This window comes from Aegilops tauschii, chromosome 5, assembly GCF_002575655.3.
Source record: "Aegilops tauschii subsp. strangulata cultivar AL8/78 chromosome 5, Aet v6.0, whole genome shotgun sequence".
Lineage (NCBI taxonomy): Eukaryota > Viridiplantae > Streptophyta > Magnoliopsida > Poales > Poaceae > Aegilops > Aegilops tauschii.
The window spans coordinates 27900228-27972316 of record NC_053039.3 but is presented as its reverse complement, the minus strand read 5'-3'; the positions used below and the strand labels follow the sequence as shown (position 1 = coordinate 27972316).

General features: G+C 46.2%; 3 protein-coding genes across 3 annotated transcripts; 2 read left to right on the top strand and 1 right to left on the bottom strand.

The window, feature by feature from the left end:
* Nucleotides 1–25968: 25968 nt before the first annotated feature.
* On the top strand, nucleotides 25969–34405 carry LOC109775840 (uncharacterized). The gene is made up of 3 exons (XM_020334539.4): nucleotides 25969–26426; nucleotides 26524–27642; nucleotides 31777–34405. Exons 1-3 carry the CDS (start codon nucleotides 26148–26150, stop codon nucleotides 34288–34290), a joined length of 3912 nt encoding a protein of 1303 aa, XP_020190128.3. The 5' UTR covers nucleotides 25969–26147; the 3' UTR covers nucleotides 34291–34405.
* A 6028-nt stretch (nucleotides 34406–40433) lies between these two features.
* On the top strand, nucleotides 40434–41956 carry LOC109775838 (uncharacterized). Its single transcript, XM_020334534.3, has 2 exons — nucleotides 40434–40798; nucleotides 41569–41956. Exons 1-2 carry the CDS (start codon nucleotides 40434–40436, stop codon nucleotides 41954–41956), a joined length of 753 nt encoding a protein of 250 aa, XP_020190123.3.
* Nucleotides 41957–45603: 3647 nt separating this feature from the next.
* On the bottom strand, nucleotides 45604–46904 carry LOC123493935 (uncharacterized). The gene is made up of 2 exons (XM_045228281.2): nucleotides 46336–46904; nucleotides 45604–45990 (listed from the first exon to the last, which is right to left on the bottom strand). The coding sequence occupies exons 1-2, from the start codon at nucleotides 46714–46716 to the stop codon at nucleotides 45727–45729; spliced, it is 645 nt and encodes a 214-aa protein (XP_045084216.1). The 5' UTR covers nucleotides 46717–46904; the 3' UTR covers nucleotides 45604–45726.
* Nucleotides 46905–72089: the final 25185 nt, after the last annotated feature.

The following is a 72089-nucleotide window of genomic DNA, read 5'->3' as shown; positions in this document are numbered from 1 at the left end:
AAGTTCTTTATCACAAGCGACAATATAAAGTGACGTTCTTTTGCATTAAGATTTTGTGCATCCAACCATAAAAGCGCATGACAACCTCTGCTTCCCTCTGCGAAGGGCCTATCTTTTACTTTTATCTTCTACCCTTATACAAGACTACAAGCACTATGTCTTGGAGAAAGATCCAGATATATATATATCCACTCGGATGTAGGTTATCATAAAGTATTATTGTTGACATTACCCTTGAGGTAAGAGGTAAGGAGGCGAAACTATAAGCCCCTATCTTGCTTTGTGTCCGACTAGGGCTTTGAACCCATAAGTATTGCGTGAGTGTTAGCAATTGTGAAAGACTAAATGATGGTTGAGTATGTGGACTTGCTGAAAATATCTTGAATTGACTCTTTCCTATGTTATGATAAATTGCAATTGCTTCAATGACTGAGATTATAGTTTGTTAGTTTTCAATGAAGTTTTTGATTCATACTTTACCTTGTGAACAAATTGTTACTTTGGCATAAGAAATTATATGACAATATATGTTTTTGTTCTAAAGATGATCATGATGTCCTCATGTCCGTATTTTATTTTAGGGTTTTTTACATCTGTGCCCCTGGTTCCTTAGCTCTACTCATCCATCCCCGTGCTCTTAACTTTTGCTCAATTTTCCCCACTCCCTTGCCAGAAACCCTCATAACTGGGCACAACGGACGTTACCGTCGGGTCAAAGGCTTGACCGTTAACTCTGACTAGTGGGGCCACGCTAGACTGTGTCGGCCGTTCGACCTGACAAGTGGGGCCGCGTTGGGTGGTGTCGCTGTTCGACCGTTGGGCCGTGGTTTCGTTGGGCCTTCCCTTGCATTAACCGTCTGCGCGCGCCGCCAGGGCAGAAGCCTGCTATGCATGCACCCAGCAAAGTCTGCCTGCATGCGTCGATCAAGCCTGCATGCGCCGATGCCACGATCCCACGATGTGCTGACCGAGCAGCTTTCTTGCACGCTAGCCGCCACAGATGCAGCGACGGTCACTACCGCTGGTTCCTCTCTTCTAGCTAGGTGGCTACGTATTTGTGGCTTGTGTAAAAAAAAGAACCACTCCGTTGCTTAGCTCAACTCAATCATCCCTACTAGCAAAGCTTTGCTTGAATGTACTAGGTGGTTACTAACAAGGGAACCCTACTAACAAGCCGAGCTCTCTAAGAAAACAATCAACAAATATGTAGTCCCAATATGTAGATAGGGCCAACAAGCCCATAGCACGATCACATAGTTCAAACTAGGAAGAACTTAATAATAGAATAGATAGAAAACTTAATAATAGAACTTAAGAAAAGGGCCAACAAGCCCATAGCAACTCCAACATAGTTTAGTTACAACTTAACATAACATAGACTAAAAAAAGATAGAGGGTTTAGAACCCTAGCCGCCGCCTTCTCCACCTCGCTCCTCCTCCGGGCGCCCTTTTCGCTACTCCTCCGGGGCGTTGTTGATGGGGTACGGAAGAGTGTGCATTCGCTTCACGGTGCAGAAGATGTCGGTGTACTCCGTGAACCTTTTGTGGGTGGTGAAAGCGATAAACTCGGAGCCACACCAAAACACCCGGTCGAGGAGGTAGAAGGCGTCGAATGTGTTGGTGAAGTGGGCAAGGAGAGCAACCACCACCCGGTTTTGGATGACCTCCTCGACGTGGAACATCATTGGAGATCCCCTCGGGAGGTGGTGGTAGCCGGACGCGAGGAAGAACTCGGTGAAGTTGCTTGCGTTCCTCAACCTTGATATCGCTCACACACGTAGTGTGCGATCAACGTACACGCCGGTAAGGTAGAGCCTCTCCGGCACGGTGGGTGGGAAGCGGTAGGTTGGTCCGACGTACTGCAGGGCTGAGGGATGTGCAGAAGAAGGAGAAGGGGTCGAAGAGCAAGAAGGGCAGATGGATGAGGGATGGCAGAGGCAGAGGGTGGGAGATGGCAAAGGAAGAGGATGGCTTAAATAGCCGTAGTGCTATGTGTTATTTGGCTATGGCAATAACAGGGTCAAATGTGAAGTTAGTAGCCCGTTTTCAAAACCACTGCAGCATCAGGAGTGTACACGCGTGGGAAACGGTGGTTTGAAAAGAAGAAGAAAAAGAAGCTAATTGCACGCGTGGGAATCCATGGTCATATATATATATGAACAAAACGAGACAATTTTTGAAGGGCTTGTGGCCATTTTGCATGATGAAAATAAATTTGACCCTTATAAATTTGGTCATTTTGCATGATAAAAAAGATAGAGGGCTTGTGGCCATTATACAAATGCAAAATGACCCTTTTTAATAGTTTGTGGCCATTTTGCATGATAAAAATAAATTTAGCCCTTATAAATTTGGCCATTTTGCATTTGTATAGAACAAAAAGAATTAAATTTTCTACGCAATGTCAATTGTTGTGTAATTTCAAACGATGCAAAAAAAACAGAGCCAACACGTTCACAAAAAAACGACGCAATTCGACGGCCCAACCAGAGCTGGGTTTCCTTTTGGGCCTAATAACAACGTTTTTTTTTCGCGGAGTCAGTGGTGGGTGAGCAGCCGAGCACAACCAACAGGATCGCCTCTCGCGGATCGGCCCACGATCCAGCGATGTGGAGCCGTCCTTGTGATCCAACGGCCGGGAGCCTGCACGCAGCCTGCCCACCGAATTCCGTCTAGAAGACCACATCTGAGGGTTGTCGCTTGGAGCCAGGGTATGATCGGACGGCTGACGTTTGGAGCTAGGGTTAGGCGAAACCGCGTGGGGTTTAGAGGGGTTTTGAGCTGGTCAACGGGGTTACGAAAGCTTTGACTGAGCATAACTAATTTTGAAAAATCGAAAAATATGAAACCTTCGCCGTTCGTCATTTTATAAGACACACTAACGAGGAAAAATACTAAACTTGGTCTATGGTCATTTTCATAAAAAAACCTAGCTGGCACGATCAAGGTCAAATGAGCACCATTAATTTAAAAAAATCAAAAAAATATGAAACATGCGCACAATGTTGTCTTATGTGACATGTTACCAACCAAAAATCATAAACTTGGTCTATGGTCATTTTCATGAGAAAACCTTCACACATATGAGCTATCACCTACAAGATTTCATAGAGTTCAAGGAGATGAGGTAGGGCTACCTTCTGTTTTTGAATTTTTTTTAAAAATCAAAAAAATCACCAAAGCTTTATTCCAGAGTGAATAAGAAGGATCTGAACTTACTTTTCCATTTTCATATTTGAAACGTGTTTTTTTAATAGTTTTATATTAAAGCATATTTTTTAAAAAGAAAATGTAAAAATATGAAGATTAATTCAAAAATAGTGAGACTTCGAATCTACACTATATAGATTGAATAGGCGTTAATAAAAAACATTTGGCTCATTTAGAGTAGGTCCGAAAAAACTTGATTACAAATGGGCTGTTTACCCTAGCCTGGGAGCTCATTTGGAGCACATTTCTCAAATTAAAATTTATTTGACCTCCTCTAAATCACCTCAAATTTTGCACACATGATCTCCTACACAAACATAGATAGTTTGCCAAGGTTTTTTTTTTGCATTTTCTTAAATTTATACTCTCCTGTCGAATGTCAGTTCAAAACATCGGATAATGAAATATGATGGTGGGAAAAAGCATGCATTTGATTTGATTGATAAACATGAGACCAATAACATGTGCGATCAGTGAAGCAACACTAAAACAACATGTGTGATTAGTGAAGCAACACTGAAGTGATCAGTGAAGCAACACTGAAACAACATGTCTGATCAGTGAAGCAACACTGAAACAACATGTGTGATCATTGCAGCACCTAAACTCATAGTTCACAACATCTAAACAGAACTGACAATACACCACAGGCAAATATAAGGACATACAAATATAGATAGAATAATACATTACTAGCATCACTATAGATTCAGTTCACACCATAAACAGCCACATTCAGTTTACCAAAGGTAACCAGACCCAAAGTAATCCAAAAGATTAAGATTCAGTTCACAGCATCACATCATCACATCACTTCACGCCGGAGTCAGGGCCTTCGCGAGCGCAGCATGCTGCCCCCTGATCATGTAGTCGTCCCCGCGGATCACTACATCCTCTGCATGAGACAGAAGGTGATCGAAGCGGCCATCCTTTGGCTTTGGCTTGGTGGTGCAGTAGGGGTAGTGCCACTTCTTGATCTTGCGGTTGTATTAGGAAGCAACTCCCTTGGCCTTGATCTTCTCCACCTCCTTGGCTGTGAAGGACGCGATGTTGCCCTTGTACACATCATCTCCCGAATCATACTACACACATGAATGAATTGCGTTAATACATTATAGATTCATCTACACCGTGTCAAAGGAACTAAATGAACAAGGGATAAGCTTACCTCATATTCTTCGTCGTCACTAAACTCTGGATCGTACGGGTCGTAGTCGGCCAACTTCCTCTTCCCGCCCCCAACCATCATCCTCCTGAATATACAATTACATCTATCACTAGTAGCCAATTGAAAAGTTAGATATGCACACATGACGCATTGATCATAGGGCTAATATACTCCCAATATGACATTCAAAACCCCAACCCGAGTAGCATATAAATCTAATATAACTACATATGACATCCAAAACCCCAATATGACATTTAAATAACACATTGATCAACGGTCATGCACACAAATTGAACAATAGAGCTAATATAACTACATATTGTGGCCAAATTTATATACTAATGAATCAAATAACTTCTTAATCAATGGATTCCATTTGGGCATATGACATTCAAAACCCCAATCCGAGTAGCATTCAAAAAAATCTAATAGGGACCCAATCTAATAAGCATACATGTCTGTAGCATTAAAAACCCCAATCTGTGAGCATTGAAAACAAATCTAATAAGCATACATCTGTGTAGCATTGAAGCACATCTAATAAACAGATCTATCTAGCATTTTTGCAATAAATTTATCCAACAAACCCTAGTACAAAACCCCCATCCCCTCAATACAGAAAACCCCGGCCCAACCGTCAAACCAACTACTCTAACCATCTGAACTACATTATGAATCCACAATCTGATATCCTAAAGCAAAGCAAGTGCAAATACCTCCTCCTCCTTGCCAGGCTGCGCACCGAGGGTATCGGGATTGACTGTGCCGCTCGACGCCGTCACCTTCTGCAGCGCTGAGGCGGAGCCCGCCACCTCCTTTTCCACATCCGCAGCGATTGCGAGTTTCCCCGCACCGCCGTGGACGCCGCCGACATCCGCGGTCACCGCGCCCTACAGCTCGACCACACCTCCGGCCGCTGCGCCGGCGTCGCCACGGGCTTCGGCCATCTCCGAGCATATGGAGGCGATGAAGGTGAGCAAGAGGATGCGGTGGGGGCGAGCGAGACAGTGCGGTCGAGGCAGTGGAGGAGAGCGAGACAACGCCGGTGTGGGAGAGGAAGACGATGCGGCAGGGAGGGGATTTGGGGGAAAATGGTAGGGGGGCAATGGAGGTGGTTGCCCCTCTTTATTGGATGGGACATTTCGGGCATGTCCCATGGACATGTGCTTCCCCACGACCGCGGTCAGTTGCATGCGCCCACGTATACGAATACCTGTACGGTCAGCATACGAAACAACTATACGGGTAACGGTCAAAGGTGTACTCGGCCCTACGCGGCCCCACTCGTCAGAGTTAACAGTCAAAGGCATTGACCCAACGGCAACGTCCGTTGTAACCTATTCTGAGGGTTTCGGGCAAGGGAGTGGGGAAAAGTGAGCAAAAGTTAACAGAGTGGGGATGAATGAGTAGAGCTAAGGAACCAGTGGCACAGAAATAAAAAAACCCTTTATTTTATCAACACCTCTATCTCTAAACATGTGGACGTATTTTTCAATTTTGGCTTTCGCTTGACGACAGGCGAGGTCTAAGCTTGGGGAGTTGATACGTCCATTTTGCATCATACTTTTATATTGATATTTATTGCATCATGGGGTGTTGTTACACATTATGGCACAATACTTATGCCTTTTCTCTCTTATTTACAGGATTTACATGAAGAGGGAGAATGCCGAGCAGCTGGAATTCTGGACTGGAAAAGGAGCAAATCTGAGAGACCTATTCTGCACAACTCCAAAAGTCCTGAAACTTCACGAAGAATTTTTTTGGAATATATAAAAAATATTGGGCGAAAAAGTACTAGAGGGGACCCACCAGGCATCCACAAGGGTGGAGGGCGCGCCCCCCTACCTTGTGGGCCACCTGGCAGAACACCGGTGCCCATCTTCTGCTATATGGTCTGTTTTGACCTGGAAAAAAAATCGGGAGGAAGCTTTCGGGACGAAGTGCCACCGTCTCAAGGCGGAACTTGGGCAGAACCAATCTAGGGCTCCGGCAGAGCTGTTCTGACGGGGAAACTTCCCTCCGGGAGGGGAAAATCGAAGCCATCGTCATCACCAACGATCCTCTCATTGAGAGGGGGTCAATCTCCATCAACATCTTCACCAGCACCATCTCCTCTCAAACCCTAGTTCATCTCTTGTATCCGATCTTTGTCTCAAAACCTCATATTGGTACCTGTGGGTTGCTAGTAGTGTTGATTACTCCTTGTAGTTGATGCTAGTTGGTTTATTCGATGGAAGATCATATGTTCAGATCCTTAATGCTATTCAATACTCCTTTGATTATGAACATGAATATGCTTTGTGAGTAGTTACGTTTGTTCCTGAGGACATGGGAGAAGTCTTGTGTAAGTAATCATGTGAATTTGGTATTCGTTCGATAGTTTGATGAGATGTATGTTGTCTCTCCTCTAGTGGTGTTATGTGAACGTCGACTACATATGTGTAACACCCCCAGTGTCATGCTACAGTAATCCCCTGTTAATGGTGCCATGTCATCTTGTTACTGTGGCTAATCTTCACTTGATCCAAATCACAATTCAAATTCAAATCCAATCTAAAGTCAAAAATTCTTATTTGCCAAACCTGAAAACTAAAATGTTCAAAGTGTGGCAAATAATCCCCTAGGTATTTGTCATGTTGGAACCAACCTCTTTTGGTTTCCGAAAGTGCTCCTGGAAATTATTTAGTGGTCCAGCAGCTTCTAGAATTGGCATTTTGAATTACAAAAAAAATGATTAGACAACTCCTTTTGGCCTCAAACTTTTTGTGACTTCTAAAAATAATGTGCTTCATTTATGTGGCAAGTCTCATATCTATCAAAACTCCTGTAGTTTTATAATTTAAATAAAGCAGTACCTAAAATTGAAAACAACATATAAAAATGTAAAAAAAAGGAAATGAACCCCCCCGGGCCAACCGGCCCAGTTAGCCAACTGGCCGGCCCAGTCGGCCAGCCCATCCCGGCCGGCCCACCTCTCCCCTCTTAAGCCCCCATGCCTCCTCGAACCCTAGCCCGATCCACCACCGTGCCCCACTTCCACCACACGCTCCCCCCCACTCCCCTCGATCTCACCCACCTCTCTCTCCCTCCCCTTGCGCGGATCCCGTCAGTGGCAATCGCCGCCCCCGATGCCTTGCACCCGCACCGCCGCCGGTCCTCACCGGACGTCATTGCCCCTCTCCTTCGCCCCCTCATTCTAGATCGGGACCCCGCCTCCCCGACGGCGTGACGTCGCCGGATCACCGAGGCCACCTCGCGCCGATGTTGTCCCGCCGCCTCGTCCTCATCACCTGCGCCGTCCTCGACCTCCTCCTCAACCGCGGCTCCACCGAGCCTCGCCGGTGTTCCCCTGCAACGGGGGTGAGCCGCCGTCCGTCCTCCTCTTCCCTCTCCTCGATTCACCGGCTTAGGCTGTCGTCCGTGCCGCCCATTCTTCTCACCAACGCCGCAGTCGTCGTGCGCCCTCGTCGCGGTCATCGCGACCATTGAGGCGCCCCCACGTGCCCATGGCCCCGCTTGTTCATGCACCGGCTATGCCTGGCCTGCGCCCCGTGCGTGCGCCCGCCCCTGCCGGCGATGCCGGCCGCGCCTGCAGCCTTGCCCTGCTGCTCCTCGCCACCTACTGCCGCCCGCGGCCCTCCTCCACGCCGTGCCTCCCGCGCTTGCCCTGGCCGGCGCCTCGCCGCGCCTCGGCGGCCTTCGCCCGCGTGCCTGGGTTCATCCCTTCAGGCGCCCGCACCCAGCGCCCGCCCCGCTAAGGCCTCTGTGCCACTGTCGAACGGGCCCCACGCCTAAAAAAAGAGAATAGAAAAATGTATAAACAATAATTACTTACTTAATTAACTTAATTTAATTTAGGCTTAACTAGGAAACTAACCTAATGTGTCTATTACATACGGGCCCTGCTGCTAACTAAAAGATGTTAAAACTGAAATAACACATGTGACACTAACATGCGGGACCCACATGCACTATTCACTCTGTTGACCAGTCTTTGTTGACTGGGTTAACTGGGCCACCTTACCCACCTGTCAGTCCCTGGTGCACTGCTGGGTGCACTGCACTGGGTGCACCCAGCTCTTTTCTGTTTATTTTTCGAATTAGTTATTTAATAATTTCAGAATATGGCTAAATCATTGGAAATTAATATAAAATAAACTGTAGGTGAGATGAAAATACTTTGTACATGAAAGTTGCTCCGAACGACGAGACGAATCTGAATACGCGGTCCGTTCGTCCACCACACGTACCTAGCATGGCGAACCTGCAACCGTCCCCCTACGGTTCGTTTGTGTGAAAATGCCAAACTTTTGGAAAGCATTCCCGGATGTTATCCCCCTTCGTCGGTATCGTGTAGCACCGCGTTAGAACACGTCTAGCTCTGCCTGTTGTCCTGTTATGCTCTTGCTTGCTATGTATTTACTGTTTCTTCCCCCTCTTCTCTCCGATAGACCCCGAGACCGCTGCTGATGTCCCTGTGATCGACTACGTCACCGACGACCCTTCTTCCCTTTCAGCGGAGCTTCCAGGCAAGCCCCCCCTTTGATCATCCCAATATCACCCATTCCATTCCCTCAGGCTTGCATTAGATTTGGCTACTGTTATTGTTTGCTCCTATTCTGATGCATAGCCTGCTTTTGTAAGCTGCTCACTGTTACCTACCTGCTTATCCTAAACTGCTTAGTATAGGTTGGTTAGTGATCCATCAGTGACCCCCACCTTGTCCTTGTTGCCCATGCTTCATCATCGAAGACCCGATCAACGGGATCGAAGACCAGGCCCCGACACCGCACATCACTTTCCCCTTAGTTGCTCGACACTACTGGGTTACTATCGAGTGCCGGGGGTGAGACCTCATCAGCACTTCTGATGTTACCCTGTAGTGTAGCTATTCGGTCATGGTCATCGAGGGTGATTCCGCCTTAACCACTTCCGATACGTCTCTGTCGTGCAACCCCTCAAGTGTGAACCTCGGGGGTGGTTCCTCTTACGTTCACCTTGATGATTACATCGAGTGGAATCCACCGGGGGTGATTCCTCTGGTTTTCCCCTTGACGTTTGGACACACAGTTACTATGGTTACTATGACTTTACACTGAACCATGTTACTAAAGATGGGTCGGCCCTGAGGGGTACCCGCGCGAGCTTAATTGCGAGTGATGTGGAGACGGGTTGACCTGGAGGGTGCCCGCGAGATAATTACGAGGCGTGGCCGGGCATTCCTAGCCCTTGCCGCAAGTCCTCGAGACGGGGCAACGGGGTCACATCTTTCGTGAGTCTCTGCTTGTTACCGCGCGTTCCTAATCCACTACGATTTGGAGATTTGATCCGAGGGGCCTCTGGCCTAATAGCACTAACCATCACGTGGGCATATTATGGGCGTTCTGCGTCGTATGCATCAGCCGAAGCTTAATATACGTCAGCGACTGAGCGGCGCGCACCGGGTTGGACTGGTAAGCTCCTGCCTTTTTAGGGAGGTAGCTAGGTCTGCTCACCGGCCGCGTACGCAACGTGCAGGAATTCCCGGGGCGATGGCCCATGACCCCTGGGGCATAGGTTTAGTCCAGTGTGCTGACCTCTTTATTAAGCCTAGGTCAGGTTGCGGCATTGTTTGACCGAGGCCGGGCATGACCCAGGAAAGTGTGTCCGGCCGGAGTTAATCGAGCGTGGTGGGTAAGTTGGTGCACCCCTGCAGGGAAGAAAACATCTATCGATAGCCTGTCCTACGGTAATGGACACTTGGAGTTGTATCCTGATCGATACAACTAGAACTGGATACTTGTGATGAGAAATGGATTGTGATGATAACTGGATAGTATGGCTCTGGGATTGCTTTCTCGCAGGGAGTCGAGAAAGGATCTCTGGCCGAGGTTGATAACACTACTACTACTTTACTTTATGCTACTCTACTCCCTCCTGGTACTGCAAGATGGTGATTTCCAGAAGATGCTAGTCTTCGATAGGACTAGGCCTTCTCTCTATTCTGGCATTTCTGTAGCCTAGTCCACATATACAACCTTCCTTTGATAATGTTGCATATGTAGTGTAGATCCTTGCTTGCGAGTACTTTGGATGAGTACTCACGGTTGCTTTGCTACCCCTTTTCCCCCCTTTCTTCTTCTTTCCGGTTGCTGCAACCAGATGTCAGAGCCCAGGAGCCAGATGCCACCGTTGATGCCTACTACTACGTGGAGGCCGCCGATGACCAGGAGTAGTTAGGAGGCTCCCACGCAGGAGGCCTTGCCTTTTCGATCGTAGATGTTTTGTGCTAGCCTTCTTAAGGCAAACTTGTCTAACTTATGTCTGTACTCTGATATTGTTGCTTCCGCTGACTCGTGTGTATTCGAGCTTATGTATTCGAGGCCCCTGGCTTGTAACATAAAGCTTGTATTATTTTATTTGTGTCTAGAGTTGTGTTGTGATATCTTCCCGTGAGTCCTTGATCTTGATCGTACACATTTGCGTGTGTGATTAGTGTACGATGTAATCGAGGGCGTCACAAGTTGGTATCAGAGCCGACTGCCTGTAGGTAGCCCCCTTTCCAACTCCTTGGCCGAAGTTGAGTCTAGTCATTGAAAAACTTTTACTAACATTGGTTGTGTGTCTTATGGGCTCACTTCGCCATTGGGTGGTATTAGGATCTTTTACTCCTCGTCTATACTCTGGGACTCTGATCTCTCTTCCATTCGGGTTAAACGAATTTACTAACTCTAACTCTAGGATCTCGTAACCACTTCCTACCGGAGAGCCCCTTCATTCCAGATGATCGCCTGCTTCACCAGAAGACTTCGAGTTACTCTTTGATGTTTTCCCAAGACCCTTGTGCCCACCGCCTTTGCAATTCCCTGCCACCGATATATCCTTATGGATAAGTACATACAGTTCCCGTTCATACCTTTGTCCCTAGTTGCTCTTGTTTCTAAAAGATGCCCCGAAATACTCTCTGTTGTCCCGAGAACCCCTTCTGCAATTGCCTTGAAGTTCTTTGCCACATGAATACCCCTACGAATAATTCCTCTCAATTACCGAAGATTCTTCATCCCAGTTGTTTGAGTGTTTCACAAAAATCTTCGAAATCCTATTCGATCTTCCGAAAATCCTTAGCAACTTATTGCTCTTGAAATTCTTGCTTACTTGCATTATGGTTAAATCCCATAATTATAGTAATCTTATTGGCATCGTTTGTCATTATCATTTGAGTCTGTTGATTCAATATGTTGCGGATGCTCGCAATCCTCTGTCGGATCATAGAATTCATCCTTCCGGCTTGGACGTCATTTGACCAAGAGTTGTTTCTCGACCAATCAAATTGCTGTCAATTGTATCCCTAGGGCTATTCAACTTACTTATCTTTTGATCAGAGCGTCTGCTTCTGATCTTCTATTTTTGAAATCATGATTTCTTTGCATTTAAGCATCGAATTATTCAGATGTTTCTATAATCCGAAGCCTTTGCATTCTTTCTTCTTCTGGTTGAGTACCGATACTCACATCAGATCCTATGTGGACCGCCAGATCCTTTGTTGGATTTTATCTAACAACGTCCTTCATATTCAATAACCTCTTGGAGCCTTTCCTCAGATACATAAAGCCTTTGGTAAATTGTATCCTCTGCCTTCTCAACCATGCTCTGCCTTCGAGCTTGTGTTATTTTACTCGTGGAGTTTGTGGTATATGTTCCGAAGATGCCCCTATGGGTTGAACCTATGCCTTCTTAATCCATGTGCCCGAGAGTTTTCATGAGTCATACTCTTCTGGTGTTTTGCCAGATAACATTTCAACACTACAACTTCATTGAACGCGAGAAGTAAATGAAAGGTTATGCATTGGAGAAGCGGGAGTCGACCTTGAACTTTGTGTTCATGCCCATGGACCTAATGTGGATCTTATCATGGAAGCTTCTTGTGATATAATAATCCCCTTATTATAAGTTCATATGCTATCTATGTTTGGTCCTTTGCAACTGTGGTTCTCACCATGATTGTTCCCCTTTAATTCCATTTCTCGGAAAAGTTAAAGCACTTGTCTTCTACAAATCAATGCATCTTCGCAACCTCTATTTTGATCTTCCTTCGAGTATTACCCTCCGGTACCTCGAGAATATCAAAGAACTGTGTTGCTTCCTATGAGTCTTCATCTAGTATTGCTTCTCACCGATTTCAGATTTTTTTCCCCGTGTTCTGAGTTATTGGTCACTCGAGAACACCTATAAGAGAATCGATTCCGCACTCTGATTCAATAACTCTAAGTAATTTTCATTGCTTACGAGTTTAATAGTCCTCCAAGTCATTCCTAACCTAATCGACTATATCATTGTCGTGCTAATTTTAACTGTGCTACCTGGACCTTATTCCCGGAGCACAACCTTTCGACGATGAGCGAAGCTTACGTCGATCTTCCTCATCTTATCATTCCACCTTGAACAACAAGCTTGAATCCGAGCTTATGTCGTATCCGTGGTTCCAATAGCCTTCGCTTCATCATTCCTTTTGCTAGATGTCGTTGCTGCTCGATGGCATCTTAATAGAGCCTCTCGACAAAATTTGTCGTGATCACCATCAATATACTGCCTTGTTCTAAGATATCAATCGAATTCTTGAGGAGAAATACCATCCTTGCTCGTCGATGATTCGTGTTGTCATCGACACCATCCTTGACTTCCTGCCAATATAGACTTGGTCATGTTTTGGTTATATCTTACATTCCTTGACATTCTTAGAATTGTTCCTTTGTACTTCTTGTGACCTTCAGATTCAATCTTGCTTGAAACACCATGTTAATGTTACCTTGAAGCATGACTGTGGTACGCCGAACAACAACAAGAACATTGAAAGTGCATCGCCAAATGTTTCTTGCTCTATTATCCAAACACCGTTGTAGGGATACATCATAAATTTTCTTGCCCCTTTATCCAAATGGTGATGTACTTGTTGTTCTGACATGTATATCATGCTCTACTGTTCCTTGGGAAAAGTTACACTCCTAAATCTTGTGTTTAAACACATTTTCCTTTTCGTTGTTTTTGTTAACCTTTCTTGTGATCCATACAATCTAAGCAATAATAGTTCCCTGCTTATGTAAACACCTCGGTGTACAATTTGTCAGTAAGACCTTGTTATTATTGTTGTTGACATTCCGGTAACCACAGATGGACGAGAACTTTGCCTATTGGTCCGCCTCGTTCAACGAGCAGGAAAATAGTTCTCTTCGTCCCTCGCCCTTGGTACCAATGATTGTTGCCAACATAACTGATAGGCTATCCTCTGACTTGCCTTGCTATCATGACCGTGCACGAGGTCAGCGCCCTTTCTACTTTTAACCCACATAGTGGGCCCATAACCCACAGTTCCACAGGATCGAAACCTGACTCTCCTGTACATCCCTGTCTTCCAAAATTGTTCCTCACGCTTGGCTTCGTATGTAATTCACGAGCCACCTTCTTGTGATCGGTTCTGGTATCAGATGCAATACTTATTCCTGTCGCTCTGAAACCCTTTCACACTCTGTTTCAGGTAACGAAAGATTGCCTACCCGATTGAAGCTTCTTATTGCACCTTCTTACCTTGCTCTCGATGACTTTCTTGAATTTCAACTCGAGAGATGCCTCTTTGCCACGTTCACTGAGATAGTCCCCAGGTAATTATCTTGTGTTGAGCTCCGTCCTTCCCAAGTCTTTTCCCCTTACTCCACCCCTTAAATCTCGGGACGAGATTTCTTGTAGTGGAGAAGATTTGTAACACCCCCGTGTCATGCTACAGTAATCCCCTGTTAATGGTGCCATGTCATCTTGTTACTGTTGCTAATCTTCACTTGATCCAAATCACAATTCAAATTCAAATCCAATCTAAAGTAAAAAATTCTTATTTGCCAAACCTGAAAACTAAAAATGTTCAAAGTGTGGCAAATAATCCCCTAGGTATTTGTCATGTTGGAACAAACCTCTTTTTGTTTCCTAAAGTGCTCCTGGAAATTATTTAGTGGTCCAGCAACTTTTAAAATTGGCCTTTTGAATTAAAAAAAATGATTAGACAACTCCTTTTGGCCTCAAACTTTTTGTGACTTCTAGAAATAATGTGCTTCATTTATGTGACAAGTCTCATATCTATCAAAACTCCTTTAGTTTTATAATTTAAATAAAGCAGTACCTAAAATTGAAAACAGAATATAAAAATGTAAAAAAAAGGAACGAACCCCCCCGGGCCAACCGGCCCAGTCGGCCAGCCCATCCCGCCCGGCCCACCTCTCCCCGCTTAACCACCCACGCCTCCTCGAACCCTAGCCCGATCCACCACCACACCCCCACTTCCACCACTCGCTCCCCCCACTCCCCTCGATCTCACCCACCTCACTCTCCCTCCCCCGCGCGGATCCCGTCGGTGGCATCTGCCGCCCCCGACGCCTTGCACCCGCGCCGCCGCCGGTCATCACCGGACGTCATCGCCCCTCTCCTTCACCCCCTCGTTCTAGATTGGGACCCCGCCTCCCCGACGGCGTGACGTCGCCGGATCACCGACGCCACCTCGCCCCGATGTTGTCCCGCCGCCTCGTCCTCATCACCCGCGCCGTCCTCGACCTCCTCCTCAACCGCGGCTCCACTGAGCCTTGCCGGTGTTCCCCTGCAATGGGGTGAGCCGCCGTCTGTCCTCCTCTTCCCTCTCCTCCATTCACCGGCTTAGGCAGTTGTCCGCGCCACCCGTTCTTCTGACCGACGCCGCAGTCGTCGTGCGCCCTCGTCGCGGTCGTCGCAACCGGTTACTCGCCCCCACGCGCCCGTGGCCCCGCTTGTCCGTGCACCGGCTACGCCTGGGCTGCGCCCCGTGCGTACGCCCGCCCCTGCCGGCGATGCTGCCCGCTGCCGGCCGCGCCTGCGGCCTTGCCCTGCTGCTCCTCGCCACCTACTGCCGCCCGCGGCCCTCCTCCACGCCGCGCCTCCCGCGCTTGCCCTGGCCGGCGCCTCGCCGCGCCTCGGCAGCCTTCGCCCGCGCGCCTGGGTTCGTGCCTTCGGGCGCCCGCACCCAGCGCCCGCCCCGCTAAGGCCTCTGTGCCACTGTCGAATGGGCCCCACGCCTAAAAAAAGAGAACAGAAAAATGTATAAATAATAATTACTTACTTAATTAATTTAATTTAATTTAGGCTTAACTAGGTAACTAACCTAATGTGTCTATTACATACGGGCCCTGCTGCTAACTAAAAGATGTTAAAACTGAAATAACACATGTGACACTAACATGCGGGACCCGCATGCACTATTCACTCTGTTGACCAGTCTTTGTTAACTGGGTCAACTGGGCCACCTGACCCACCTGTCAGCCCCTGGTGCACTGCTGGGTACACTGCACCGGGTGCACCCAGCTCTTTTCTGTTTATTTTCGAATTAGTTATTTAATAATTTCAGAATATGGCTAAATCTTTAGAAATCAATATAAAATAAACCGTAGGTCAGATGAAAATACTTTGTACATGAAAGTTGCTCAGAACGACGAGAAGAATCTGAATATGCGGTCCGTTCATCCACCACACGTCCCTAGCATGGCGAACCTACAACCCCCCCCTCCGGTTCGTCTGTCCGAAAAGGCCAAACTTTCGGAAAGCATACCCGGATGTTATCCCCCTTCGTCGGTATCGTGTAGCACCGTGTTAGAACACGTCTAGCTCTGCCTGTTGTCCTGTTAGGCTCTTGCTTGCTATATATTTACTGTTTCTTCCCCCTCTTCTCTCCGGTAGACCCCGAGACCGCTGTTGATGTCCCCGTGATCGACTACGTCACCGACGACCCTTCTTCCCTTTCAGCGGAGCTTCCAGGCAAGCCCCCCCTTTGATCATCCCGATATCTCCCATTCCATTCTCTCATGCTTGCATTAGATTTTCCTACTGTTATTGTTTGCTCCTATTCTGATGCATAGCCTGCTTTTGTAAGCTGCTCATTGTTACCTACCTGCTTATCCTAAACCGCTTAGTATAGGTTGGTTAGTGATCCATCAGTGACCCCCACCTTGTCCTTGCTGCCCCTGCTTCATCATCGAAGACCCGATCAACTGGATCGAAGACCGGGCCCCGACACCGCACATCACTTTCCCCTTAGTTGCTCGACACTACTGGGTTACTATCGAGTGCCGGGGGTGAGACCTCATCAGCACTTCTGATGTTACCCTGTAGTGTAGCTATTCGGTCGTGGTCATCGAGGGTGATTCCGCCTTAACCACTTCCGATACGACTCTGTCGTGCAACCCCTCAAGTGTGAACCTCAGGGGCGGTTCCTCTTACGTTCACCTTGATGATTACATCGAGTGGAATCCACCGGGGGTTATTCCTCGGGTTTTCCCCTTGATGTTTGGACACACAGTTACTATGGTTACTATGACTTTACACTGAACCATGTTACTAAAGACGGGTCGGCCCTGAGGGGTACCCGCGCGAGCTTAATTGCGAGTGATGTGGAGACGGGTTGACCTGGAGGGTGCCCGCGAGATAATTACGAGGCGTGGCCGGGCATTCCTAGCCCTTGCCGCAAGTCCTCGAGACGGGGCAACGGGGTCACATCTTTCGTGAGTCTCTGCTTGTTACCGCGTGTTCCTAATCCACTATGATTTGGATATTTGATCCGAGGGGCCTCTGGCCTGATAGCACTAACCATCACGTGGGCATAGTATGGGCGTTCTGCGTCGTATGCATCAGCCGAAGCTTAATAGACGTCAGCGACTGAGCGGCGCGCGCCGGGTTGGACTAGTAAGCTCCTGCCTTTTTAGGGAGGTAGCTAGGTCTGCTCACCGGCCGCGTACGCAACATGCAGGAGTTCCCGGGGCGATGGCCCATGACCCCTGGGGGCATAGGTTTAGTCCGGCGTGCTGACCTGTCTATTAAGCCTAGGTCGGGTTGCGGCGTATTGTTTGACCAAGGCCGGGCATGACCCAGGAAAGTGTGTCCGGCCGGAGTTAATCGAGCGTGGTGGGTAAGTTGTTGCACCCCTGCAGGGAAGAAAACATCTATCGATAGCCTGTCCTATGGTAACGGACACTTGGAGTTGTATCCCGATCGATACAACTAGAACTGGATGCTTGTGATGAGAAATGGATTGTGACGATAACTGGATAGTATGGCTCTGGGATTGCTTTCTCGCAGGGAGCCGAAAAAGGATTTCTGGCCGAGGTTGATAACACTACTACTACTTTACTTTATGCTACTCTACTCCCTCCTGTTGCTGTAAGATGGTGATTTCCAGAAGATGCTAGTCTTCGATAGGACTAGGCCTTCTCTCTATTCTGGCATTTCTGCAGCCCACTCCACATATACAACCTTCCTTTGATAATGTTGCATATGTAGTGTAGATCCTTGCTTGCGAGTACTTTGGATGAGTACTCACAGTTGCTTTGCTACCCATTTTCCCCCCTTTCTTCTTCTTTCCGGTTGCTGCAACCAGATGTCGGAGCCCAGGAGCCAGATGGCACCGTTGATGCCTACTACTACGTGGAGGCCGCCGACGACCAGGAGTAGTTAGGAGGCTCCCACGCAGGAGGCCTTGCATTTTCGATCGTAGATGTTTTGTGCTAGCCTTCTTAAGGCAAACTGGTCTAACTTATGTCTGTACTCAGATATTGTTGCTTCCGCTGACTCGTGTGTATTCGAGCTTATGTATTCGATCCCTCGAGGCCCTTGGCTTGTAATATAAAGCTTGTATTATTTTATTTGTGTCTAGAGTTGTGTTGTGATATCTTCCCGTGAGTCCTTGATCTTGATCGTACACATTTGCGTGTATGATTGAATCGAGGGCGTCACAATATTACACTTCACCATGATTTGGGTCTAGAGGAAGGCATTGTGAAGTAATAAGTAGATGATGGGTTGCTAGAGTGACAGAAGCTTAAACCCTACTTTATGCGTTGCTTCGTAAGAGGCTGATTTGGATCCATATGTTTCATGCTATGATTAGATTTATCTTAATTCTTCTTTCGTAGTTGCGGATGCTTGCGAGAGGGGTTAATCATAAGTGGGAGGCTTGTCCATATAAGGGCAGCACCCAAGCACCGGTCCACCCACATATCAGATTATCAAAGTAACTAATGCAAATCATATGAGCATGATGAAAACTAGCTTGACAGTAATTCCCATGTGTCCTCGGGAGCGCTTTGCTTTATATAAGGGTTCGTACAGGCTTGTCCTTTGCTACAAAAAGGATTGGGCTACCTTGCTTCACCTTAGTTACTTTTGTTACTTGTTACTCGTTATGAATTATCTTATCACACAACTATCTGTTACCGATAATTTCAGTGCTTGTAAAGAATACCTTGCTGAAAACCGCTTGTCATTTCCTTCTGCTCCTCGTTGGGTTCGACACTCTTACTTATCGAAAGGACTACGATAGCTCCCCTATACTTGTGGGTCATCACATGTCGAAAAAAATTCCGCGCTGCTCGTCATTGGGCGAGACAAGTTCTGGCACAACGTCACAAAAATATTACTGCCCCACTCTCACAAGCCAGGCCGATCTTATCCATGGGCCACTTAGCCTTGACCTGATGGTCGATGTGACGTGCAAGAGTGGGTTAGGGGCCCACTGAGGCCACGTCCACTAGGAGGGTTGTGCGCCTCGATCATCGAATGAGGGTTAAGAGCAACCCTCGATCCCCGCATGTCATTAATGCCTTAATGTGGGAATGCAAAGAGATTTGCTGCGACACGGCGACAGTAAGATGTTGTCGTTCCATTTTCCCCACTCCCTATATAAGGGAGGGATGATATGAGGGAAATTTTTACAATTTCTACTCCCCGCCCTCATCTTCTTCCTTGCACACAAGCCTTGAGTGCTTAGACGCTACATCCCTCTCCGCCACTACGCTACTCCCAAAGCTTCGGCATCCCCACCTCGATGCCATGTACGGATCTCGCTGCCTGAGGAAGGATGTCCACCTCGTCAACATGGGAAAGGGCCCTACCCTGGTGCCCAAGGTGGCGTCCGCCACCAAGGGCATCTAGAAGCTGTTGATGGTGGTGCGCGGCCACCTGGACCGCCTCTCCTTCGCCGGTTACCTATTGGTGCCAAAGACTGCCTTCACGCGCCGCAGGCTCACCACCGTCAACAATATCGTCGTGGCAGAGAACCTTCCTCACTCTGCTGACGGCGAGCGGGTATGTCTTGTACCATTTCTCATCTATGGGCTAGGATTTCCAACATGAGACAACTATAGTTGCTCGTGCTATAGTTACCAATTGCTCGTGCTATTGTTACCAATATTATACAACTATACTTACCCGTTGCCCGTGCTATAGTTACCAACATGAGACAACTAGTCCATGCTACAACTACCAACATATCGATTACCAACTTGCGACAACTATAGACACCAAATTTTTCTTGCACATTAGAGACAACAATAGTTACCAGCAGCCCGCACTATAGTTACGAACATGTCAACACTATGTAGTCACAGTTGACCGACCTATGGTTACCAACATGGGACAATAATAGTTACTAGTTGTCCGTACTATTGTTATCAACATGAGACAACAATATTTTACCAGCGCCACACTTCCCAACATGTCAACCATGTAGTTATCTAGTTATTTGTGCGATAGTTACCAACATGTCAACTACATAGTTATCAGTCCTCAGTGCTAAAGTTGCCAACATGAGACAATTATAGTAACTCGTTTCTCATGCTATAGTTTCCAACATGAGACAATTATAATTACCTGCCAAAAAACATGAGACAACTATAATTACCAGTTGCCCATCGACAATTATCAACATGTCAACTATGCGGTTCCCCGTACGATAGTTCCTGCGTGAGAGCACTATAGTTACCAACTTCCCATGTTGCAATTATCGAGTGTGTTAGGTTACAGCCAGCACCCTAGTAGTGATGTAGTAACATTGTTGGTTGCCGCCCAAATCTAATTTTGGAATCGATAACTATCTACGACCAGTCCGGCAACCCACATAATATTTTGTCAGTAACAACATATGCACAATAACAACATAATAGTTTCAAGCCAGGTAATTTCTGTATGAACAGGTTTGTAACTTACATAATGCGGCTTGGTAACTTTTGACCGAAGAAAGTAATCATTAAACCATATCAACATGGGATTTTATTTTGAAGATCTCATCACGACGGTTTTAATGGTGAAAGTGAATTTTGAATTGGACCAAAGATTTGAACTACAAAATATTTTGATTTTAAAAATAGAGAAGAATCTAGAATGACATCAAAAAATTATTCTGTAGTGTATGCATGCATGTCCATGTGAGGAAGATATGAAAGAACACTTGTATTTATCCAAAAAAAACTGCCAGTCGCCATATAGCAAAGTCTATTTGATGTTGACCATGTGTATTTCTAAATAGGTAAGATACCTATTTATTTCTAAATAGGTATCTGTTGATAACGAGGCGTCTGTGGTGACTTTGTCAATCTTCAGACATGTGGGCTCAGTCTCTCGGAGGTGCTTATAGGGGTAGGATGTCCGGATGCATTCATATGGTTGAGTGTATGTGCATTTGTGAGCTTCTGACCTGTACCATGCTTCGCTAAAAAGAATATGCATTATATATTTTTAATACTCGGAAGATATACACTTTAAAAAGATAAGTAAAACATTAAATAGGGCATATTTTGTATTTCTTTATTTACTTTGAAGATCTAGGATAATATAATATCTTTTTTAGTTACCCACTTATCTTTCCCTACTTTGTAGACGTAGAAAATCCATAATATCCCTACACAATGACTAGCATTATCTTACCTTGTTGGAGGTCATGGTAATATTAGCCATTGGATCATAAGGAATTGATGGCTCGTATCGATAGAGACCATCTTAAAAGAGCTTGATATCTAAAGAATAAGTCATGAACGTAAAGTTAGCCTTCTTGTCTTGGAGTCCATAACAGTTTTCCCAAACCTCTACACTATATATTGTGATGCACATAACCATATTTATTAATTATTAACCATGGCTAAAGTGTTACAAGATATGAAAGAACACCTAAGACTAAGTTGACTTCTTCCATCCTCACGTCATCGTCGCCACATCTGGCCGAAGAGGGTCTTGACAAGGATTTTCGTTCTGATTGCTGACCGGCCAATGAAGACCAACACCACAATAAGGGCATCCCCAACGCCAACCCCCAAATTGGGCACCCCATTTGTCCGTGTACAAGGATGCGAGAGGGGGCCATCCAAAGCTGTCTACATATGTCCGGTTTCATTTTGAAAGAATTTTAACGGAATGAACAAATTTGATGCATACTTGAACGCACCAGACAATATTCATTCATACTTGGATGATTTTTATGTAAAATTGGAGGCTTTTCATCTAACCGAAGCAAATTCCTTACATTTAGCATATTTCAACTAGAACAGACTCTAAACCTAGACTAAAATGACCGCCGCCGCCCGTTCCCCATCTCCGGCCGGCCATGAGCCCTGGAAAATGAAGCCCCGTCTCCTCTACAGCCATTAGCCCCGGGAACTGTTGCTATCTGCCTCCACATTGCCAGCAAGCAGCTAATCGGCCAATGATGTTGAGCCCACCAAGATTGGCTTCAACGGGAGGGGAAGAGCGGTGGCCTTCATGGGATACAAGCGCCGGCAATCTCTCATGCACTACTCTTCCTTGGTGCGTGCGGCGCTCGCAGACGTGTCGGCCTCGTGGTCGTGGGGGTGGGGCGCGACCGCGGCGTAGCTGGCAATGTCCACCTCCTCATCGCTCTTGCTGAACACCTCATCCGCCGCCTCGTTCATCTTCCTGTAGGCGGCCTATAAATTCGCCTGATACTGGATGTACCACCAGAGGTCGTCGCGGATTTCATGGGCGTTGCGGTAGGAGTCGACCAATGCCTCCTGCTCGGCCACGTCCACGTCCGACACTATGGTCCTACCGTTGTTGAGTTGCTCCTTCGCACGTAGGTGCTCGTCGAGGAGGCCGAGGTTGTAGGCCTAGTCGGCCTACACCTGACGGAACGCGGCCTGCCGCTCCGCCCACACCATGTCGGTGTAGTGAGGACAAGCCTCGCCCGTGGTGATGTCGTCATGAACCGGCAAGGAGGGAGGTGCCGGCTCGTGCTCACACGCGTCCTCCATTTTGACACCCGCAGCGCCGCCCTCCGCCTGCTAGCTAGCTGCAATGGCAGCGATCTCCTTTTTCTACTTGGATGAGAGGCTGTCCTAGACGGCTTTGGAGCTCGATGATGCCATGGCGGGCGTGGTGTAGAGAAGAGGATAATCTATGTGAAGGATGATGGATGTGGCTATGGCGGGGCCTGCAGTTTATATAGCAGGGGAGGGTGGCACGGCAACCAGCGACGTGATTGATGATGAGCAGCAGACAGACGAACGGGTGGCGACGGTTCGCCGTTCCTCGGCAACCGCATGCACCATATTCTCGGTCAGCTTGCTGTTTCAATGTCGGAGGGCAGTAAGAGACCGTGTTGCTCTGAGCTGGTATGAACGCGGCACTGGTGCTCTGGAGTGGTGCTGGCCGCTTGGGGCGGGAAGGGGCGCGGGCGCGATGAAGGGGTTTTTGGTGGCCAAGTTAGTCAGACGCGCATTGCCGCGGTCCGTGCACCCGCAAAGCCCCTCCCCCACTTTGTCTCAGGTTTGCGGGAAAAAGAGCGTCCGAACCGCTGAACGAGCCGATGCAGAACTGCATTGGATGGCAACACACTTCCAGATTGCACGGTTCGGACGGTTGCTGGCGCTTATTGTCGTTGGAGATGTCCTAAGTAGACAAAACCTTCAACAAAATAATAAATGACACAAGATCATCGTCGTCAAATCCGACCAATAAAGAACGGGACAAGAGTTTTCACCCCGGATGAACTGGTGTTTCAGTCGGCATCTTGATCATTGATTGATAATCACATCTGCCAGTACAGAAGTGTCTCCAAGCCAGCTCATAGTTGACTTTGAGAATTTTGATCCCATCGTGGCGTATTGGGTGGTTGCGCTGTTATCTATGATTCTCACATGGTGCTCCGTTATTTTTCCCTCCAAGCGACCAGATGCCCGGATACACGGTACTCCAGTTGGCGGCAGCCAATAATACATTGGCACATGTGCTGCTTGCTCCGCTTATGAACATATATTACGTTACAGTAAGATGCTTGTATCTTCGTCCAGTTGCCTGTCGACTACGCGGCTGGCCGGTTGCCCCTGAGAGACACGAAGCGCCGTGGTTATGGCATCTTCAACGCTAACCTTTAAATCAGACAAAGTACTCATCTGTGGACTGGTGGGGATTAGTTTGCAAACACTGATGTAGAAGTCGGCCATCCAAAAAAGTTGTCCCCTAAATGCCAGTTCATGTCCGGTTAATTGAAAATTCAAATACGCCGATCACATAGCATGCGCCCGATCACATAGCGCTTGATCACAACCAAAAAGAGATAGGCATGCAAAGTTTTTACATACCCGATCACAAAAAAATATCAGTTCGGCGGTCTATGCAGCAAAAATGGATTTTCTGCCCTACCGAACCGGCAATCCAAGCCTCAATGCTCACTCAGCTGCCGCCACCTTCTCGGACACCTCCTTCTCCGCCCTCTCTAGCTGATCCTTCGTGCGCTTCAACGTCTTAAGACGGACGGCTTGCACGATCATCCTTGCATCATCATTCAAATCCTCCATCTTCAAAGTCAACATGTTCGCCTCCTCTAAAGCGGCTGCGATCTCAACCTTCTTCTCTTCAGGCATGGCCTTCTTCTCTTCAAGCTTGAGTTTCTTCTCGATCACCGCCATCAACATGTTGAACCTCTCGGCCTTTCATGCCTCCTTGATGTCGGAGCACTTGACACATGCCTCCTCCTTCTTCGCCAAGAAGTCATTGAACCTATCCGCAATCTGGGCTGCCGCCCCTTCTCGCTTCGCCTTCTCCTTCTCACATTTCTTTCCTCGGAACCCTCTTCTAACCTTTTTGGGTGACTCTTTTGTTGGGTCAGTTGATGACCCGTTTCTTCCTCGGTGCCCATGCCGGCGATCTTGGCAGAGTTGGCAATGAATACATTCCACTTGAGTTGCACATTCAACTTCAACCAACAATGCATGACAAGAACAAATTGCACGCACGAGAAGACTACAATGTAAAATATTGCCAATAAGTTGCATATCTGATCCGTCCAAATGACGAACACATAGTGCATATTCGGCCAACAAATTGCATATCCGGCCAAATGATCAGCACATATAACAACTTACTTGCTTGAATATTTGTGCACCACTTGGCCATCGTCCGATGAGTTGCTTCAAGTGGCCGCAATACTTGGACATGGTCTCTTGAATGATGTACCATTGATGGTTGAGATACTTCACCCCACGGTTGTGGATGAGTTCGTCGGCGAAGGGCTTGAAATGCTTGTGCTCATGGAACCAAGTGTGAATGTTGGCCCAAAATGTTGAGCCCTTTTGCTCCGTGCCATGGATCAGATAGATGCTAGTGGCCAACCACGCATCGCACAACAACTCGTCCTCCCTCATGTCGAAGCTTTCTCATCTACTCTTCTTCTTTGGATCGACATCAAATTCATTCGGATCTAGGTCGTCGTCCTCCTCCTACTGCTCCTACTAGCCGGTGGCCGAATCGAGCTGTGTGTACGACGGCCATGACTTCAGCATGGTGTGGACGATGGTCGAGACGACGCCGGAGCGGAGAGGATCGAAGAGGGTGGGAGCAAAGTAGAGTAGTGGTGCTGTTCAGTCTGGACGGCGACGGGGCCCTACTTAAATAGGCGCGGTCAGGCAAGCCAAAGGAATGTGAAGCCATGAAAAGCCGACTTCAATGCGGCATAGTGGCCGGAGTAGGCTTCTCGGTTGTCACATCGGTATTGAAGTGGCGCCGCCAGCTCGTCCAGTCACGTTGCTATGACCGACATCAATACCATGGAGCCACGTCCGCTCTAGAGCGACACTGACCGCGACAACCGCTTCGCACGAGAGGGTTTTTAGGACTGAGAGGGTTTTGGGTGGGACCGGAGTGGTGGACACGTACGTGGCAACGGTCTGAATGCCCGCAAGGCCCCTAGTTTGTGTCTGGTTTGTAGGAAAACAACGGACATGTGAACCGATTCACAGACCGATGGGGTATCATTTTGATGACAAATTGCGTCCGGACCGCTCGGTCCAAACGGCGTGGTTTGGTTGTAAGGGTGGGCAGGGATGGGTTGGGATCGTTCAAAAAATAGACATGTTTAGTTATAAAGCACTTGAATGGTTCCACTCAAAAAAAGAGAATATGCTCCGAAGATGCCGAACCATTCCACCCGAGTCGAATCGCCACCCATTGCATGCATCATCATGTGAGCATGACTGGTGGCCCCTTCTTAAATAATTAGCTCATCTCTTATATATAGCCAAACACATGAATTGAATGGTTCCATCCCAAAAAAACTGGACGGTCCAAACCCATTCATTTGATACGTTCAACCAAACACATTAAGGGTCCGCGCTCGAGATGCCCTTGTTTGACTTTGAGAATTTCTATCCCATCTGGCCAGTTGCCGGTTAACAAACCATACCGGCTGCTCGCCTGACGGTTGCCCGTTAGAGACACGAAGCGCGTGGTAAAGGCCAAATAATTAATTAAGAAAAGGTTTCTTTTGTCGGTGCCCAATAGTAGAGCTCCAGTTAGTAACTGGTTACCTACAGCCATCGTGCTGTTCCAGCAAATCACTAATGATATGTACTAGTTGCATACTTGTATGCGCTAACTCCGTCCAGTACTCATCTGTGTATCAATAACCATATTCCATCTTTGACCACAAAGAAGCTTTGCCATGGCAGCTATCCTGCAAAACACATGCAGGAAGCTCAGGTCCGTGATCGGAAATGAGGCCATGATGCTTCTGAACTTCACCGGCGATCTGCAGGAAATTCTGAAGCAGCTGGTGGCCATAGATGCAGTGATCCCGAGCACCGACTCCGATGAGGATTGGTTAACGGATGCTTACGGTCCTCAGGATAGTTGGCGGATCAGGGTCAATGCGGTCGCATATGTGGTCTGCGATATGGTGGACGAGTTGCAAGAGATGACAGTACCGGCTGCACGAAATAAGGTACATCTCTACAAGCTGCTGCATCATTACTTGCGCCAGTCGTATTCATTCACAGATTTTAATTTTCTTGCGTGGCTGAAAAATTGATTGCCGCCAGATGGGAAAGATGCTCACCCCGCCTGAGAATGTCGCCGTTGAACCCAAGAGCAAGGAGATCATGTTGGGAAAGATGAAGGAGATTAAAGAAGCGCTCAAGGAGTTGCAAGATAAGTCGCGTAACTTTGATCGTGTAGCGGATACAACAACAATTCTAGGAAGGGAGAAAGATGTAGAAAATATACTTGCACGGCTATCTGTGTGCTGCTCATCCCGGCAAGGCCCCACCATTCTTCTCATCTGTGGGAAGCCCGGTGTTGGGAAGGCAACCGTGGCAGCAATGGTTTTTGACAACAACCGATTCATGGGCTATTCTCGGGTGTGGATCAATTTCCCACCAGGAGATATTCCTGACTTGTATGAAATTGCCAAGTGCATACTTTCTCATTTAGTACCAACTGGGGGAGAAGAGATCATCGGCCATGGTTCAAATGAAGACATGGACCATATAACAAACCGCCTTCATGAGCTTCTCAATGGCAAGAAGGTACTCATTGTGTTACGTAATAATAGCGGATGGGATATGGCCAGTGAGTTGAAGGAATTGAAGGATGTGTTGGGCAGTAATCAGGTGATCGTCATAGCGACATCAGAGAGATATCCCAAAGATGATGATGCCATGGAAATCTTTGGTGTTGAACCATACAGTCTACCTCCTTTGGATGAGGACATGTGCTGCAAGATTATCAAGCAAACCATCGTTCGTTCTCAATATAGATCAGCAGACAAAGAAGATTTGAAGCGGATAGCACCACAAGTTGCAAAGCTCTGTGGGGGTATACCAATGGCTGCACAGTTATATAGCAACTTGCTGCAGAACAAGCATGTTGTTAGAGAATTTCAAGAACTACAGGATTCCGAAGACCCTTCAGAGAGACCCCTTGAAGAATCCATAGAGTCAAGCTACAAAAGTATGCCACCGAATTTGAGGTTATGCATTGCTTATTGCGCCTTCGTATTGATGAAAAGAGGCGAAATAGTCAAAGAGGATCTGATTCACCAATTAATTGCTCTCGATCTTATTGAGCCATCCGAGGCGTTCTCTGCTCCACAGCTTGCTGAACAATATCTCAGGAGGCTCCTGGACATGTCACTCCTTCAAACTGCAAAGACATCTCCGGTAAGTTACTACGCACATAATGTGCCTCTTCAAAATGTATATCACTCTGAACTCTGAAGTGTGTGCAGTCAACTGTTTGAAACTTTGATCAGTACTATATGAAAAAACATACACTGGCCGACTATGAAAATAATGTTGGTTATATTTGTATTGCAAATACGTTCACACTATGCACCCTCTATTATTGTTTGTAACAAATTATGCTAAAAAGGTTGGTAGTTGAAGTCTACTACAGATGGTGCTATCACTCAGTATCATATATGTAACGGTTTCACACCCGTCTAGAGACTTCCATTATTGATGACCTCTGGGTCATCTTGCACGCACTAGCATCTTTGGGGTGTACTAGTGTACTAGATTACAAAAACACACACATCTAGAACACATGAAACACTATCAAAAGAATCAAGACAAATATAATACACATCCGACATGCCATAAAAATTCAATTTCAAATCTGAAATCTGATCTATAGCGCGATAAACACAAACCACAAATCAAATTGTGAACAATACCGTATCTAAATATTCAGTAAATAGTATCCTGGTGCACTATTCATTGCTGGATTTGCCCCTTTTATTTTTAGAGTTGTACATCGAATTTTGATCAAAAAGTTGCACTTTAAAGGAGGCCTTCCATTTTTTAATGCAAATAATAGATGCATTCAATGGGCGAAAGAGCGGTGAGACCACCTGAATCCCCCCCGAGCTCCCCTTCCGCCTAGGGTTTCCGCGCCGCCGCTGGTGGTTCCGTCACGCGGAGCCGCCGCGGCGACCGGAGCCCGCCATCGCCGCTCGTCTCTCCCGCTCCCCCGCCCTCCCTCCACCTCCTCCCTTCCCCGTACCCCCCCCCCCCCCCCCCCCGCTTCGCCTCCCCGGGCGAGGCGACCGGGAGGCCCGACTCCGCTCCCCTCCAGGCTCCCTCCTCGCTGCTCCTTCCTCCCGCTGCTGCCAGCGAGCGCCGAAGGGCCTCGGCCGCGTGATGCTGGCGGCGGTGGGTCTGCCCTTCCCCGCGCGCGGCCCCTCATGCTCGGATGGTGGTGGTTGGCGGCGGTGCTCCTCGACCGGCGTCGGTGTGGCTGGTCGGCGGTGCTGCCGCGTGCCACGGTGGTTCTTGACGCGGCGGTGCGGCCGTTGGCCATGGGGCGGCGCGGTGGCGCTGGTGGCTGCCGGCGCCGCCCAGCCCAGATCTGGGCCCATTTGGGCCCCATCTGGGTTGGGGCGGGCCGGTGGCTCGGTGTTTGGCAGTGTCGTTCCCTGTTGATGGCATGGTAGCGGCGGTCTCGGGCGGTGAGGACTTCATCGGTCGGCGAGTTCAGCGTGGCGACAGGATTGCACGGGTCCAAGTGGACCCGGCCGGGCCATTGAGGCCTGGCAAGTCCTCGTCGCCTCGTCCGGTCGGCTCCGCTGCGGCGGTGGAGGTTGTCCCCTCCCCCCGGTCGAGTTGTGGTCGCTCCCGTGGCCGGGGTCTCCTTGCCCGATCTAGGCCTCGTGTTGGCAGCTCCAGTGAGGCGGCGGGGTTGTCCGGTAACCGTGGTGGCACAGGCTGGTGGGCGGCTGTCGGGGTGGTGCATCTCGAAGTGCCTGGGGTGATGCTGGTGGTTGTGGATCGGGAGAAATCCTTGTCGGCTTGTCTGGCACCGACGCAGTGACATTTGTGGGCGTCATCGGACCTTCCTGAGGGGCGTCGGATATATCTCTTCCCCATCATCACTCGCGTATCGGGGGAAACCCTAGAACTTGTTCGGGTAACAGCGGCGGTGGCGGCGCATTCCTTCTTGAAGGTGCTGCTTGGTGCGAGGCGCTTCGAGATGCTGGGAGCGCGGTGGTACTTCATCGGAGGGTGCAGCGGTTGCCGGTCTTCCTTTCTTCGTTGATTTGCCGGTGTCGGCATTTATTTCTCTTTCATTTTCTTTTGTTTTCTTTTGGGCTTATCTGTGTTGCAGCCCCAGCGAGCTGGATGTATCGGATGTTTGCTTTATAATATAAAGCAGGGGGAACCGTTTTTCTTAAAGAGCGGTGTGACATTATGAGTGTTGACCAAAAATTCGGAATTAGGAACTTAGTGGTACACATAAATCTGCTACATCATGCCATATGCCCCGGCTCATCTCAGACGGTAGAAGCACCTTCATCACAAGGAAGTCCGTGGTTGTAGAGCACTAAGTTGCGCTATTTCCTATGATATCCATGATCTGGACCTAAGAAAAAGAAAATCCATTTCAGCTCCAAATTACATCACCCCCACATAATGTCTTCAATCCGTATATTACTTCACATTTTTGTTCAATTAATGGAGCTTCAAAAGAAAACACAAGAATGGTGTCCAGGCAAATCTCATGAGAGGATGGGAGGAGATTGTCATCAGGAAGGCATCCCTATAGCTCACCGAGCCAGATCTGTTCTTGTAGCTCGCCCGGGCACCATTGTGTCTCTATTGTCTCCAACATTATCCCCCGAGGCACCACCCCACCTCTCTACTGTTCTCCATAACTCGTTGATCAACTATACGATGGGTGGTATTGTCAACAGTGGCGGAGCTACACCCCAGCCGGGGGGCGGGGGGGGGGGGGGGGGGGGCTAGTTCCAGCCTGGCTCCGCATCTGATTCTCATACTAGTATACTTGTACTTCCCACTGTAGAATACTTGTAATTCCCACATTAGTATGTGTACTTCCCCATGTTATTATGTTTTGTTTGTAGTTTGCATGTGTTTGTGTGGGTGCTTCCTATAGTTGTGTGTTAGTTTTTGTGTGTACTTCTCAAGTGTTTGTGTGAACACTTCTGCCATTAGTGTCTACTTTCCCATTTAAATTGCTAGCTTTTTGAGGGACTAAAAGCGAAGCTATTGCACTTTGTACCACTATCCATGCTAAGGCCGCTACAGCGTCAGATTGTTGCCCTATTTGGCATAGCTTGCTATTAGCTATAGCTAAAGCTATCATCTTGTAATCATGTGTACATGTAAATTTAATCCAAAACAGCCATGTATGTAGCTGAATAACACGAAAAAAAATCCTATCTTTCTTGGGAAGCTGTTTTATCTTGGATCTTCACCCGGTTGGCGATTGAGCGACTCCCACCGCCACTCATGATGTCGCAACCAAGAAAGAAAATAAACCATCTATCAATATGTTAATTAGTTAAATGATGGATTCTCTTTAGTCATCACTTGGTCAGTGTTTTTTGGTAGACGCTAATTTTCTACCTTTCACTTCAAAAACGCTATTGTAAATAGCTTGCGCGATAGCTGACATTGCTATAGCTTGTACATTACCGTGAATCCGCGAAAAAGTGATTTAAAACCTTGGTATATTAAGAAATCTAAAAATTTAAGAAATTTTCAAAGAATCTTGGAAACATTAAAGTTCAACTTTTATCTGCTTATCAACATTTTTATCTATTGTATTGTCATACTTCTGTAACTTATTTAGAAATTTTCATTAGCGGAAGTTCTTTTATTTTTTAGGCAATGCCAAAGTTTTATTTCTCATAATTATACTAATGTGCGAGTGTTGCTTGTCTCATTTCATATTTTTTGGGTTCTTCTATTTTTCGTAAATGTATGTTTTGCTTTTAAGCATGATGCAACACACATGTTGGTGATGTGGCTGAGATGCAAGCGCCATTTCATCGAATCCGCTTTGAAATGGATAGGACTGCTCCGGGAGATGAAAATTCTAAACTCAGGACCAGCTTTATTTGGTTTTAGTATTCAGGAATGTGAAGATACATTCAAGCGATAGTTTAAAAAAAGGGCGTACCCAATCCTCGGGACCTCAGGCCACAAGTGGAGATACTCTACCACTGCGCCAGGCCACCCTTCCCATTCAAGCAATAGTTGATAGATGAAAATATGCTTTTGCCTTTTCTAAGTGAAACCATCATATACAACTCTGAATGGAAACAGTATGTGATTACTTACCACATATTTTTTTGTTAGAAATAATCTTTGATGTGAAATTTAACTGAAATCATATGTGTTACCGCAGCCAGTTTCAGCGAACCGTATTTATCAATTTGCTCAATATTGGTAAAAAGAATCTCAGACGACACAGAAATATAGAACAATATTCTTTTTTACTAGCTATCTTCTTAGAATTTCTCTAATGCTGTTTTTAATCCTCGGCTGCAGACTAGTGCAAGGGATGATACGTGTGCAGTCTCATTCACCATGCACAATGAGGTACATGGTTTCGCATTAACTTCTTCAAAAAAGTTTTTGGGTGTGATGGAGTATGGAAGGAGATATCGTGATATTCCAGATTGTTCCTATGTATTGCTCTTAGATCTTGACCGCAAGCCATTGGACTGGATATTCAAAAAGCAAAGTACACGGGCGCTACATTGTTTAGGCTGTACAAAGATGAATTTTGGTAATGATTCATTTTCACTTGCAAGGGGCCTCCGTGTCTTGGAATTACATGATGAGAGCTCCTTGCAGAAGCTACCAGAGTCCATCTGCCAACTGAGGCAGCTGGGGTATCTCAAATTGTCAGGCTGGTCAGGATTAGTTACTCTGCCGGAATCAATTGGTGGTCTAATAAATTTGCTCCATATCGATCTATCGTCATGTTCTGGCCTCATACATCTCCCAGGATCATTTGGGAAGCTAATAAATTTGGTGCATATTAGTCTGTCAGGGTGCTGTAAACTAGAAAATCTCCCAGAATCATTTGGGAAGCTAATCAAGTTGGTGCACATCAACTTATCAGGATCCTCTGCACTAGTACATTTGCCGGAATTTTTTGGCAAGCTAATAAATTTGGTGCACATCAACTTATCAGGTTGCCTTGCACTAGCAAATCTGCCAGAATCCATAGGGGAGCTAACAAAACTGGAGCACATCAACCTATCAGGCTGCCAGGCACTAGTAGATTTTCCAGAATCTTTCAGGAAGCTAACAAAATTGGAGCACATCAACATATCAGGCTGCCATAAACTAGTAAATCTTCCGGGGTCTTTTGGAAAGCTGACAAGTTTACTTCATGTCAACCTATCAAGCTGCTATGGACTATCAAAGCTGCCGCAATCATTTGGTAAGCTCACAAATTTGGCACACATCAACTTATCAGGCTGCTCTGTAATAAAGAAACTGCCGCAATCATTCTGCAAGCTCATAAGTTTGGTGCATATCAACTTATCAAATTGCTCTGGACTAGCAACTCTTCCAGAAGCTTTTGGGGATCTACAAAATTTGTTGCATGTTGATCTATCACGCTGCTATGGACTAGAGCTGCCAAAATCATTTGGAAAGCTAAAAAAATTGCTTCATCTGGATTTATCATTCCGGTCTTGTTTTGAAGGGATGCAAACAATATTGGGTGGCCTTACAGGTCTCAAGCATTTGAATTTGTCACACCCTTGCTGTCGTCGTGCTGACTACCCCCATCTCAAAGGATTGAAACAAGTTCTGGGCCAATTCGTCAGGCTAGAGCATCTAAACCTATCAATGTTCCTGAATCCTATCTTTTGCGACCAGTCACAAAAGGAGAATCTTGAATACATCAAACTTATAAGCGGCCTCTCCACACTGAAGTATCTGGACTTATCTCATAACATATTTCTTCGTGATCTACCTGAAAGTCTAAATGGCCTCGAGAGGCTACATACACTGGACCTCTCAGGCTGCATTAGACTTAAGAAAGTTAACGAATGGAGGACTCACATGCCCTCTTCTCTCAAGTCACTAGTACTAAGTAACATGGAAAGTTACCAGTTTGTGGTTGGCCATGAAGATGTCATCAACAACTACAATCAGCTGGTGGATGTAAGATGTAAGGAGTTGAAGATAACTCGTCTTCAGAATATGAAGTCTACGGCAGAACCACGGAGGATAAAATTGGCAAAGAAACAAAATCTTCAGAAGTTATTGCTTTCTTGGAATGTGAGATCTAGGCGAACCATGGAGGATGATGCTTTGCTTGGAGAACTGGTGCCACCGCATAGTCTACGGTGCCTTGAGCTAAAAGGTTACAGCAGCACATGCTTCCCATCCTGGTTAAGATCGAGCAGCATATCTTCATTTAATCTTGTGGAGGTTACCATGGAGGACATTCCGAAGTGCAGGGACTTACCACCGCTTGGTCTTTTACCAAACCTGCAGCGAGTGGTTCTCAGAAGGATGGCCAGAATCACAAGAATCCACGCCGGTGACCTGAGTGGCGGCAACACAGCAGCATTCAATCGACTTTCCAAGTTTATCATAGAAGACATGGGTAGCCTTGAAGAATTCACATACTATGGTGGTGGTGGTGTTGCATTCCCGGTTATTGATGAATTGGTGGTGAAAAAATGTCCCACCCTGAGCTTTGTACCTTTCCCGCCTAGAGCTCGGAGGTTAGTAATATCAGACTGCAATGCTGTGATGGTTTGCTGGACGAACAGAGCAGGAAGACATGGTGTGGAGGGCCTTTCTTGTATCTCTACACCAGTAACCTGGGTTACTGAACTGGTGGTCGAGAACTGCTATGTGCATCCAAGTCACTGCTATTTGCTCAACCACCTCTCTGGCCTCCGCAGCTTAACTATCAAGAATTGCACAGATTTCAACACTCACCAGAGAATATTGGGTTCCTATCCTCCCTCCAGATGCTATGTTTCTCTCATTGCCAGATGGAGACACTGCCAGAAGAATTGGGTAACCTGAGCTCTCTCCAGGAACTGCTGATAGAGTCCTGCGGTCGGTTCCGAGGTTTGCCGAACAAGATGAAGCACCTTGCCGCCCTTCAGTCAATGCATTTCACCGAGTGCAACTCTATGACAGAACTTCCCCTGTGGTTGGGAAATCTCACCTCTCTTCAGAAGCTTGCGATTGAGAGATGCATGAATATTGAGTCTTTGCCCCCCAGCATAGGTGAACTTACCAATCTCAAGGATCTGCATATTGTGAGCTGTTCAGATCTGAAATGGTGGTGTGAAAAGGATGAGAACAAGAAACATCTCAGTCACATCCGGCCAAAAATTGAGTATGTACCATATATATTCCTCCTATATGTCACTTTCAGTTTACCATGCATGTTTCTTGCTATTTTACCATTTTGTTCCGCATGCTTTGGGTTGCGTCATGTTTCTTTTGTCTGTGTTCCTGTTGAAAAAGAATATTTATAGCTGATCTCAATTGAACTTTGTCTAATCAAGGTGTTGACATTGTGAATACTGCAGAGAAGCTCCTACCAGCGTTGCGGGCGATCACCTTCGTAAATCTCAGAACATGGCTCTGACGAAATCTCAGAAGATGACTCATACGAGGATATACTGATGGAACACAGCCTGACGACCCTTAGCATTCCAGTGATTTTTGTCGCCAGCTTATCACTACAAATTATAAATGTTTTTCTGATGAAAAATCCCATAGCAGGACATGATTTCAGACCCCCCCCCCCCCCCCCCCTCACCACCACCCTTCTCTTTATTGCCTTCATGTAATTTTAGATCCTTGGCATCGCTGATTTCGCCTATATGCTGATGCAACCCTATGTGCCGTCGGGACCGATCTTATTAAAATGGTCAACCAAGTAAGAAACGTCAAGTATATTGTGCTTGCACTACGTCGACGACAAGTCATGTTCTGAGAATTGTTTACAAAAAGAGGCACAAGATGCCTGCTGCACAGTTCGGCTACGCTGTCAAAGAACATGGAGAACCAAAGGCCAACTACCGGGGCTGTGTGCGTAACAGACCGGTACAACTTGGTTTGGAACCGGCCAGAGAATTGTTTATATTTTTTTTTCAAAACGGAGGCAAAAGTTTTGCCTCATCCATTAATTAAGCAAAAGAAAGCTGTCCAGTTAATTAATGGAAAACCGGGTGAAAACCAATACATTAAGGGCCAAGCCCACACTCGCCGACAATATGCCGAAAGTTAACAAGCCGGCCATCCACCACTGCAAGAAAGAAGAATCCGCGACTACTATGAGAGGAGCAGTCACGGGACTCTCCGGCAGAAATGAACGACATGCACACCACATGACTTGCGCCCAAATGCATAAACATGCCAATGGCCAACATCGAAGGCAACCTCGTCGCCCACACGACACCAAGCCGGATCCCTGAAAGCTGCAATATCTTGGAGCCGCCACCCCGACACCCACCGCTCCACCGCGCCCTGCGCGATCAACCAACTCCACCTTCTGGGGCCGCCACCCCGACATACCACCGCTCGCTCTCGAGCCACGATGCCGCACGACCCAGCCACCCGCAACCCGCGTTGCGCAGGAAAACCGCCCGCAAACCACGGTCGTCGCACCGCTTCCGGGGCCGCCGCCCCGACATACCACCGCTCGCCCTCGAGCCACGATGCCGCACGACCCAGCCACCCGCAACCCACGTTGCGCAGGTAAACCGCCCGCAGACCACGACCGTCGCACCGCTTCCGGGGCCGCCGCCCCGACATAAAGTCCAACCGTCCACACTGGAACTCGTCGACCGAGCCGACGACCTTGCCGCCCTCGCATCTCAAGAACGCCGCCCAAGCCATGCTGAGCCGCAGCCCTACCTCATGGAGCCGTCGCTGCATCGCTTCCCGAGACCGCCGTCTCAGCGCCCAAGTCCGGGGCCGCTGCCCCGACATCCAGTGATCCTGATGGTAGAGAGATCCCTCGCAACAGCGTCTCCCAAGCGACGCCTTCAAGGAGGACACGACGTAGACGCCGCCGCCGCCTGCTTCGGAGTACCGAAGCTAGGATTTTCATCCGGAGAGCCAAATCCATCGTGAGGCCGAAGGAGCTCCACAACGACGCCTCCAAGAAGGTAGACGACATCCGTAGGTGCCGCCGTCGCCGGTCCTGACCATGGTCAGGGCAATGCTTTCGCCGGAGCTCCTCGTCACACGACCGGATTGCGGATCCAGAGCACCATGGCCGCCCGGACCGGCGGAGAGCTCACCTCCACTACCCACCTGCAGCCAACCACCACCACGCAAACCCCACCACCGCACCTCATGCGGCGACGAACTCCACGCCACTGCCACGACAACAGCCGCCGCCGTTGCAGCCACCATCCCGGGGCCGCCGCTCCGGCATCCGCACCTGGCCTGGAACCGCCCTCGCTCCTCCCTGACACACCACCGCGCCCGACAGCCCCTGGATCCGCCCGGCAGCAGCAACGCTACGTTGTACGCGAGCTATGGCGCCAGATCCGCGCAGCAGGATGCCGCCGCGCTCACCCGGCCAGATGCACACCCGCGCGCATCAGCGCGCCCAGCCACCCCTTGTCGCTGCGGCCATGCGGCTCTCTGCACCTCCGCGAGCCACGGCCGCCACCCCACTTCTCCGCTGAGCCCCGCTCCCACCGCCGCACACCACCATTGAAGTCAGGCGGAACCTCAAGATCTGCTCGAACCACGCCGCCATACGGCCCCACCGCCGCCGACGCCGCCCGGGCTTTGCCCGGCGACGCCCTCCGGCGGCGGTGAGGGGAGAGGAGGAGAATGAGGGCCCCTAGGCGGCCGGAGTTTGGGCGCCCCGGTGCAGCCCGTGGAGCCGCACGGGAGCGAGGGGATTTCGACTTCCTCCCGAGAATTGTTTATATGTTTTGCGTCGTAGCGTCCAGGGCAGTTTTTAGGTTGTTTTGGTTCTCAAACAGAGGAAAAGCAAGTCGGGGTATCTCCCCGTAGCGTGTTTTTGTCAAGGAGTTTTAATTATTACAAGTTTTACAGTAGTTGGCATTTTTTGAAGCCGTTCGTTTGTCTCGATCAACGGCGCATACATACGTAGTACTCGAAAGTACGCGGATGAAAGTACTCGAAAGTACTATTAGTCTAGGGGCATTTTAGTCCTAGGAAATATATGACAAGGTGGGGCCATCTCGTCCAATGCAAAACCGCCGCCCCTCTCGTCCAATGCAAAGCCGCCGCCGTGCTCCTTCCCCTCTCCCATCACCATTACAACCGCGGCCATCTCCTAGCCTTCTCCTCCTTCTCGCGGCCGCAACTTTGCTCTTCTCATCTTCCACATCCACCCCCCTCTTCCATCCACGCAAGATCCTCGATGGAGCAGCAGATCGAGCACATCGGCGGCGGCGAGAACGCCGACTTCGTGGAGATCGCCGGCGGCGAGAACACCGACTTCATGGAGATCGTCGGCGGCGACCAGGTCAAGATGGCCAGGTTGACGGAGATCCGTTCTTGGTTTCACAACATATTGCAGATGAACTGGATGGCAATGGCCACTTTGAAGCAAATGACGAGGAGGGAGAGGGCAAAGCTTTCCCCCCCACCCGCACAACCGATGCACAAGGTCGAGATCCTCCTCTGGGCGATGGAGCAGGCCGATTCGTCCAGCCCGTGGACCAGGCGTAGGTGGTGGGCGTTCAGATCCAGGGTAGAGCATCCACTGGATCAGGAGCCCACGGTGCACGAGGTGCCGTTGCAGATTGTGGAGCCTCCAACCGAGTCGGAGATGACTCCGAAGCGCAAGAGGAGGAGGACAGTGGTCGCGACATCGCTTCCCCGCCGTTATCCACGCTTCCCTCGCCGCTCTCCTCGTCAGAACGGCGGCCGTAGCTATGTTTAGGGTAAGATTGCTGAATTTCATTCATCATTACTTGCCACTTGCTTAATTTGATTCTCTGCAATATGTTCTTGCTACCTGTGTACTTGAATCCGTAGCCTCTGGATGGCAGCTTAGTTTGATCGACGAGGCTGTAATGAGTCTAGGCATATAGCATTGCTATGTTTACTTGCTACGTTTTGATGTGCTGGAGTTGTATCCATGATAGGAAATTTTGTCTGTCACCTCAAGAGTTGTGTTCAAATGACGTGATGCAATCTGTGTAAATTGAACTTGCAATATTTTGGCTGCAAGCAGTGCCTCCAAAAAAGTTCAGTACATAGTTTAGAGTGATAGACTCTGGGTTGACACTGAAATATTTCAATACTGCAAGTTTAGTAGATAGTTGTAGGCATTGAAATATTTCGGTACTGACAGGTTCACACTGAAATATTTGAGTAGTGCAATTGCAGTACACACGGGTACACACTGAAAAATTTCAGTAGTGCAATGCAATTTCAGTACACACGGGTAGACACTGAATATTTCAGTACTGCAGTTTCAGTACACGCACGCAACCCCAGAAATATTTCGGTGTAGCAGTTTCAGTACACGCACGTAGCCATTGAAATATTTTGGTGGTGCTGTTTCAGTACAAGCACGTAGCCTCTGAAATATTTCGGTGGTGCACTTTCAGTACATGCACGTACCCACTGAAATATTTCAGTGGTTCACTTTCAGTACACGCACGTACGAAATGAAATATTTCAGTGGTGCTGTTTCAGTACACGCATGTAGCAACTGAAATATTTCAGTGGTGCTGTTTCAGTACACACACGTAGCCACTGAAATATTTCAGTAATGCACTTCCAGTACAGAGATGTAGACACTGAAATATTTCAGTAGTGCCATGTCGGTGATCTTGCATCCAAATATTTAGGGCTTCCTAATGATTCAGCAAAAAAATAGACATAAGCAGTGAAATAATTTTTGTAGGGATGTTGGCTTACTCATGTTTTAGAGTGGTTGGGCTTTTTTAGAACCGTTCGTTGATGTCGATCTAACGGCAGACAAATACGAAGTACTGGGTAGTACTCCGATGCCATATCAATGTTGCTGATATGAATACGCATGTTTTCACCAAGTGTTGTGTCTGAATTAGAACTGAGCATTTTTTCTTGATGGTATCCATGGATCTAGAACTCCTATGAATTTGCTCATGTTGGATGTTTTGTTCTCCATCATTTGTACTAGCATTCCGTGCGATTAGCTGCCATGACAAGACCCCTGGCAAATTTATTTTCTTGCCTCCAACATCCCAGGTGTGTTTTGCAGGAAAAAACCTGGAGTTCACCAGGCTGGCTGAAGTTGTGAGGCTGGGAGGCTGATGGTGCTGCTACTGGCTGATCCTTCTTATTTCAGCTTTTGTTCGTCCTTTCTCAAGCCGTTGGACCAGGGCTACTTCCCTATGTGCTGTTAATGTATTAAGTAGTTCCTTCGAATTTGTAGTATTAGTTAGTTTGAATGTGGAAGTACCTTAATATTTAGGAACGAAATGTTGCTTTGTATGACCAAGGGTTTGATACCTTAATCTTTGGATAATTAATTATGTGAACTGTTGGATGTGGCGCACAACGAAACGCCTCTACCATTGATACTAGTTCAACATGTCGGTCCAATTAGAGACCAACCACTACCATATAGAACAGTTAGCATTTCATACTACAACCTGGCACGTACAAAACATCACATAGTGGAATAATCCTAGCGAGTAGACTACTAAATACCGAAAACATCACAACATGTCAGAAGTGTTTTAAGCATTTTATCGGTGCAAAAACCTTAGAAAATCCATACAAATGCCGACAACCTTAGAAAACTAGTCATGATTGCTTTTCATGTTGATACAAAGATGTAGAAAAATATTGGGTCCGTTTACAACCTTAGCAAACTTGCTTCTCATGTTTACATCACGGCCGCCGGGTGAAGGAGGAGAAAAGCCCACCTACCTAACATGAGTTTTCTCACACACCACGCCCTGCATACGACTACAAACCCAGTGATATGGGCCACGATGCAGGCCCGTGGATGGTTACAGAATGGAACACGAACAGCACGAGCCCCACGACCCCCACGATCACGATAACGACGAGCGCCTCCCTCACGCGACGAACCGCCTCCCCCGGAACTCAAAAAGGCACCTTCTCCTCCATTCCTCCCTCATTATGCGAACCACGTCCATCTACTCCACAAACTGCAACCACCGTCTCTGTCTCAAAACCGCCGTCGCTGGAGAAGGGCAATGGCGGAGGAGCCGTCTACCAAGCGTCGGTGTGGCGAGACGTCCGACCAGAGCATCAAGGAAGAGCAGAGCATCAAGGAAGACGACGTTCAGGTCCCCGGTGAGAAGCGCGACTACACCACCAAACTTGACAAGGTGGAACTCCACGGCAGAGAGACGCTGGAGGTCGTCTGCACCAGCAATCCAGACACTGCCGACGAAATGCTCAGGTGGCTCTTCATGAAAGCCGCCGGCATGTATCCTAGATTCGTCAGCGTTGATGTGGAGTATACCAGGGATGACGAACCTCCGCAGTACGCAGCAGTTCTGCAGTTATGCGTGGAGGAACTCTGCCTGGTGTACCACATCGCTGCGGCCACAAAATGGTGAGCCATCCTACTCATATACCCTAGTTTCTCAACTACATGTACTAGTGTAGATTGTGAAGTGGACGCACTAGTGTAGTTTCTCAAGTACATGCACTGGCATAGATTTTTACCCTGATGCACTGGATTAGTATCTTAAAATCTTGCACCAGATTAATCACCAAACTTGATATACTAGTGTAGTTTCTGCACTTGATGCATTAGGGTTATTTTCTGAAGTTGATGCACTGGACTAGATGTATTAGTGTTGTGTCTACTAGTGTAGTTTCTGATATACTAGTGTAGTTTCTGATATTGATGCATTAGTGTTGTGTCTACCGGTGTGGATGCACTGGACTAGATGTATTAAAAGTTGTTTCTGAAGTTGATGTAGTGAAGTAGTTTGCTGTAGTGTTATTTTCAACTTTATGATCCAAAAAGAGAAATAACATCATGTACTTCATGCATTCATCACTCGTATTGTTTGGTTCTGGCACTAGCAGTGTCACACTTTGCCACAATTTTTTGCCAAGTTTGCCTAAGGTTAGTTCATCAAAATGAGGGCCACAAGTTGGCAAGCCTAAGGGAATCTTGCCACACTTTTTGTGTGTATGCCATGTGGGACCCAAGTGTGGCTTGCCTAAGGTGTGGCTTGAACCAAACACACACCTAAGTTGGTCAAACTTGCCTAACCTTAGGTGTGGCAATATTTGGCAAACTTAGTCACAAACCAAACAACTCCTAAATCTTCAAAATTACTACTAATCTTCAATATGTCTCTCCCCTTGAAGGCCCAAGCGCCTCAAGAGCTTCCTCCAGGAGAAGAAGTTGTTCACCTTTGCCGGTTTCAGCATTCACAATGACAAAGAGATGCTAAAGATGTCTGGTTTGGAGATCAACCTCGAAAAGTACATCGACATTCAGAAAAACTATAGAGTTCCATATGGCTGCAGAAAGAAGCCGTACGACTCCTTGGCTGATGTTGCAGCCAGCGTCATCCACCCATTTTACCAAAACATGAAGAAGAAGATCAACAGGACCGAAGACCATAAACTGTGGGGGATCAGCCCGCTGCCAGACTACCTCATCGAGTACGCAGCGAAGGATGCGTACGCCACCTACAAGGCTTGGAAGATAATAGACAACATCAAATCAGGTGTGGAAATTTCAGAAGCATAAGAGGCTGACCCCTACTACCACTGCCACTACGCGGCATGAAGAGGGATCAAAGTCTGCCTTCAAGTTGCTAGCGCAGTGTCCTTTTATGATATCTATGTTTCTTTGTTGTTAGGTGTGTCTGAACTTATGTCCTATGGTGTGTCTGAACTGATGCTGTGCGGTGGTTGGTCTGCCGTTTATCTTAAGAGTTTGCATTGATACTAGTTCACATGTCGGTCCAATTAGAGACCAGCCACTACCATATAGAACAGTTAGCATTTCATACTACAACCTGGCGCAACACTGAAGCGCCACTACCATATAGAACAGTTAGCATGTCTGAAGCAACACTGAAGCGCCATTTGTGATAATTGCACCATCGAAACAACAACTAAACATGAAGGAAGCATTCACCACCAATAAAGTTAAGGCCACACATATAGATAGCATTCTAAGTTACCACCACATGTACCAGGAAGTTCACCACAGATCCAGTTCACACACACAATACATTACATTACATTACGTTAATAGAAGTTCAGCACAGTTTCCAAAAGTAAAACATCATCAAATATAGTGATGATGAGTACGACTTCCAGCTTCTGATGATCAGCATGATGTACGACTAGAGGTTAGGGTTTTTCAGGACCTTGTGGAGGGCAGAATGCTGAGCACTGATCTTGTAGTCATGACTGCTGATGGATGTAGCCCGACAATGCTCCATCAGATGCTCCTGGAACCCAGACCTGGGCTTGGGCTTGCTGCAGTAGGGGCACCTGTACTTGTCCTTCCTCCAGTTGTAGTACATGGCAGATCCTTGGGCCCTGATCTTCTGCACCTCCTTCTCTTCAAAGGACTCGACGTTCCCCTCGTCCACATCATCTCCAGATTCATACTGCACACATTAATGACTAACATTAATACATTATGCATTCAAAAAACTATAAACATGTAATACTAACTCAATGCACAAATAACATTTCAACTAGGCCTTACCTCATACGGCTCATCTTCATCACAGTCATATGGGTAGAACCCAGTCTTGTCCCACTTCCTCTTGTTGCCCACAAGATCCTCCTCCTCCTGCTATATTGTCAAACAAGCACATCAATTACAATGAATTGAATTGCAGTTAACAGAATGTCATTACAAACAAAATTGTGAATGTGAACCACATTGGTATGTTGCAAGTGACCAAATGCTTTCCTTATAAATAAAGAATCTAAGCAATCAATCAAAAGATAAATGATTTCCTTCATAAATGCTAATGAAAATGCAAGCTGGATTCTTGACATTCCCTGAATTTACCCAACACTTTTCTTTTGAGGGAATTCCCCCCCACATTACTTAATGGAAACATATAGTATATTTTGTTGCTAGGATCCTGCCTTGGAATGTTTACTTCACACTTTACATATAGTATATACTAATTACATAAGCCAACTACAAATTTCAATATGCACAGATTACTGTTTTTGGGATAATGCAGCAAAGCTCCTACACATATTAACATAATGCAGTAGTTAATTAGGTACAACTTCAACTATAAATGCATACATCTCCAACAAACATCTAAAATTTCATTACTTACCAAAACAACAACAAATTATACTATAGATGAATGTTGTATCATCTAAATCAATTCATTGGCACATCAAAATTAATGCATTCGAAATCAAATATGTTTCTATCCAGTATCATTGAACCACAGATCAAATCAAATAATCATAAATGTCAGCAGCATTGAACTACAGATCTAATAATCATATGACATCTATCTGACCTTAAATTCCCCCTTATATAAGGTGTTCAACCTCATACTAATTAAAATCTAACAAGCAAAAATTGAACTACTAATCTAATAAGCATCTGAAAAAACCCCAAGATGCTTTTATCTCTGAAGCAACGGCATTGCAGAGGATGTTCAATGCTGTCAATATCTCTGAAGCAACAACAAAATTCCACAACTAACCCAAACTAAATAAGCATAGACTGCCCCTTCCCCTCGACCACGCTTCCCCTCTCCTTCAGAAGCCCCAATCCAGCACAAAAAAATCCAGCCCTTGAGAAGCTCTTTTTGATTAACATGACAACACCCAGTACATGAGCACATCCTTCACTATATTTACAACCAAACTAATGCACCATCTAATCACCTCAGGTAGACAATTTCCAAAACACAAGGCCATGCACAAATCTAACCAAACAAAGTTCTGGCCACAAACACTACAATCTAAAAACTACCAACTAAAAGTGATAAGCAGATACCTTCTGCTCCGCCTCCTCCTCGCCGGAGCCGGCCTCCACCTTCTCCACCTCGTGCGCCTCGCCACAGCCCGCCCCCACCTTCTGCGCCTCGCCAGAGCCCGCCTCCACCTTCTGCGCCTCGCCGGAGATCGCCAGAGCGGGCGCATCTAGCTGGACCGCGCTGCTGCGGCCCGGCCCCGCCTTCTCCAGATCTCCAGCGGAGGGAGCACCGCGCTGGACGCCGGCACGCCCCCTCACAAAGGTGCCCGCAGCGACCTGCCGCGCCTGCTCCACCAGATCTGCGCCCCAATCGGGGCGCTCGCCTCCTGCGTCCGCCATGGCGATGGAGAGGATGCGGTGAGGGAGACGAGGAGGTTGGAGAGGAGAGGGTTTTGGGGAGTGGGGAGTGGAGAGAGGGAGACGATGCGGCGGGGGGAAATGGTGGGCGATGCGGCCGGAGGTGGTTGCCGTCCACATTTAAATGATGGGACAGTTTTGGCAACTACCCGTGACACGTGCTGCCCCACGCGCGGGCGGCTTCACGCGTGCACGAAAGGCCGCTGTATACAAACAAATACGTATACGGCCGGGCATACGATCCTATATGATGACCAACACGCCCGAAACCAAGGAAGCGTGCACCCGCCCTCCCTCGTGCGCCCTTTAGGCCAGCCCATGTGAGGGGCGGGAAGCCCCTTTTGTTTTTCCTTTTTATTTTTTCTGTTTTCTATTTTTCCTTTTGAAAGTAATTCAGGATTTCTACAAAGTTGCAAATTGCGAAAAAATGTCCGCATTCCAAAGTTCTTCATGGCTTGAAAAAATGTTCAGGACAAGATAAATCTCACAGATTCAAAAAATGTTCGTGATTTCAGAAAGTGTTCATATGTTAAAAAAATGTTCATGATTTTTTAGTAAATGTTCAAAATATTTTGAAAAATGTATGAATTTTTCAAAAATGTTCATGAATTCGTAAAAGATATTAGGAAATTTTAAAAATGTTCACAATTTCAAAAATATATTTCTGAATTTGGAAAATTTTCCTGATTTCAAGAACAGTTCATCGTTGAAAAAATTGTTCCTGAATTCAAAATATGTTTATGTTTTTCTTAAGAAAGCGTGAATTTTAAAAAATTTCGCAATTTCTTAATAATACGAATATTTTTTGAAGTTGATGAAAAAATAAAATTCAAAAGTGTTCACCCATTTTTTTAAAAAAAAGTTCAAATCTAAAAAAATCAAAAATTAAAAAAATGTTCTCGAATTTCAGAAAATGTATGTAAATTTCTTCGGAAGCTTCAGCAAACATATATAACAGTTACCATATATAACAGTTACCATGTCACACTACAGCCTATAAAACATCACACAGTGGAATAATCATAGCTAGTAGAGCATTAGTTACCAATTAATAATAGTTGCAATCCATCACAAGCAATAGTACCTAGATATGAGTAGATATAGGTACGGTAATACACGACAAGTACTCGCAAACAAGAGCTAACATAACAAGTTCATTTCACATTGATACATGGCCCACCCCAGTTCTAAATGAGGTGGATGGTGATCATCATCCTCAAGTCATGGCGACGGGTGTTCGCAACAGTGAGTAGGATGGCCTGTCCTACCCGAAGATTCTTGGCACGAAGGAACTTTTTCCACCCTGCCCTGCTCAAGACAGTGCGACCGTCCGTGTCCACTGCATAGGCACAGCTGGTGATGGAGCCCGTTCTGGTAAGGCGTAGTCCAGCAGCCATGCCTTCTTCGTCCGGGTCGATGCCACAGCTATCAAGTAACCTCTTAGGTAATTTCTGAAAACAGTTGACATGATATATGATCATGTCACGTGCAATTATCAACAAAGCATACACTTCAAGACACATATATCATTGGATTCAACACTGAGCATATATATCATCACATCACTACACTATACGCCAAGCATCAAATTACTACAGTAATTAGGCATATCATTAGATTACTGCGTACACTAAGCATATCATCGCATATTACTACACTACATGCATGTCATAAAATTCTTCACTAAATGAATTCTAAACTAGGCCCCTCATCACAGTACTACAACATGCATATCATATGAACTACTACACTAACTAAGCATGCATATCATGTAATAACCACACTAAGTAACATACCATGATATGCCGTTTAACATTCGTCCTTGTGAGGCGGGTCACGAATGGCTTCCCTAGGTAGTCTTCATGTAGCGGAAGCATGTCCCAGAGGTTGCCGATTTCCTCGTCGCCCAGTCTGAGTCCTTGGGCATACAGGTATTCAGCAAGTGGGTTCTCATCATCATCTGAATCGTCATCATCTGAATCAGCACCAGCTTCCTCCTCATGAACTTCATCCTCACTATCCGGAATCAAATTTAGATAGATAACAGAAATCCTGGGCCTATCTCTTCTGAAGGAGAAGCAGATCAATTCACCCCCACTAAGACGCATGCGGGCGATGAAACGATCCCAATCATCTCCTCCTATCTGGGTTATCTTTCGCCCCTTCTTGACCTGCATAGTGTATGGGCCCCCAAGAGCGTCGAAGGTCACGGTGTCTCCGATGAGCTCATTGAATGCCAATCTCACATTGCATGGTACGATCTGTGTAAGATAAAAACAAATAACACACACAATACATTAGTGGAAATAGCAAAAAAAAGAATGTACTGTCAGAAGGTTCATATAAATTGTTACCGCTGCAACAACAAAAGAAGGCTGGAAGTAGATGCTGAACAGCGTGGCAGTAGAAAGGCTGGTCCGGCACCGTGAGTTGCAGCGTCCACATGGTGCTTCCTTCATTCTACACAGAACATGTTGAACTCTAAGTTGAATTGTACATAGTATAATACAAAGATCATACATATAATAAATCATAGTGATAACCTATACTGTCAATGGCAATGCCCGTCTCATCTAAACCTGGGAATAGTTCGGCATCCAAACTAAAACCAGTCCAATCCACGGCACACATCAAAACTAATCTAGACCAAACCGAACTATACATGCTCGTCATCCAACCCAGTCCAAACGGTTTTCAACTTTTGGATTGAATCCAAAGTTTCAAACCGTGGACAAAGCCATATGCGAGGGCGCGTCAGGAATCTAGATCAGACATGACATCGAGAGATCCGACGAGCTCCGGCCAGCAACAGCCAATCGGCTCAGATCCGCCTCCGTAGGGAGACGCGGTTGGGGAAGGGAAGAAGAGGGGAGATCTCACGTACTTGCCGGAGTTGGCGGCGGCCGCGCACCGGCAGCGTAAAGAGGGGTCGTCGGGAGATGGCGGCGGCGGCGCTGGTCGAGAAGGGGAGAAAGAAAGATGTGGAGTGGTCGAGATGGGGAGAAAGAAAAATGTGGTACATGTGGTGGCGTGGTTGTGTGGATGACAAGGGGACCCACTTGTGAGACCGATAGCAATGCAAACCGCAGGAGGTGCACGACCGCGTGCACGACCGCCACGTCCCCACGTGGAATGGGGACGGCCGGGTGGGTGTGTCAAGTCAAATCGGCAACCGCGGCTTCTCGGTAACTCCAACAGGCAGGAGCAGTGCATTTCTTCCCCAAATCTGTTTTTTGCTCTGTTTTTTTCATGACATTGGGGTTTTTCACACAAGGGATACATTAATGAAAGAAGTGGGGTAATGAACCCAAATACAAGAAAATGTTCATGGCAGGGATACATTAATGAAAAAAGTGGGTTAAACAATGGATATATGGCAGGATTCTCCATTGGCTTCCCCAGGACAGTGACAAAATGCTGTAGTTCCTGATTCATTTTAGTTTATGTAGATGAATTAATTTGCACACATGTTCATAGATGATCGGTTTGCACACATGTTTATAGATGATCCATTTGCAAATTCTGTACAGATTTCCATTTTGCAAAGGAAGTGATTGCTCCCTTAATAATTATGGGCTGACACAAAATCAAAACATTTCATGTAGCCAATTTTCCCTAGTATATTATCTAGATGATCACAGCCACATCTCTCATCAATATGAGCAGTGAGACACCCCATAGCTCCTTTACCAATTTCCTTCTGAAACTTATCAGGGTCTTAGAAAAATAAATAGGGTTTAGTGTTCCAAGTTGTTAATACTATTTTGCTGATGCATGTTAAGCCTTGTACAATGCTAGATGCTTAGGGTGGTGCTTAGAAAAATAAATAGGGTTTTTCTGAAGCACCGGTGCCTATTTCTACATGAGAGACGCCTAGTTATGCGTCTACCCTGTACAAATAAGCACCTGTGCTTAAGAAAAGCCTGGTTTATGACTATGGTAGTTATAGCTTGGCATGATTATGTTTAGTGTATAACTCAGCATGATTATAGCTTCACAAAATTAAAGCATGCAAATGATTGCCGATTCCACCTATTGCCAAATCAAGCTTTGTACTGATGATGCATTAGATATTGCTATAAGTAGAGGATGCTCATGATTGCCAAAAGTACCTATTTCCACTTTCTGATAAGAACTAAATGTGTATGAAATGATGCTAAAAGTAGAGCATGAGCATGAGCATTTATCAATTGATGCTACCTATTTGTGTTTGAATGGGCTCAATAAAGCTGGTGCTGGTTTATGCTCTCTGTGTGACCGTGATGATAATGAAGACACTTGGTTGGCTATGGTCTTGCTGTCAAATTTACGTTTCAGTTCTTTAAGACTCTTTGTTTTTGCTGCTTCGTCGGGATTGACTAGCTTTCTCGGGCGTCCACGTGCTCTCTTCCTTTTTGGGGAGTTGGGTGCACCACTTTTGGGGGAGTTGGGTGCACCGGTATCCTTCTGGGAGATGGATGTGTCGGGTTCGTTGGAACCATCAGGATTGTTGACTAATTGTACGTCGTCTTCTGAACCATCAGGTAGAACTGCTTGCTGGGCATCGTACACCTCCTTCTGTATAAGAGAGAGTGCTGCGTTAGTTCTAATCATGAGACTTATGAAATAAATGATATATTCTTGATGTAGCACTAACCGTTATGGGGAACTTATATGATTCGAGACGAAGCGCGTTGCAATTTGAATGCAGTAAGGCTGTACATATTTTCCACCTGAAAATATCTATCCTTGCCTATATTTGATAACCGACACTTACGTCAGGATAGCTTTCAAGCTAAACAAAGTACAAATGTAAATTAGGCATTCAATTACCTGGTTAAAAATATCGGTCATTTCATCCCCGTTCCATGACAACATGTACTGCAGTGTCCAAACCGCACAGGAAGTCCTGCGATGTTTAGTTGAAGATCAGTAATCTTATTCGTGTAGGCAAATAACAATTTGTGAGGCCATGCGTACCCATCGGTCTGTTGTGGTATGTTCTCATAGCGTTTTTTGGTCCATTTGGCAAAATTGATGTTCTTAGCTGGTGATATCAACCCATTCTTGAAAGCTTCGTCGATGCAGAACTGAATCGAGTCCACCTAGGGTACGACGAGTTATACATAGGGTTATGGTACTTTGGGAGCTCATGCATGCGGATCAAAAGAGGCAGCAAGAGAACACTTACAAGAGAATCTTCCTTAGTCTTCTCGCAATGATAATTCATGGAGTTCAGAGTCTGAATTTCTTTTTTGTCAAAATTAAACATCATTAGCATCCAATGGTTTTGGTGTACATTCAGTGGGACATGCACCTGCAGTAACATTTGGGTTGAGTTGAGAACCGAAATTTGTCGTGTACAGTGTGTACATAAACTATGAAAGTGAGGAAAACATGTACCTTTCGGCGCCCTACAAATTTTTCTGCTACACGAGCTAACCATGAGGCTGCACGTCCAACAGGAACCACCCCCTTCATTTGTAACAGCTTTTCGGTTTCTTCAGGGGATATGATTGAGGTAGTATCATTCTCAATTTGGCTAATGCGAGCATATGCCATAATAACCTGCCAAATTTTCAATCATACAATAATAAGAAAGTTGTTGCAGTAATGATGTAGACTAGAGTATAATGGGCTTACATCACCATAAATGTATTCGTCGCCCAGATTTCGCTTCAGTTGTTCTGCTGTGAGGGTAATGTCTCCGATTCTAGCTATTTCAACAGGGTCGTATGTTCCGCGGATGTAAACGGCTGTCTCTATGTCCTCATCCGTGAACTTGTAATCATTACCAAAGACAGGCTTCATCGGAGTTAATTGTGGTTTCTCATTGTTTTCCGTCATATGTCTTGCACTTGGTGTAGTCGAAGTCCCTGCCGTGAATTGGCTAGCCCTAGGAGTTCCTGTCAGGGATGAATTGCACACATTGACTTGATCCTACAAAGAACAAAGGTAGTTCATCATTAGTTTGTTACTTTTAGATATTAACGTGTTGGGCCATAAAGATCACCTGCACGCCTCCTTTCTGTGACACTGATTGTCGGTTGCTTGTAAATTCGTATTTTAATTCCTGTAACAATGCAAACAATAATGAACATGAAGGAACATATTCATACAAAATACAAAATGCACAGTATAACATACATGTAGTTCCCTCCTTAAGTCTTTAATTTCGTCCTCGGCCTTCGACAACCTAGGATTAGTGCCAGTTTTAGTCTTCATGTCGATCAAGTCTTCACCTAGCGTCTGGTATTTGACATCAAATCTGTGCTCAATTTCCATTAACTTCCTGCCTACCTTCTTTTCATGATCAGCTAAGCGTGCATTCATGGCTTCAACTACCATGTCAATCTGTGTAAACAAAATAAAACCCCGTTGATAACAATAGCTAAATGAATGAGGTTCCATGACACCTATTTGCGATATTGCAAAAACAAATAGTCTTTGGAGTACATACTTGCTGGCTACTAAATTGCTGTCCTTGTGATGGTGCTCGATACGAATCATGTTGATGCACATGTTCATCATTTTTTCTTGGAAAATTATTAGAATTCTCAGACGGTCGTTGAGGAGCACAAATTTCCATGACAGCCTTTTTTTATAAAATATAATGAACCATTAGTACCAAATAAAAAATCGGATATAGAAAGTTCAATTGTAGATAGGTACCAGCCCGTTATGAAGACCTCCTTTGTCGTAAGCATCGCTTCTTAAAGTAGCCGTCATTTCGTCCCATCGTGCGATCAATGGAGGGGGTCTAGAAGCATACATCAATCGGCCACTACGCACGTGCTACCAGTACCAATACTACACAATAAATTAGTTCATCACCATACAGATATGCAACAGAACAATAATTAAAGGACATTAAGTAGTGATCTAGCACTAACCTGGAGCAGAATTAGATTTCCTTGTAGATTTACGTGATCTCAATTTCTAAACTTGTGAACGGACTTGAAGAAGTGATTAAGTGTGAAACATCCCCAGTTAAATTTCCGAAGGTTTTGAAGATCTGTAACAAGGTTGAGAAATTTCGAGTCGACATAATGTTGTGCTGTTGGTGCTAGAACAGTACCAATTGCGTACAGAATGAACCGTCTCAGGAAATCGCCGTCTGGGGCTTTGGAAGCTCGGATCGCCGTTTCAAGGTCAGAAATCAAAATTTGCCCATTGTTTGCATAGGCGGTAAACAATTCTGTGTCGGTTTGCATTTCCAGATGTGGCTCTATATCCTCCCCTTCTATCGGAATGCCAAAAATACAGTGCACGTCCTCTTTTGTTAGAGGAATTGGCGTTTTTCCGATGGTAATGGATTGGGTGTCCATATCTATGCTCTTGGCTAGTCTAACCAACATTATGCGCCGTAGAGTCACTTCATGCATCTGGGTTAGACCGCCAAGACTGGTTTCTGATATGATGTACTTTTTGTGGTCTGGTGACAACAGTTTCATGGTTTTTCCGAACCTTGTCTGTGAGCATACTAACTTCATATGACCATGCTTTTCGCCGAGTTCCTGTTACATGCCATTAAATTATACTGAGTACACATGAATTATGTGTACGAAACGATTGTACACAAACAGTCAATTACTTACCGCATCGGTAATTTCGGAGATGGGCTTTTCTCCATTATGAAGGTTCGTATCTAAAACTAACATTGCTGGCTCGTATGCAATGATAAAATCCGGCTAAATTAATCTGAACAAAATTGGAAAATGTATAACAAAATTAGCAGCAAATTAATTTTAACAAAATTAACTGGGTCATTTAACATATGATCCACTTATGGGTTTAAGCACAGAACCTATTTGGGTGCAAAACCTATGAGGGTTCAACTACTAAAGGAGCGGCCGACAACGATTATAAAGAGTTACGATCAGGTAATACCTTCTCTCGGAGACGGTGCCGCCGAGTAGATGGCGGCGGTTAGTGCGTCGCAAACTATAAGTGTCGGTATAGCGCGGTCGACGGCGCAAAGGAAAAACGGCGCGTTCACGCGAGGAGGAGGCGGCGAGAAGAACACTGACGTCCGACCCCTCAGATCACGTTGGCGGTGGGCGGCGAGTGGTGGCCGCCGACTCCTGTATTCCGTGGGCGACCGGCGTCTCCGATCTGATCTTGCAGCGGTCGTGGGAGGTGCGGACGGCCCGGGTGGTTAGAATGCGGAGCTGTAATCGCGGGATTTAGGGAGGGGTGGGCCGCGTGAGTTATGTGAGATTTGGATAAATAATATGAAAAAATAAGAAAATCTTGTCAACTCGTTTAGGGGTTTAGGGTTATTAGGGTTTAGGGGTTTAGGGGTTCAGGGTTTAGGGTTTAGTGGGGGGGGTAGGGTTATCAGGGTTTAGGGTTTAGTGTTTAGTGGGGGGGTAGGGTTATCAGGGTTTAGGGTTTAGTGTTGACATGCAAGCCCGGAAATGCGTGTGTCAGAGATCGTACTTCCGTGTACATGTACTAATGATCCCAAACTTTCTTCATGGCATCCCATGACCACATAGAGAATGCATGCATAATGGTTTCCATGTGGGGCAAAATTTTGAATGTTTTTACGGTTTAGTGGGGGGGGGGGTTAGGGTTATCAGGGTTTAGGGTTTTAGGGTTTTAGGGTCGACGGAACTATGTTTGTCTTATAGTGGACGTAGCACACACCGGACATTGGTGGAGCGTTGGTCTACAATGGATTCCCGGTAGCATCGATCCGGTCCGTTGACTGGCTCGGCCGACAAACTTCGTGCCACATAGAGCATGCATCCATCCATTGGACCGGATTGATGTTGGGTTGGTTTCATACAGGTGAGGAACCCAGCTAGTGCTTTCGGGGTGTTGACATGCTAGGCCGGAAATGCGCGTGTCAGAGATCGTACTTGCGTGTATAATCCCAAACTTTCTTCATGGCATCCCATGACCCCATAGAGAATGCATGCAAAATGGTTTCCATGTGGGGCAAAATTTTGAATGTTTTCACGGATTAGTGGGGGGGGGGTTAGGGTTATCAGTGTTTACGATTTTAGGGTTGACGGAACTATGTTTGTCTTACACTGGACCTATCACACACACCGGACATAGGTCGAGCGTTGGTCTACAATGGAATCCCTCCGGTAGCATCGATCTGGTCCGTCGACTGGCTCGACCGACATACTTCGTGCCACATAGAGCATGCATCCATCCACTGAACCGGATTGATGTTGGTTGGTTTACATGTACATGTACAGGGACCGGAAATGCGCGGGTCAGAGATCGTACTTGCGTGTACATGTACTAATGATCCCAAACTTTCTTCATGGCATCCCATGACCCCATAGAGAATTCATGCATAATGGTTTCCATGTGGGGCAAAATTTTGAATGTTTTTACGGTTTTGTGTGTGTGTGTGTGGGGGGGGGGTTTAGGGTTCAGGGTACATGCCACATTGTTCACATTGTCCAATTAACACTTTGTATAGATTTTTTCAGTAAAAAATGAACGAAATAATGCAACTAATCTGAACGTAACGTTTGCCATGTATCAAACCAAGTAGCCAGTATTCCTAAAAAAACAGTTAGCCACTAATTGCGCCAAACATATCACGTAATTACCAATGAAAATGGGTTGACAATTATTTCTGGAAATTCTTGGAAGGAATTTATTGCTCTTCCTTTTTTAGAGAACAATAAGTTTCTGGCTCGGGCTTCTGTGAGATGTGGTTGGACCCACGGTCAGTGCACATGTTTTGGAAGCCCCCAAAAGATCGTGCTCATTAAAAAAAACTTGCATCGAAGCGCATTACTTCAAAATAACTAATTAACCCTACAATCACGGATATATACCTTCCCATTCTACCGCATATCAACCCTATCCTAACCACCCCCATCTACCTTGTTTTTCCTCACATAGCCATCGCCGGGATCGCGCCATCGCTTCTCAAGCGACCACGCCGACGCCGGATTAAAAAGGTCTCCTCCACGGCTCCTCCCATCTTCGATTGAAGTGCTGATTATTTTTTCCATTGATTCGACCAAGAAGTCATTTCCGAAGAGATTAGAAAATACAGCCTTTGCCATAGTTGAGTAGTTCTGGTGTAATTGGAGTACAGGATGTCATGCAAGAGCTTTTTGATTGATAGTTTGTAGTAGTTGTTCGTACGAACTGGTTATGGATATATTTTCTCGGTGGTAATCTTAGGAATTAGTTGGATGAGGTTGTGGATACAGTTTTCATACTATGGGTATATGTGTTGTTGTAGGGACCATGGTCTCAGAGGCGCATAACAACCGTGCGGAGTACGACAAGTCTTTGCATGAAGCGCGCCGGGAGATCGACTTGATGGTGCAAAAGGATCGCGCTGAGGTAGATAAGAAACTCAAAAAAGAACGTTCATACGTGGACAGGATGATAAAGGAGGAGCGTGAGGAGTTTTCCCGTAAGATGGCGAAGATGCGTCTTGAGATTGAAGAAAAGTATAAGCGGGACTGTGAGGACATGGAAAAAAAGTTTTTCCTTGGCTACAAGGAAATGCAGCAAACGTTGCAGAAGGACCGGAAGCTTGTGGACAGTATTATATAGACAGAGCGAGTCAGGATGGATGCCTATGTGTTGCAGGCACGTTCGGATATGGACATCAAGCTGCTACAGGAGCGGACGGACATGGATTATAAGGCCATGCTGGAGAAGGTCCGTTTGGAAGGACATATGTTAGAAGCCCGTGCGATCTCACGGCCACCCCGACAACATGTCTTCAATTTTTCTCCCCCTGTAAGTATCTCGCACCGATTGTATATATTAAGGACCTACGTATTCTATGATACAAACATCTTCAATTTGTGGCAACCTTATGTCGGCGATTGTATGTAGGCTAAGCATCATGAGACGGCACAGTCGCCATCGACTCGAGACATTGCGATAGAGTCACCCGTTCAATGCCACATCACTCCACCCCAACAACATATCTTCAATTCTCCCCTTGTAAGTACCTCCCAACGATGCCATACCCAAGATATGGTATGACCTTTTAAAATTTGTGTGTAAACCCACTGTCGACGTTTCATACGCAGGATAAGAAACGTGTGATGGCAGAGTCCCCAGTCACACCACATGAAGGATACAATCCACATAACAAGGTGAGAAGGTTTGAGATGGCACAATCCCAGTCACTCCACATGAAGGATACATTCCACAAAAGCAGGTAACAACACCGCAATGTTGCTATGCACATAAAAAATTATGTTTGCCCCTTTACTCATTGAATGTATTAACTCTGATGTGAGATACTAGGTGCTGGTGATGGAATTTTTTGTTAGTAGGGATGATGAGATGTCACATGTCCCGAGAGCATACTTTGATGAACACCCGGCAGAAGTCAGAATTTTTGAACCCGCCAAAGTGACCTACGATCTCATTATGAGTGAAATGAGAGATACTTTTGGTTGCAAACTAGGAGCAGAACTGTACTACTTCTTACCCGGGTTTGCGTGGAAGCTGCCAGAAGGAATGTTCTTGATTGCAGGACCAGATGATGTAGAAATGTCACCTGTACATTGTGTACAATAGAACTACGGGTTGTTTTCCCGAGGATGACATTGATCCAGAGGTTCAAATTTTACATGTTACATGCATCTAGTTTATGGCTACGTCATTTTTAAGTTCTTCCTAATACAATTCCTATGGTTTTCTACAGGAAGTGAGAATCCAAGAAATGGAGGGTCTTGCTAGAGAGTTGGCGGAGAAAGAACAAGAACAACTTCAGTTGTATGGTTACATTGATGTTAAAGAGAAAAGGATTGAAGCACATGGGTCGTCGCCAAGCCCAACGCAATCTCCAACGTCGCAACGCAAGAGGTCACTGGATTTTGGCAGTGCAGAAGACCATATGGAGTAGGCTCAATTGTTTTTCGACCAGTTTAAGCTTCAAACCAGGATTATTTTGTTGCAAACAAACATTTTTTTTCTGTTTCACACTATGTTCGCAATTATGGTACAATTTATTCATGAGACAGTTCTTTGAACAACAATGCATGTGTTTTATGATCAATCATACACTTGTTTCTGAGTTGTTTGTGAGATGGCATTGCATCTAAAGAAGTTTCCATCTATAAAACTTGTAAAAAATCATTTATGTTGTCTTTGTTGAAACTGTTTTTTCGTGCCTTTCATCTACACGTGTAATCATTATAGCCTACAAAACCATACAACATCGCAAAACAATTTCCAGTTTGCATGGATGCTTCTCATGTTGGTACAAGGGTTTCAAAAAATTTTTGGGTCCATTTCAAGCATGCCGAAAAAATCCGTCTTCCCAGACGGAACACCAATTTTTTCCGTCAAGCGCGCAAGCACACCCCCGTGGGCCGCGTGAAATCTGAGCTAACCCCAAAACTTGCTGGTTTTGACGTCAAATAAGATAGAAATATCAAGGGAAGAAGATAGAAATATCAACGGAAGAAGATAGAAATAGCAAGCAAAACACAGATAACCAACGTCGGCCACCCGCGCTCGCATGCATGCACGTCCGCCACCCGCGCATGCAAACCCACGTCGCCGCCCTTCCCATGCATGCAGGCCTCAGGCGCAGACAACGAGATAGCCCAACGGTCCATCCAGCGACCCAACGGGTGAGGCTGGCGTGGGACGGCCCACCCGAATTAGGCCCAAGCGAGCTTCGCGCCGGGCACATCCCAGGGGTGCAGGGAGTTTAGTCCCACCTCGCCGAGCGAGGGGAGCTAGCACCGGTTTATATAGCGCGCTGAGCTTTCCCTCTCAAGTTCCTTTCTAAAGCGGGCAGCACATTGCCTAACCGTCTCCGTCCCTGCCCTGTGGGGCCTACTTGCTACCTGTTTTCACAATCTGGCGGGCCTCTGCATCCTGGCCCAATAAAAGATTGGATTACTAGTCGTATGCAGGCCGTTGAATTGTGAAAGCGGGCAAGTAGGCGGGCTTTTTTTGCACCGGCCCGATTACTTTTGTACACTGGGGGTATACATGTATTGTACGTGGGCGATTCGTTTTCCCTTGTCACGTGCGGCGGTCGTGGGCGTGGGCGGCGGCGGTCGAGGGCTAGCCACGCGGCCACGCGGCGCACGAAAACTTCCAAAAACGTCACATCCTATAAAGAGGGAGGGGAACCACCACCGGCCGCATCTCCCCCACCATTTCCCCCAAATCGGCTCACTCCCTCTTTCCTTGCCGCATCGTCTCCCCCTCGTCTCCATCGCCCCGCCACTGCACCTACTCGCTCAACCCCACCGCCTCCCTCTCTCCGGTGGGTTCTCTTAGGCTTCGATGGCGCAAGGTGGTGGCGCTGCCGCCACTGCGCACGGAGTTGCGGTCGAGGCCGCGAACACCGCGGCAGATGCCGTCCAAGAAGTGGCCGCCGTCGGCGGTGTGGGAGATGCTGCACCCGCAGTCGCTGGATCGGTCGCTGCGGCGGCGGATCTGGTGGAGCAGGGGGTGGTGGGCTCGGACTCCGTCGTGCCGGACCTGGTGGTGATGGCGTCTGGCGGCGCACTGGATGCAGGTGCGGATGCGAGCGACAAGCAGGTGGTGGATGTGGTAATCCTTCTCGTTCCCCTCCTCTCTTAGTTGTAGTTGTTAAGCAGAAGATTTAGTAGATAGGGTTTTTTATTGTAGATTTGTGATTGAATGCGGCACCCCCTTCTGCTTGTTAGGGTTTTTTGATTGAATGGGGAACCCCATTTGAGAGTTAGGGTTTTTTGTAGTTGATTCGTGGTTGAATGCTAGAGAGATCATAATGAGAGTTAGGTTTTTATATTAGAATCTGGATTGCCTCATGTGCTCAGATTTTGTTCTATGCTGTATATGTTGTTAGATTTGTTTTGCATATTCCCTCAGTGGGCCACGGCAGGGGCTGAGCCGCCACCCAGTGTATCTATTAAAGTTGATATTGTACAAATGAGGTTAAAATCCTACTTTGTTCATTTGATGTCTATCAATTAATTGTTGAAATGAACACAGTACGTTTAACTAGTGCACAATTTCAAAATAGTTAGGAGCTTCACTTCATTATCCATAAACTAAAATTGTAGGTAGGTTTTATTTTTGATCTGTAGGATTGCTGTACTTATAAAGTAAACCCTAAGTAGATTTGCTAGACATGCAACTATGCCAGATGACCAGGTCATATTAAATTTATGTTGCATAACTCCATGAATGAATGTCATATGAAATAGTTTCACACCTAGCACCAAAAATTGCACTAAGATTTCCTTTCCTGAAGCTCATGGCATTACAATATACTATCCAATATAAGGTTCAGATTATAGGGCAGCTGATGCACCACTATGTACATTACATGAGCCAGATGAAGTAAATGCAATTACTTGTTGTCAACCAATGTACTACCTCCATTAATTGGCAGACCTGAGCACTCACAAAATTATTGTTGGTGCCCAGTCTGGCATTATAGTTTGAAGGACCACAGTCAGCATGATCTAAAATTTTAGTTTGACCAAGCTATCATTGTAGAATGCTTGACCTTTGGATAATTTTAGGTAAAGGTAACATTTTAGGTTATTAGAAGCACATTGCAGATTGCTTGACCTTTGCATACTATGTTATATGTAGTTAGTAGTATAATTGAATTAATTACTTGTATTGCAGAATGAGGAAGCTGCTGGCAACAAGAGGAAGCTGGACATCGCTGGGTTCGACGACCCGTCTGAGTCTGACGACGACGAGGAGGTAACCCCAAGTTGTTTTTGGTCTGTTTATTAATCTGTGTGAGATGTTGTTTGTTGATGATGCCCTATATGAATGCCTCTAAATTGGAATGTTATATAGTTTACTCATTGATATCATAAAGTTGTGTTGTTTGGTCATTAATTAGCTCTAAATGGCATATTTGTGGTCTTTGATCATGAAACCATATCTGAATGCACATAAATGGAAATATTGTGTTGTTTGTCCATTGAATTATTCTAAAATGGAAAGTTTTGTTGTACTTTCAATTAATTCCTCTGAAAGTTGTGTTGTTTGTGCATTAATTAGCTGTAAATGGGATATGTGTGATGTTTTTTCATGAAACCATATATGAATGCATATAAATGGAACTATTCTGTTGTTTGTCCATTAAAATCTTCTAAATGGAACTATTCTGTTGTTTGTGCATTAATTAGCTGTAAATGGGCTATTATGTTTGTTTGTTCATTAACGGGCAAGTAAATGGCAATTATTTGATGTTTGTTAATTACATTACTCTAAATGGGAAGTATGTATTTATGCAAATCATTTGTATGTGCAGTACAACTCTGGAGATGAGGTGGAAGAGTGGAACCACAAGTCCTTCATTGAGCATGAAGCCAACAAGATCAGGGAGAAGGGGAAGGCGGCGTACTACAAGTGGGGCAAGTTCAGGTGCCCATACTGCACCACTAAGCCAATTCCCAAGGATGGGCTGTATGAGCACCTTATGTCGCATGCACGCGGTGTAGCGACGAGTGGGAACGACGTGAAGATCAGGGCAGAGCATGCAGCCCTCCTAAAGGCTATGGGTCCCATCTAGTCACCCTCTGTGAAGCTGGTAGTGGTACTCATCATCAATATAGTTGATGATGTTTAACTTTTGCGCTAGTATGGTTGTGAACTGTGAATCTGGAAGGTGGAAGTGTTTGTGAACTGTTAAGTAGTATGGCAGACTCTTAAGTAGTATGGCAGACTCTTAAGTATGGCAGAGACTTAATTAATCTAGTATGTCTCTGAAGTATATCAACTGTCTAGATGCAGGTCAGCTATGCTTTGTTCCAGTGTTTATATTCTGATGCTGCAATGATCACAGTAGGTGCTTCAATGTTGCTTGACTGATGAGACATGCTGCATACAGTGGGCATGTGCTTGGTAATGGTGTGTGCAAACAAAAAGCCTTATCTACATAGGATAGATAGTAAAAAACATTGACTTGAGGTTTTCATAAGTTAGCATGATCGAATCTTCCATTACAAATATATTATTAAATTTAGAAAATGTTGAAAATCATTTTTTGTCAATGTTCTTAAGGTGAATTTTTCCACCACCTCCAAATCACCTCAATTTTGGCACACATGATCTCTTGCACAAACAACGCTAGGTTTCCAAGGTTTTGTATTTTTTTGAATTTTTTTGAATTTATAATGCCCTCTAGACTGACTGCTGAAAACATCGGTCTATGCCTCAAGGGGGCATTGTAAAACAATTTTTTTCAAAAATTTCTTTCATAGACATGTTTGGCACATGTGTGTCACCATGTACAAGAAAATTGGGGTGATTTGGAGGTGGTGGAAAAAATTCACCTTTTTTCAAAAACTGGCTTAAGTTTTAGACCAAATGGTCCCTCCGGAATGCGGGCATTTTTTCGACCACCTCGAAATCACCTCAATTTTGGCACACATGATCTCTTGCACAAACAATGCTAGGTTTCCAAGGTTTTGTATTTTTTTTGAATTTTTTTGAATTTATAATGCCCTCTAGACTGACTGCTGAAAACATCGGTCTATGCCTCAAGGGGGCATTGTAAAATAATGTTTTTCAAAAATTTCTTTCATAGACATGTTTGGCACATGTGTGTCACCATGTACAAGAAAATTGGGGTGATTTGGAGGTGGTGGAGAAATTCACCTTTTTTCAAAAACTGGCTTAAGTTTAGACCAAATGGTCCCTCCGGAATGCGGGCATTTTTTCGACCACCTCCAAATCACCTCAATTTTGGCACACATGATCTCTTGCACAAACAATGCTAGGTTTCCAAGGTTTTGTATTTTTTTGAATTTTTTTGAATTTATAATGCCCTCTAGACTGACTGCTGAAAACATCGGTCTATGCCTAAGGGGGCATTGTAAAATAATGTTTTTCAAAAATTTCTTTCATAGACATGTTTGGCACATGTGTGTCACCATGTACAAGAAAATTTGGGTGATTTGGAGGAGGTGATTTGGGTGATTTGGAGGAGGTGGTGGGCAATGTCAGTTCGAAAACTCTAGAGATACTTCCTCAACCAATGATGCGACCCAGGGACCTTCATGCAAAAACTAGGCACCTGCATGCAAGAGTCGGGGACCTGCATGTGAATAGTGATTCATCAAGGCCTTGACAGCTGCTGGCACAGCGGCTGCCGCCCGATTTGCATGCAGCAAAGATGAACGTGCATGGAGGTTTCTCAAATATTTCCAAGCACACCCTACTGGGCCCCGCTTATTTAAAAAATACGTCAGTCATTAATGATCTCTAAATGAAGAATATGCATGATGATTATGAATATGCATGACAACCATAGTAAGGGTGAAGAATCATATTCATCCTACAATGAGGACCAACGCTTGCTAAAATCACCTCGATGAAGGTATTTAAGCAAGTAAAGGAGCTGGTCGAGGGGCGAGGTGGGACTATTTTTAGTTACACGAGAACAACGTGCGAGATCGTACGCGACGTGGGCCGTCCGGAGCTACAACCTCGGATGGGCCGGTGTTTGGGTCGACGTAGGAAAATGGCCTGCCATGCATGAGCCATGCAGACCATGGGATCGCGCGGGAGATCCGTCTGGCGGCCGTGCGTGCGTGCAGAAATACATCACAAAAATTATTCTACTCGAAAATAACAAGTGCTCCATGCTAGCCCTTATTCCTGTTCGAAATACATCATCATTCTTAAAGTTGGACATCAAATGATACACACAGAAAATGAAAACGAAAGATGTCGAACTAATACAATAACATGGCAGTACAACCGCACTTCACTAAATTACTGTCACGATGAAATAGAATGTAAAGACCACGTCACACAAAGCTGAATGGCACACGACTTTCTCTGGCTCATCGTCAGTTCATGCTGTATGTAGACATCACAGTTCAGCCTCGAGATCCTACACAGAAGAATAGAATAAATCACATGGACATCAATTATGAGTAAAACACATGCAAAAAATAAATATGAACATATTTTGTACCTCTAGCAATTTAGCGCATTTACGTCGATTGTGACCAGGATTCTTGCAATAGCCACAGATATTCTGTGATCTTGACTTCTTTGTCTTTGCCTGCAGCCTTTTCTTCGGTGCACCTCGGCCTGGCACATGCACGGGATCCAGAACCTTATCAACTTTCTCCGAGTGCGGCATCAACGGGCCAAACCTAATGCTGTTATGCTGAGCATTAGTTGACTCCTTGCTGTCAGCTTGTTCAAAACTTGATTGCTTGCCATGATGTTGTGCTTCCAAAAGCATCTTTAGACGGTGATAGTCCTCATCAGAGTGGCATGCCTTGAAACTTGCGGCGTGACTACAATTCCGCAACTCGCGGTACCTCTGCAGGCTTACCGAATAGTCATACATCTGATTTTTTCTGGTAGGTGCGTATGCACATTTTGCATTCATAGTCCACCTAGTGGGAACGCAACAACTGGGCAGAATTGTTTGTTTTAAAATCCCCAATATGTAAAAAATGTGGGAACATGGTGCGCCTGCGCATTCCAGCTTACGGCAAGAACAACTCACCCTGTGCAAAAGACCTCCTTGCTCTTCAATGCGCACTCCAAACTTTTTATCCCTTCTTTCCTGCTTGGACACAACATAAGTGGAATCTTCTGATCCATCTAGTATCTCTCTGATCTGACATTTGCTGACAGCATCTATGCTCCATAAGACCATCTTAAAGACACTAGGTGTGAAAACTGTTGCGGCGTGTTTCTCAAGCGGCGAAGCATTTTCCTCTGTAAATGGAACGGACTGCAAGGCTTCGACGTCTTGGAGAGCTTCGTTAATCCGTCGCGACGCAAGGCAACGCTCATAGTGCTCTAGCATTTCAAACAACGACATCTTACCCTCAAGATGCGTATGTAGCATAGAGTTCAAGCTCCCACTCCTCTGATTGCTGCTCAATCCTAGGAAACAACGCCCCTCAAGATATGGAGCACACCACAACTTTCTCATCTGATACATCTGATGCAGCCAAGACTCCTCACTGGTTACTTTATTCCGTTGTAAGAAGTGTATCCATTCTATCTCATGCTCTTCAATGGAAGAAGTATCATAAATGAAAGATCTGAATTCCTCCTTTACGTCGTCATCATGCAGATGGCGTACAATGTTCTGCTGAATGTGCCATATACATAGTCTATGGTTTGAGTCTGGCCAGACCACCCTGATTGCTCTCTGCATTGCAAGGTCCCCATCTGTGATCACAGATATCGGATGCTTCTGTGCCATGCATTCAGAAAAGGTCCGCAACATCCACTCCTATGCCTGGCTTGTTTCATGAGAAATTATACCACAGCCAAAAATAACAGTGCTGCGGTGGTGATTCAACCCGACAAACGGCACGAATGGCAGATTGTATTTGTTGGTTCTGTATGTGCTATCGAAAACAATGACGTCTCCGAAAGCCTCGTAGTCAAGTCGCGATTAACTATCAGCCCAGAACAGTCCCTTCAGATGGCCCTGCTCGTCTACCAAGTACTTGAAGAAAAAATCCACATCTCGCTCTCGCCTCGCCATCATGTGCATGATCACCGTATTAGCATCACCGGCACTGATTGTCTCCTGCTTATTAGCATGGCAGAAATTATAAATGTCCCTCTTTATGCATCCAACCTTATCAAATCCACCGTATTGAAAGCACAAAATATCCATAATACGGTATTTGCGGATCCCACATTTTTCCATGTCTGCAATGTCCGCTTTCTGCTCATCGCTAATTCGTCTGTGCGAACGCAGCAGACAAGAAAGATCCCGTGGGGCTAGAGGATGGCTGTGCTCATCGATGAAATCCTTGACAAACCACCGACCGGTTTCCTCCTGTCTCGTAATGACCAATTTAGCATTACACCCAACACGAGTTAAACTTCGTGGCCTCCTCTTTCTATCTTCCATCTTTCTTTTCATGTGCTTCTCTTCGCGAAACCCTTGACGACTACACACAATTTTCCTTAAAATTATGTATTTGTTGGATCCATCCCACTCAACGTAGCTTCTCCTCACACTAAAACCTTTTTCAAGAGCATATTTGTTGTAGAATTCATAGCCTTCAGCATCACTATCAAACATCTTGCTGACAACATTTAGATACTCGAACATACTCTCATCACTTGCATACGCCATGTCTTCCTGCATATGACATGTGAGGGAAACCAATCATCAACATCTTTCTGTTTATCAATGTTGCAGGTGTAAAATAGCTCATAGGCAAAGACAAGTGCATGGAAAAGACTTTGCTCGTTTGACATGTGAGGGAAACCAATCATCAACGCCCAACAAGTACTATCCTAGCATGGATGATGACTCTAATAAACTCAAGTTTAATTCCCTGCAAGACCGGACGGCTAATAAAAATCAGACGTGATCAGAGATGTAAGTACTGCTAAATTGAATTGCATGCACTAGGGAAACCTAAATCGATGATGACTAAACAAATCTAAGTAGGAAGTGCAGGCTACGAATCAAAGTAAGTTGAGATTCAGGCGATTCATACCTTAAGATGCAAGTCCGGAAGCGATGGGATCAGTGGGGGGCTTTCTCCTATACCGCCGCCGCTGTCGCCACCGACACTGCCGCCGCAGATGTCACGCCTTATTCTTCTTCCTGCCGCCGACCACGTCTTTTATAGTGAAGGGGACCAGGAGGAGGACGAGAACGACGCCGACGACGGTGAATTGGTTCCTCTCGCCGGGCTCGTCGGACAGAAGGAAGAGGACGAGAAGGAGGACTTGACCGAGCTACTAGATCTAGACGTGGTTCTGGTCGTGGACGTGATCGGTTGAAAAAAAAAATTACCCTGGACCATTATGCCCTTCTCTGATTAAACTAATTAAGTTAATTCATTTTTAATCCCCCACCAGATCGGACGGCTAATAAAAATCGAAGGGGTAAGTACTTGAAAGTACTCCCAGTACCGCCCCAATCACCGTAAAAGGGCTCTTTAATTATTACTCTGTGTTTTTGGCGAGAGATTGGAGACACCACTCTAATTTGGTACTGATTCTGGGAGGATCGTCCATGTACTTCTTTACCAAGCTGTGCGTGTTATTTTTGTGGTGATTGCATCTACAAGATCGCAAGTGACACGTCGTTTCACGTGAATCATACCGTGAAAGATTGAAAAATTATTCGCGTTGTCAATTTTTCCATCGACAGTCGCATCATATGCCGTGCAATGATAATGGTCTGACAAACAAAATCCTAGATACTCCCTCCTAAAAAATATAAGAGCCTTTAGATCACTACAGTTTAGATCACTAAAGTACTCTTATATTTCTTTACGGAGAGAGTACTACTTATTGTTTGGCCCTCGCTTTCCGCCAGAGGCAGAGAAGGTGAGGATGCACCGTAAACTTGTTGTACGAGCACAAAGAAAAATATTCAGATCATGAATGTTCGTGATGGCAATCCTTAGTCCTGGCAGATTCATCCAGACCAGGACAAGTGTTGGGCAATTCAAAAGTTTAAATCTCATGAGTCATGATGCAAGAGACTGTGCACAGAAACTTGTAAGGAATCTGAGGGGGGCTAGAGCGCGAGACAAGACGGGGGCAGGCTTTACCTGCGGGGGCGACGGAGAAGGTTGGGAAGCGGCGGTGGCCTCCGGCGTCCGGTGGAGGTAGCGGCTACGCGGGGCCGATGTGCGGCGGAGGCGCAGACGGCCGGCTGGTCGGATTGGCACATATATAAGGGCAGTGACTATTTATCTGCGGGACGTACCGAAAAAACTCCATTCCACCGGTACGTTCTGCCTATCATCTGAGAAAGGCCATGTTGAGAGCGAGCTCCGGACGGCCGGAGTCTTCTAGCTCAGTGAACAAACATAAGGGGTATATGGCACTATGGGATACCAACGCACCGGGGAAGGCCAAGATTCATCTATGAAGACTGGTTACAAATGGATTGGCAGTTGGGTCAGAGCTACATAGGAGAAGGATTAAGCCTCGAGTCTTTTGCGCCGTATGTGGTCGTGAGGAAACCATTATCCATCGGTTTCGGTCGTGTCAACACTCTGTACAGTTTTGGAAGCTATTTCGCTCGGAGATGGGAGATATGGTGGCGATCCCACCATGCCAGTTTAACTCCCAGGGAGAAGTAGCGCCCTGGCTACTGCAGTGGCTAGCGGGAGCATCTGACGACGCGAGACAGGCGATGGTGCAAGTGCTGTACAGCCTTTGGCTTGCCAGGAACGAGGCGTGAGATGGAAAGAGGATCAAGGCACCACATGAAAAATTGACCACTGTGTTGATGCACATGGAGGAATGGAGGCTTGCACATCCCACTTCAAACAACATTCAGACCCGTCAGCCACCACAGCCATGGGAGCCGCCAGCCGAGGGGTGGACCAAAGTTAACTCAGACGGTGCAACGTCAAAATTGGAAAGCAAGGCAGGTGGAGGTGTTGTGCTTAGGGACCATATGGGGGCGATCAGAGTGGGGGTGTGCCATCTTTTCCCCGGCGTGGCTGATCCCGAGGTAGTAGAACTTCTGGCCTGCAGGCGAGCGCTCGAGGTGGCGATTGGTATAAATGTGCAAAGAGTCCATGTGGAGTTAGATTCCAAAGGAGTGGTGCATATGCTGCAGAATCAAGCAAAGGAGCTATCGGTGACAAAACCATTGGTGGAGGAGATCAAAACTATGCTGAGATCTTTTGATGAGTTTAAGATTTCGTGGGCTCGACGTTCAGCAAATGTTGCCACGCATAAGTTAGCTAGAGTAGGTGTGGGTGATGAACTTTGTAAGGTTTGGGTGAGGGCTCCCCAGACTTCGTTCTTTCTGTTTTGTCGGATGAGATTCCAAACTTCGTAAGTTAAATAAAGCGGCAACTTTTGACCCTAAAAAAAACTATTTATCTGCGGGATGTGTGGCCGAAGGTTCAAGGTAACTGGCCCGGCCCAATTAGCGCGTGGGAAAAAGAGAAGAGGAGAACAGGAAAGTAACTAGTTGACGAGCGCTTCTTCAGGAGCCTCGCAACGATCACTTGCACGTGGGCTAAGAGCGCGCTCTCAGTCACGTGTCATGCTCTGGGCGCTTCCTCCGGATTTTTTCGCATGCGTTTTTAGCTTTTTAGTTTTCCACCGGTCTTCCTTAGTTTTGGACAAAAAAAGTTTGTTTGCTCGAAAAAAGACTTTTTTTTTGCTTCTGTGAAAGGCATGGTTTTGCTTTTGCGAGAGGCACAGCTATGCCGCTCGTAAACGAAAAAAAAGTGTTCTCTTTTTTTCCGCGAGAGGCATGGTTTTGCTTTAGCGAGAGACGCGGCCATGCCTCTCGGGAATGAAAAAAAACGTGTTTTCTATTTATTTTTTCTTCCGCGAGAGGCACGGTTTTGCTTTCGCGAGAGACACGGTGTGCTTTCACGAGAGGCACGGCTGTGCCTCTCGAAAACGGAAAAAAAAATATGTTTCCTGTTTTTTCCCTTCTGTGAGGCACAGTTTTATTTTCACGAGAGGCACGGTTATACTTTCGCGAGAGGCACGGACGTGCCTCTTTCAGAAAAAGGAAAAAAAAACCTTGCCCCTGCTCGGTATTTTTGTCCGGTTTTTTCGTACGGATTTTTTCGTGAAAAAAAGTTCATCAAAACTTATCAACATGGGATCTAGTTTCGAGGATCTCGACAGGAGGAACCTAACTGTGAAAACGGTTTGACATTTGGGCACACGATTTAAAAGATAAAATGTCTTGAATAAACGAATCTACAGAAAAAGAGAAAACTTTTATCTTGCGATAAATGACGTACATGCAGCGTGCTATTTGTCAGGTCCTAAAAAGATGGGAGTGATCTTCGCAAACGCAAGAAGTACTAGTGATTTCGGGAGAAAGGGAGAACCAGGGATCGATCCATAGCCAGTTCACGCGGGCTGCTTGAGGAACAGCGCTGCTACAGAGAGTTCACTCCGTCCAGGCCGCAACCTTGGTGGAAGGGGCGAGTCCTACTTGAGACCATTTGAGCCAGGTTTTTTCCTTCATTTTCTTTTATTTTTTTTGCTCCGTTTTTTTTCTTTTTCATTCTTTTTCATCCCTTTTTGCATCCTGTTTCCGAGTTTATTTTTTCATTTTCTTTTTTCTTTCTTTTTTTGTATTCTTCATTCTTTTGGTTTTTATTCTCCATTTTATGTTTGGTTTTCTTTTTTTTCTTCTCCATTTTTCTTTTTCAGCGCGGGCCAGGAGGGTCCAGCTTCGGCGTCCGCGTTGCGCCAGCGCAAGAGCTGCGGCTACGCTCCAGATCTGGAGTTGTCGCCGGTCTTCACCTTTGACCGCTCCAGCGCAATGTGGAGGGCCATCTCGTCCTCGTAGTCGAGCTTCGAGACGGAGTCGCTGACAGAGCTGCTCATCGTGGTGGATGGGATCGAAAGCGGAGAGGGAGAGGAGTGGACGGAGTGAGAGAGAGAGGGACAGAGTGAGCTAGGGTTTGAGCCTTCCACCTTGATTGGGGTTTTTTGTGGGGTTGATGGTGGGCCGGGCCTGTCAGGCGGACATGCCCGGGCCTCCCCATGTCCGCCCTATAATTGGGCTGGATATAAGGGGTGCCGGTCAGCCGGGGCATTTGTCTGCGGTTTGAGAGGTCCGATTGGGTTGATTTTTTTATGATCGGTCATTTTTCTTTCTTCTATTTTTATTTCCATTTTCAACTATTGTCTTTGCCTTCCGCACTTTCTTCGCAAGTATTTACTTTCAGGTTTTAACCATATCTAGCTTTATTCTCTTTTTTATATGTTATACATTTTTGGGTATGTCGATTCTTCTTCCTGAGAACCGTTGTGCTTACACAAGATGGTTACCGCTATTCGAGCAGTTCCAAGACGACCTGCCCGGGCGTTTGAGACGGGCATGAGAGGCCTGGCTGTAGATGCTCTTAAAGCCCCATTCGGGATCCATAACTTGTAACAGGGGTTGTCCCCGAGCCGCCTTGTTCCGGCTAGCGTAGAACCCTAGCTAGAGTGCTATATGATTTGAGCAATTCATCCATCTCAAGTTGCCTACTTTGTTGTGTTTGCACATCATTTCTAAAGAACATCGACAGTTCCCTAGTTAGGTCCTGTCAATTGGTATCCAAAGCCCATAAAAATCCTTCCCCTGAGAGCATCTACAGCCAGACTTGGCAAATCTGGCCTTCTATAAGCCCGTGGGCGCGTCCGGGCACGTCCGCGGACAGTCCCTGCTGGCCCCTCATATGTTGCACTGCGCATCCACATACCTTAAATCTGGATCCTCAAATCCATAGACGTCGATGATACCATACAAACTGTTAGAATGCCAAAGTTCAAAACAAAGCAAGGCAAATCATAGTTCAATAAACCGGACATGGCAATATGAAATCAATGTTCGAGCGTGACGGATGGCCTCGGATCACTGGTCGGGTGCCTGCTCCGAGTGGAATGCGTCCTGCTCTGCCTGCATTCGGGCAGCCTCCTCCGCTTGCATCTGTCCTGCCTGCTCCGCCCAATGAGGTCAAACGGCGTAATCCACGTTAGCGCTCAGACGGAAGGGGTGCGGGGATCCGCCCGCGGCGGATGAAACAGCTACTCCACCATGTCCGAACCTCCTTGCGACGCCGCCGCCGCCTCCCTCTCTCGCTGTCGGAATCGCCACAACTTCCGGGTGACGTTCTCCACCTTGCAAGTCATAGCCGACGAATTGACCCCGCCGACGGACGAGGCGGACTACGTCTCCGTTGCGTCGGTGTGGGTCGGGCTGGACGACATCTCCAGCGGTGGATCAGGACCGGTGGTGAGGATTGGGAGCAAGGGTGGAGGACGGCGAGGGTCCGAGAGCAGGAAAGGTTAGAGGGCGGCGGGAGGAGAAGTGAAGGTTTGGTGGATTTGGGCCAATTTGGGGTGGGATCAGGCTGTCGGGTCTGACCTGGTGGGTGTGCCCGGGTGCGCCAGGGCGCTCCCATATCCGCCCCATATTTGAGCTTGATATGGGGAGTGCCGGTCAGCCCGGGCATTTGAGGCCAATTTAAGGAGCCCGTCTAGGTCGAAAAAACGTGTCCAAACAGTGACCGGACGGCCCGCCCGGACGTATGAGGCAGGTTTGAGGCGCCCGGTTGTAGGGGGGGTCCTATATGGCGCGTAGGTATCCCGCTAGCAAGATGGCGCGTACCCCCCTAAGCGTCCGCAGCTTTTTGGGCCGGTCCATATAGGGATTCCTTCCCACCGGTTTTGGGAAGATTCTAGAAAAAGGTCGGCCATGTATAAATTTTGCGAACACATTTTCTTAAATTGTGAACATTTTTCGAAATTATGAACATTTTTTACAAATTCGTGATTTTTTTAAAAAAAATTGAACATTTTATTGAAACCATGAACATTTTTTTGAAATCATGAACATTTTTTTAATCCGTCAACATTTTTCTAAAATCATGAATTTTTTTCAAATTCACGAACATTCATTGAAATTGTGTACATTTTTTTGGAAATGGTGAAGCTTTTTTCGAAATTTCTGCACATTTTTTGAAATTTAGAAACATTTTTTGTTTTTGACAAACATTTTTTTAGTTCCTTAATTGTTCTTGAATTTCTAACATTTGTTGAATTTTGTGAACTTTTGTTTAAATTTATGAACATTTTTCAAAATTCCTGAACATTTTAATAATATTGTGAACATTTTTGTAGAAATTCATGAACATTATGTTTGAAATTGTGAACATTTTTTGAATCCTTGAAAATTTATCATTTCCTGAAAAATTTCAAATTGGGAACAATTTTTGAATTCACGAATAATTGAACAATTACAACTTTTCTGAAATCCTAAATTATTTTTGAAAATACAATAAATCTGAAAACAGAAAAAAGGCTAAAAAACGCATATGGGCCGGCCCATGATTGCGCGCGGGGGAGCAGGGAGGGTACACGCTCCCGTGGCTGCCGGCGCGTACCGTGCTGTATAGGCGCTCCCAGTTGTAGATGCTCTGAGCACTCTATTTTAACAAAGCAAGTACTATGATCTGGTTTCTAGGATTGATGCTGCGGGCCGGATATCAAATTATTTGCCACTGGTCAAAAAGAGTTGATAGGTCTGTCTCACCGCTATTCCTGTGTTTTCTCCTCTGACGGAAAAGAAGAAGCATGCTTTTCCATGTTCTGATGCCAAAAAACAATCGAGTACATGTCACCAATGACGTGTCCTGGTTTGCAGACATGAATTTCTAGTATTCTGCATTTTGCTGATCTGTTAACTGAATTTGAAGTCTCAGTCGTAGGTATTGATTTAGGCTGTCGAAAAAACAAGGTGCATTGCTCGTTAGTCTACAAACTACTAATTTGTAAAATTGTTCATTGTGTTTCATATTAGCTTCATGCATTTTATACAAACATACGGCACATATACCACCGCTTCGTTGTGCGAGATTAACATATGTAGTATTTTGCATGATTCTTAGGCAGGCTCAGATTTTGTGATGTTGCTCGAGAAGGCATTGTAAGTGCACGTGGCTCGAGAAGGCATTGCGTCGGGTGGTCCATCGGAGAACGGCGGCGGCGGCGATCCGGCCATGGAAGGGCCCCCTCCTTAAGGTACGTTTACCGAACCTAACTATTTTCGATATGATTTGGCCGGAATCACGGACTACGGTGACAAGGAGAAAGAATTCTCGCCCGGCAGGGCCTAGACCGGCGCCGGAGGTGATCGCGGCAGCGC

Excerpts from the sequence above, each read along its gene's own strand:
- LOC109775840 (XM_020334539.4), top strand. The coding sequence starts at position 26,148 with ATGGCAGCTATCCTGCAAAACACATGCAGGAAGCTCAGGTCCGTGATC. Across the intron at positions 26,427-26,523 it reads TACCGGCTGCACGAAATAAG|ATGGGAAAGATGCTCACCCC; the intron begins GTACATCTCTAC and ends GATTGCCGCCAG. Across the intron at positions 27,643-31,776 it reads AAACTGCAAAGACATCTCCG|ACTAGTGCAAGGGATGATAC; the intron begins GTAAGTTACTAC and ends CCTCGGCTGCAG.
- LOC109775838 (XM_020334534.3), top strand. The coding sequence starts at position 40,434 with ATGGCGGAGGAGCCGTCTACCAAGCGTCGGTGTGGCGAGACGTCCGAC. Across the intron at positions 40,799-41,568 it reads ATCGCTGCGGCCACAAAATG|GCCCAAGCGCCTCAAGAGCT; the intron begins GTGAGCCATCCT and ends CTCCCCTTGAAG.
- LOC123493935 (XM_045228281.2), bottom strand. The coding sequence starts at position 46,716 with ATGCAGGTCAAGAAGGGGCGAAAGATAACCCAGATAGGAGGAGATGAT. Across the intron at positions 45,991-46,335 it reads ATGTTAAACGGCATATCATG|AAATTACCTAAGAGGTTACT; the intron begins GTATGTTACTTA and ends AACTGTTTTCAG.